Raw genomic sequence first — 72,089 nt, 5'->3', positions numbered from 1 at the left:
AAAGAGACTAATAAAACCTATTGAAAAATCAGGCCGTAATGTTACCACAGATCGGTACTATACTTCAGTGGAGCTTGCTGAGACTCTATGGAATGATTTTCACCTCACACTTGTTGGCACCCTACAGTCTAACAGACGACACATACCTGAAGAGCTGAAGACTACAACTGGCCGCAGTTTACACTCTTCCATCTTTGCTTATACTGACACTCAGACACAGAGGCCACCAGTTACTCTTGCATCAACGCTAGTCCGCGAGAAGCCAAAACGACTGCTGTTGATGCTTTCAACTTATCACTCAGAAGGGGTGTTGAATGAAGACTCAAAAAAGACTAACATAAATCTTTTTTATAATTCTACAAAGGGAGGCGTGGACACCATAGACCAGATGGCAAGACACTACAGCACAAAGAGAGGAACAAGAAGATGGCCTTTGTCCCTCTTCTACACACTCATTGACATAGCAGCAATAAATGCATATTCACTCTTCCTCCTCAACTTTCCGAATTGGAATAAGAATTTGCTAAACCGCAGAAGAGTTTTTATCACTAACTTAGGTCTCGAACTAATAAGATCTCAAGTAGATAAACGGGCACAAAATTTGTATGGACTTCAGAAGCCAGTAATAATGGCAATGGAAAGCATCACACAACGGAAGCTCAGCTGCTCTGTAGAACCATCATCCTCAACAGCAGAACCAGGAACACGTGGACGGTGCCACCTATGCTGCCAAGATGCTGCATCTAAAAAGATCAAGTACAACAAGCTGGGAAAGTCAACTGTTACCTGCTCTCAGTGCCACAAACACGTCTGTGGGAAACACTGCAGGAAGACAGTGTTGTGTGAAAAATGCGTTGCAGAATGAGACAGTAAATTTTGTTTGCTTCATGTAGTGTATCGAATTAAAAAAGTCGTTTTTATAAGAAAACACTATTTTGAAACATTATTCCAAAAAATATATAAACTGAATCTCGTGATTTGTTCATTTTATTCCTATTATACTAACATCTTTCATTATCCAGTATACAAAAACAATGTCTAAGCATTTTGAATTGTTATTAGAGGTATCAGAAGTAAATAAACTTGATTTATGATAAAATAAATTGTGGTATTCTTTATGGGCCTTTGAGGCCCCCCCGTTGGTATTACATGTAACAAAAAATACGTTGGTAATGCTAGGGTTAAGGGAGAAAGTATTCTTTGCACAAAAGCGTGTAATCAGAATAAAACCTGGAGCCCATCCAAGATCACCTTGCAGGCATTTATTTAAGCAACTCGAGATATTTACAGTACCTTCGCAATACATATATTCACTTATGAAATTTGTCATTAATAACCCAGCCCGCATCTCGTGGTCGTGCGGTAGCGTTCTCGCTTCCCACGCCCGGGTTCCCGGGTTCGATTCCCGGCGGGGTCAGGGATTTTCTCTGCCTCGTGATGGCTGGGTGTTGTGTGATGTCCTTAGGTTAGTTAGGTTTAAGTAGTTCTAAGTTCTAGGGGACTGATGACCATAGCTGTTAAGTCCCATAGTGCTCAGAGCCATTTGAACCATTAATAACCCATCCGAATTCAAAAATAAGAGCGAAGTGCATAGCTACAACACTAGAAGAAAGGATGATCTTCACTATTCTGTATTAAATCTCACTTTGGCACAAAAAGTGGTTAATTATGCTGCCACAAAAATCTTTGGTCATTTGCCAAATAGTATTAAAAGTCTGACAGATAGCCAACGAACATTTACGAAATGTCGTATTCGTGATCTATGGAACAAGGATTAATGTATGTATGCATGTATTCTCGCTACCGGGTTTCGCGCTGGCGCACTGGCCGATTTGGCGGCTAAGAGCTAGACGCTAACGGTGAACATGCCAGAAGCTACCGTCGCACGTGCGTACACTCGCTTTCTTAATGTTGATTTCACACTAAGTACCAGAGTTTCACCTGAGTGTCACATATAAAAGAACTGCGGTGGCGGTTGTCTTCATTCAGGGTGCATCGGGTGTGTGCTTACTGTTCAAAATCAGACGCTGTGGCAGAAGATCTCCATTTTTACGACTCGGGCACCATTACTACCCGTCGCACATGCATTTTCAGCGGAGAGAAACCCTGACCAACAGCATCCGTCGATGAGGTAAGTACCAGCTCGAACAACTATAGTTCACTTGTCAGTGTGTCAAGCGTTGTGAGCCACGATACTCAGAAGTTATTTCGTTGCACACGTATGTTCATGTCACCACGCTTGACCGTCCACTTCTTGAAGGGCACATATAACCGTCAAAAACATTATATAAATTGCTGGTCTTTGATGATCATTTCTTCATATGGCGTTTGGTTTCCAATGAAAGTTCATACAAGTATTGAGTTACAACAATATACATAACAATATAGCTTATACCTATGGATGACATTCCATCCATCGCTTACATTACGAACACAAATTTCTTAATTTTTAAAACGTCATGAAATTTTCATTAACTGGCTTCTGTTACTACAGTTTGATTGTTAGCTTCAACTTCTCTTCGTTCAAATCACATTTACAAATTAATTACATATCACATTATTATGACAGAATACAAGCATATGACACATTTATCTTTCATTTTATAGATAGGCTTTTATCACTTATGGGAGCTCATTCCTTCCAAAGGTAGACGAAGGAGAAAAAATAGGAAATAGAACTGAAACGTTGCACACTACTGGCCTAACTACACTTGGCGCCGTCTCCTTTGTCTGGGACGGAAGAAGGGAAATACTCATCTACTGGTTCAAAAATTTATGAGGAGATGTTACTCGTACAATGATGGACTAGTTGCCAAGGAACTTTTGCTTCATTGAAATAATGTGAACTGACTAATCACCCAAGTAGTATCATATTATTTCTGCATGTGTTAGTGCTGTTTACTTCAATTCATGTGTAGCTTAGGGTGAAACATGACGTTTTTACGATCGTAGACTTGTCTTTCTCAAATACCTTGAAACGTCAGTATTCAAGCTTTCAAGTGACACGATAAAAATTAACTGGTTTTTGTAAAATCCCATCTTTAAATGTTTATGTGTACTCTACAGCGAATAGGAACTGGTAAGTGCCACGGAGACACACTGCGACGATGCATATTTCATTTTTATTTGCCTTATGACCTTCGTATAAATATCCTTATAACTAAATTGTTTACTCGACGTGCGGCGCATTTCTTCATTTGGTACCTGCTACTCTTGACGTAATTCTCTTCTTCTGCTATGTGACGATACACTGGTAGCTGAAAGAAAAAACTTGAAACTAACTTAAAACTAATTGCATTACGTAGCTCGATGGCCACTGATACATTGGGTCATTGTATGCGTCCGCAGATACTTCCATATTTTGTTTAAATTCATAGACATTTGTTTATTGTGTTACCCATTATCATCAATTACTCTGCAAAGAAAATTATTTGTCACCTCTCACGGCATTTTGTCGTTAGCCTTTAGCTTACACGTCTCGTGTAGTTTTTCATAATACATACTTTTAGTTGTAAATATGTTGTATAGAACTTAGTATTTAACTAAGTCTCTGTGTACAAAATATATATATATATATATATATATATATATATATATATATATATAGGTTCCTTAGTCTTTAGATAGTTGAAGTATTTGCGTAGTATTTCCGTTTACTTTGTATTCAAGTTAGGTACACATTGAATTCCTATTTTGGTTGCGCCTTCTGACAGTCTGTCGCACATGCGCACAGGTCAGTGTCTCCTCTCCTGCTGCTGACGTCAGCGCGTATTGTTGAGCGCGCGACCGCTCAGCCATAAGCTAATATCGTTTATACTTTCGCTTCGCATAAAGTGATGTGTTACTTCTCATTGCTGTTAATTTTTGTGTCTACGTGTACAAATCAAAGGGAAACGGCCTTGCCACAGTGGATACACCAGTTCCCATGAGATCACCGAAGTTAAGCAGTGTTGGGCGTGGTCGGCAATTGGATGGGTGACCATCCAGGCCACTATGCGCTGTTGCCATTTCTCGGGGTGCACTCAGCCTCGTGATGCCAGTTGAGGAGCTACTCGTCTGAATAGTAGCGGCTTCGGTCAGGAATACCATCATAACGACCGGGAGTGCTGTGTGCTGACCCAACGCCCCTCCTATCCGCATTCACCACCGAGGATGACACGGCGGTCGGATGGTCCGAGTAGGCCGCTCGTGGCCTGACGACGGAATGTGTGTGTGTACAAATCAAAAGAATTACTTATGCCTATAAACATTACTTTATCTTAAAAAATTTCACTTACAATTATGTACACTATGTACAATTATCTTGCGATAAAAAAAATCGTTGCCACGCTTCGTCATTTTGTAAAGGCTTTTATATCTTTGTGAGGGTGGAGACCCTTGTCTGTTCCTGTTTTCTCATAAACTAACCAGTACGCTCCAGGATATGGTATTTTAGAAATTACATATGGGCCTGAATAGCAAAATTGCCACTTCTTATTCAGTTTGCCAGATTTTGTCGATTTAGGGTGCGTACGTAAGAGGACTCGTTGCCCTTCAAAATTTGTGTTTCAGTTTCTTGTTATAAATTTTCCTTTTATACTCGGCCCTGTAACTATGGCTCGTTTGATTTTGTCTTGTAGTGTCATTTCTGTAGTGGGTACCTTTGGTATAGGCGACTCCCACTCATTCGTATGTTTTGACTGAAACGTCAATTCATTCGTTGTTAAACCTGTTGAAGAATGCGGAAGGTTATTGACCACTTACATGAAAGGAGTTACGCATTCTACCCATCAGGTGTGTTTGCAAAACGTATGGCAATCAGACTGTTGTGCTGTACCTTGGATTAATAACGTTCTGATACCCGCAGCCTGCTCTGTTAATTTACCAAATTCCTCTAAACCTTGTGGTAACCTGGACAAGGCATTCGCGATAACATTCTGACTTCCTTTAATATAAATGATCTCAAAACTGAATTCTTGTAAATATAGACACCACCTAGCTAATCGACGGTGTAATAGTTTAAATGTTAAAAGAAATGACAGTGATTGATGGTCACAATGAACTTAGGTATTCTTGCCCCGCAAAAAATATTCAAACTTTTTAAATGCCCATATAACAGGAAAGCTTTCCAATTCTGACACAGAGTAAGATCTTTCTACTTCCGATAACGCGTTACTAGCAAAACTGAGGACCTTGGCTACTTCCTTACCTTCTTCCTCTCGCATCTGGAAGAAGCATGCCCCCCGCCCTTGAGATGAGGCATCTGTGCATAGAGAAAAATCCTTGGACATGTGACGATAGCTAAGAATGTTTGCATTGAGTAATGCCTGCTTAATGTTATTAAAATCCTCGTGACACTTGTCATCCCATAACCAAATCCTATTTTTTCGTAACAAGTTGAGCAATGCATCACTGTTCATCAGTTGTTGTGGTACGAACTTACGAAAAAACAAAACTAGTCCTAAAAAGGCCTTTAGTTGCTTTTTATTCCTTGAAGCTGGAGAATTGCGTATGGCATCAAGTTTCATCGGATCAGGTAATATAACTTGTTCTGACACAACATTTCCGAGAAATTTGACTTGCTCCTTACCAAACCTAGACTTTTTTAAATTGGCTGTTACTCTGTAATCTGCAAATCCTTGAAGCACCTGTTCAATGAGTCTGATATGTTCTAGCCACGTGGGTGTGGCTATTAGCATGTCGTCTACATAAACAGTGACTTTGCTAAGCAATTCTGTCCCTAAAACCTAGTCCAATGCAAGTATAAACACTTCTGCGCTAATATTCAGTCCAAAAGGTAGAACACGTAATTCGTAACTTCTGCCACCACAAGCAAATGCTGTATATTTTCGACTTTCTTCGTGGAGCTTTATTTACCAGTAGGACATATTGAGATCGAGTATACTAAAATATTTTGTATTGTCAAACTTCAGAAGCTATTCGTCCAAGTTGTCTGGTCTTATGTGTACTGGTACTATAATGTTGTTGATACCTCTGGCATCGTGAACTAATCTTACAGAACCATCTGTTTTGCTTACTGGTAATGTTGGACTACAATAGGGTGAAAATGGAGGTTGTATAATTCCCCATTTAATTATACGATTGATCTCTTCCCTTACTGCCTCTCGTTTTGCCCATGGAATAGGATATAACGTTACACAAAATGTTTCATGCGGGTCGACTTCAAATTTATATTCGTAATCTTTGATTACTCCTGGCTTCTTACTGAAAACATTGGCATACTTAAATAGCAAGTTAGAAAGGTCTTGTCGTTGCATCAAATTTAGTACCTGTGTTTCACTTAGTTTCTGCTCTACCATTTCGTAAGTAACCTCAGTGTTTGCTTCTTGTTCAGTATCAAATTTGTATGCGAAATATACAGCTGGAAATGAATATTGTACCACTACATTTGACTCTAGTTTGGTTTTGTTACTTTCATTAGGTGTTCTGACTAAATCAATAGAAGAGATCTGATCCTTTACAAAAAAAAGTGGCATTTACCATTACCTTTGTCAATCTGCGTTTTGTATGTTCTAATCGTGTCTATGCCAACAAGACAATTAACTATAAGTTTGTCGATTATAGTAAAGTTGCACTTCACTGAAAAATGTTCAATTTGTAATGGGATAAGTGCCGGATGTTTAACCAATTTAGTCTTACTGGCTGTTGCAGTTTGCACCTTGAAATTTTGAACAGGAAATGTTGGGAAGTTGCCTCTCTTCTTCAATTCACAAAAAAATGCATTTGACATTAGGTTAGTAGTTGAAACTGTATCTAAAGTTAACTGTGTGTCAGTATTAAATACTTTCACCTTAATGATTGCTTGTATTTATTCTTCCTTGACTTCATCTACTGTATCTTACTCATGTTGATACGAATCATCCTTGATGTCACTTTGTTTTTCAAACCTTATAAAACATGTTTGTAGTTCTGCCTTGCCCCCACTCCCTGAGAGGTCAATGGCCTGTTGCTTAACAACGACCGGTTGGTGTTTTCCGACGCCGTAGTGTGAATTAATTCGTTACCTGTGGAAATTTCAGTCAGTTGCTCTGTGTGAGTACTTTGCCAGATTGTGTTGTTAGCTACTGTGCAGTTATTTTGCTGCCCAAAGGTAGGCTGCGGTACAGCGTAAGGCATGGCATTGTTGCCGCGCGATGACCTCTGCTGCGGCTGACTGTTTCTATTCATGTTCGGCATAGGGCCTTGTGATGGTGAATCGTAATTCGCTCGTGCGTTGAAATTACCCTTATTGTTTTGGAAATGTCTTTTAAATGGTTTGTTTTTTCCTTTCCTGTTACCGTACTCATTACCTCTTGGTATGTAATTTTGCTGTTGTGTGTACCATCCTTACTGTGTGTTTAAATCACGTTTTACTGACTGATTTACATAACTATGTTGTTGTTGTGCCTGATTTTCTGTTGCTCTGTTGGGTACAGGTCTTTCGTCATAGATTAGGTCGATATAATCAAGCACAGAGAGAATATATTCAGCGTGGTGCTCTGGCGTTGTGACTAATTTTGCTCTTATGTGAGACGGTAAACGACTTTTCAAAATTTTTAACACGTCCACCTGTGATATTGAGTTCGTCCAGTAGCGTGTCTTGTTCAGGTATTTTTCAAAGTATTCACGTAGACTACCGTATTTGTCATTGAATGGTGCAGGGTTGGAAACCTCGCGCCTGAGTCTTTCTTGGACTGCCTCAGACCAGTGTTTGTCGAGGAAAGCTCGTTCAAATTGGATATAAGTGCTGCAACGTTCGGCCACTTCAGTTCCTATAAAAGCACATCACCTAGCGTATATCCCACGACAAATCTGTTTTTCTGTGCTTCTGTCCAGTTGCGTGGAAATACATGACGAAAAGCACTGATAAATACTACGAGATTCATTCTTCTACCTTCGGTAGTGAGTGTAGGACACTGTCGATGTCTCAGCAATCCTTCGTCTGCAAAAATAGTTAATAGACACATGGCATTTTCGGTTGTATTTGGTTGGTTATTGTAGTTACCTGTAATTCCGGCTGGTAATTGTTCAGGTATTGGAGTTGTGGGTATCTTTACATTTTGCACTCTACAACTGTCACTGGTATCTGCTGTGGGACTCGTGACAATTTATGGATAAATACCAGCAGGATGTGGTTTGTTCACTGGAGCCTCTGTGTTATTTATATGCATATTTCGAGATCCGGTAATATTTTCTTCTAAAAGATTGCGGACCCTATTTTCCACCGCTTGTAGATTAATGTTTACCTTGTTCACTATTTCATTTTCTTTTTTCTGAATAGCCTTTTCTACTATATCTGTGTACAACTTACAATCTGTTACTAACTTCTCTGCAATGGTATTACCATTATCTAGCGTACCTGCTTCAGCTTGACTAATGATATCATTCAAATTTTCATTGATCTTCTCTCTCTCCTTCTCAGCACAAGCTGAGTCAACTTCTATTTATTTAGTTAGTCAACGACAGTGGTTACCTTTTTTACAGACTAACACAACTGGTTTTGTGTGTCTTCAATGTTTATGTTTGAGTCTGTGATTTTCTTTATCTGTTGTTCTCTAGATCATTATGGTTGTTAAAAGAATCTACCTTCTGTTTTAACTCCGTAATGTCACTGTTAACTTCAGAAAGCACTTCATGCTTTACCTGTGTTTTCATATCATTCAATTTTTCGTCGATTTCAGTGCGAAAATTTTTGGCTAAGTCATCGAATTTCTGTGAGACCGTGCCTTGCCAATCCTTTAATACCTCCTTTTGTTCTGGTTTCATAATATTTAGATCTTGTGTGACGGCGTTCAGATTGTGTGTCAAACTATCAGTTTTGGTATTTATATATTGTTTCATATCACTGAAATCTGGTGTTCATATTGTGTTTCATATCATCAAATTTCACGTTCATGTTAGATAATAACTGCCATAGCAGTGCTTCAGTTTTACCACTGTTGTTACTGTCAGCTGTACTTTCCAAGTGGTGTTTATAACATGTTGTCAAAATTCATATTCGAATCGGTCTCCAATGTTTCATTCATTAGCCAAAGCCCGTCGGAATGCACAAAGGACATGAATGGATGCAGGTGATCAGACAGGATGCTTACCTACGGGTCACCTGTCGGAGCCGTATCTAGACATATCAGGGGTCCCATATCACTTTAACTGCACACACCCCACACCATTACACAACCTGCACCAGCTTGAACAGTCCCTGCTGACATGCTGGGTTCACTGATTCATGAGGTTGTCTCCATACCAGCACACGTACATCTGCTCGATACAATTTGAAACGAGACTCGTCCGACCAGGTAACATATTTCCAATCAGCAACAGTTCAATATCGGTGTTGACAGGCCCAGGCGAGGTGTAAAACTTTGTGTCGTGCAGTCATCAAGGGTACATGAGTAGGCCTTGGGCTCCGAAAGCCCATATCGATTGTGTTTCGTTGAATAGTTCTCACGCTGACACTTAAATATTTTTTACTATGCGAATGAAGACACATTTTTGTAGAATATAATACGATTGCATTATTAAAATGTTCTGTGCTTATTTGTATTTTTTGGCCGTCGGGCTTCGCTAACATTTTAATTGTAGCTGCAGGCAGCGGACTCCGAAAACACCGGCGCTTGTCGTAATCAAGATAATCCTCCTTATATGTTCTTCTCCTTACTTCAATAAATAAAAAAAATACTTGATTCTGTTGTTCAATATAATATTATTCACGCACACATATGATACATAGAGTTCCCAATACTTCATATCTGAAATCGCACAGTTTCATCGTCCTTCTACCCACGAGAGAGTGTAAGAGTAACAAACAAAAAAACTGTACGAAAATTGAATGTTCTTTTTCTTTAATTTGTTTGCACCTTACTGTAAGTAGGCTGTTTAGGTTTTTTTGTTGATAACGCCACGTAGCGCTCTATATGAAAATCACTGACTGTGCTGTGTGAAGGCTGTGGTTGGTTTTCATTGTTGGAGTATACGCTATTGTGGTGTTGGGCAGATGGATGTGAACAGTGCGTAGCGTTGGGCAGTTGGAGGTGAGCCGCCAGCAGTGGTGGATGTGGGGAGAGAGATGGCGGAGTTTTGGTAGCAGATGATCTGGACGTGTGTCCATCAGAGACAGTAAATTTGTAAGACTGGATGTCATGACTTTTGAACACTATTAAGGTAAATAAATTGTTCTTTATCAAAATCTTTCATTAGCTAACTAATCCTATCAGTAGTTAGTCCCTTCAGTAGTTAGAATCTTTTATTTAGCTGGCAGTATTGGCACTCGCTGTATTGCAGTAGTTCGAGTAACGAAGATTTTTGTGAGGTAAGTGATTCATGAAAGGTATAGGTTATTGTTAGCCAGGGCCATTCTTTTATAGGGATTTTTGAAAGTCAGATAGCGTTGCGCTAAAAATATTGTGTGTCATTTTAGTGTTGATCAGATTAAGTAAAGAGCGAAATGTCTGAGTACGTTCAGTTCTGCTCAGCTGTTTGAAAATCAAATAACGTAAGGGGTTTACCAGCACAGTAATTCAATAATTTTTCTAAGGGGACGTTTCAATGTCAGTACGTCAGCCCTGTTTCCTAAAGAAATATGTTAAGCATTTGCATTTTGTAGTTGACAAGGCCTTAGTATCAAAGAAAAGACACAACACAAGTGAATGGAATTCGGGAACAGCGTTCACTTTCCAAACACCTAATCTTGGAAAATCTTTGTCAGGCATAGCCAAGGTCACAAAACCTATCAGAGCAAACGAATAAAAGTAAGTTAATCCTCAATAAAGGTTCTGGGCGATTTAAAAAGTTGAATAAGAAAAGAAGTGCAAAATATTAATGACTTTTTTTCTATATGAGTTGTCGAATAGTATATAATGGATAGAGTCATTACACTTAAATCATTGAATATACCTCACATAATATTAGAAAAACTGTTGCGCTCCAAATTACTCCGTCGAAGACCTGTGTACCATCTAATAGTAATTAATAACATGTAGTTTCCATAATTTTCTAGTTTTCCTCTTCTTTTTCTGCGTTTTACTACAGGATACTATGTTTTGCGATCAACACAATCTTGTACCTACTCAGACAACGTAGTGTAACAGCGCTTTCGTTGTGGACAAAAGATGAGTTGAGAAGTAGTGGAACCCGACTGTGGGTTTAAGTGTGTTCGTATTGTGTTCTACAGCGTCTGCTCATTATTTTCCGCAGTTTATGTAGATGTTGAGCTCGGTTCTCTTTTCCCGACTCGCATAAAAAGCATGAAACATGCTAAGATACGAGAACATTATATACGGCTCCAGGGGATGTAGAAATGTCTTGTAGATAGTATTTTGATGAGGAACACATACCTGAAAATGCACAGTTAAGGTAAGCGCGGATTGACAAACAAAGTGAACGACCCAGGATGTATGGTCGGATGTCATTGAAACTACGTCAACGTACACTCTGTCGGTAGGCATGCAAAAGCTTAGAGTTGCAGTATTCCGTGACAGATAGAACTACTTCAAGTGTGCATAAGTGTTCTTCGTGTTTAGTGTTGTTAGAGGCTTGGTAGCGTATCAAAGTGGCGTGAACAGCGTCATATTTTGGGAGGTTACTGTGGAGGACACGGAAATGACGCGTACTCTTGAAAGACAGCGTTATTATACACTCCTGGAAATGGAAAAAAGAACACATTGACACCGGTGTGTCAGACCCACCATACTTGCTCCGGACACTGCGAGAGGGCTGTACAAGCAATGATCACACGCACGGCACAGCGGACACACTAGGAACCGCGGTGTTGGCCGTCGAATGGCGCTAGCTGCGCAGCATTTGTGCACCGCCGCCGTCAGTGTCAGCTAGTTTGCCGTGGCATACGGAGCTCCATCGCAGTCTTTAACACTGGTAGCATGCCGCGACAGCGTGGACGTGAACCGTATGTGCAGTTGACGGACTTTGAGCGAGGGCGTATAGTGGGCATGCGGGAGGCCGGGTGGACGTCCCGCCAAATTGCTCAACACGTGGGGCGTGAGGTCTCCACAGTACATCGACGTTGTCGCCAGTGGTCGGCGGAAGGTGCACGTGCCCGTCGACCTGGGACCGGACCGCAGCGACGCACGGATGCACGCCAAGACCGTAGGATCCTACGCAGTGCCGTAGGGGACCGCACCGCCACTTGCCAGCAAATTAGGGACACTGTTGCTCCTGGGGTATCGGCGAGGACCATTCGCAACCGTCTCCATGAAGCTGGGCTACGGTCCCGCACACCGTTAGGCCGTCTTCCGCTCACGCCCCAACATCGTGCAGCCCGCCTCCAGTGGTGTCGCGACAGGCGTGAATGGAGGGACGAATGGAGACGTGTCGTCTTCAGCGATGAGAGTCGCTTCTGCCTTGGTGCCAATGATGGTCGTATGCGTGTTTGGCGCCGTGCAGGTGAGCGCCACAATCAGGACTGCATACGACCGAGGCACACAGGGCCAACACCCGGCATCATGGTGTGGGGAGCGATCTCCTACACTGGCCGTACACCACTGGTGATCATCGAGGGGACACTGAATAGTGCACGGTACATCAAAACCGTCATCGAACCCATCGTTCTACCATTCCTAGACCGGCAAGGGAACTTGCTGTTCCAACAGGACAATGCACGTCCGCATGTATCCCGTGCCACCCAACGTGCTCTAGAAGGTGTAAGTCAACTACCCTGGCCAGCAAGATCTCCGGATCTGTCCCCCATTGAACATGTTTGGGACTGGATGAAGCGTCGTCTCACGCGATCTGCACGTCCAGCACGAACGCTGGTCCAACTGAGGCGCCAGGTGGAAATGGCATGGCAAGCCGTTCCACAGGACTACATCCAGCATCTCTACGATCGTCTCCATGGGAGAATAGCAGCCTGCATTGCTGCGAAAGGTGGATATACACTGTACTAGTGCCGACATTGTGCATGCTCTGTTGCCTGTGTCTATGTGCCTGTGGTTCTGTCAGTGTGATCATGTGATGTATCTGACCCCAGGAATGTGTCAATAAAGTTTCCCCTTCGTGGGACAATGAATTCACGGTGTTCTTATTTCAATTTCCAGGAGTGTATATTAACGACATAGGAGACAATCTGACTAGACGTCGTAGATTGTTTGCTGATGATGCTGTCGTTTACCGTCTTGTAAAATTATCAGACGACCAAAACAAATTGCAAAATGATTTAAATACGATATCTGTATGGGGAGAAAAGTGGAAATTGATCCTGAATAAAGAAAAATGTGAAGTTATTCACATGAGTACTAAAAGAAATCCGCTAAATTTCGATTACGCGATAAGTCACACAAACCTGTAGGCTGTAAAGTCAAGTAAATACTTAGGGACTGCAATTAAATATAACTGAAATTGGAATGATCACATAGATAATGATGTGGGTAGAGCAAACCAAAGACTGCGATTAACTGGCAGAACACTTAAAAGGTGCAACAAGTCTACTAAAGAGACTGCTTACACCACGCTTCTCCGCCATATTCTGGCGTACTGTTGTGCGGTGTGGGGTCCGCATCAGGTGGGACTGACGGATGACGTTGAAAAAGTTCAAAGAAGGGCAGCTCGTTTTCTATTATCACGAAATAGGGGAGATAGTGCCACAGACATGATACTTGAATTGGAGTGGCGATCATTAAAACAAAGACAGTTTTCGTTGCGACGGGCTCTTCTAATGAAATTTCAATTACTGGTTTTCTCCTCCAATTGCGAAAACATTCTCCTACACAGGGAGAAATGATCATCACGATAAAATAAGAGAAATCAGGGTTCGTACAGAAAAATTTAAGTGCTTGTTCTTCCCGCCCGCCGTTCGCGAGTGGAACGGTAGAGAGACAGCTTGAAGGTGGTTCATTGAACCCTCTTCCAGGCACTTTATTTGAATAGCAGAGTGATTACGTAGATGTAGATGCAGATGTAAATGTAGATGTAGACGAAAACGAGAGCATCATCACATCGACGTGACGCGATGGAGCTCATGATGCGACGTGGTGACGGTACGTCGTGGCGCGATGTTGACACACATAATTCTGGTAATAGGGTAAAATTGTGGAAAAATGAGAAAATTACGTATCTGTCTGGGTGTGCCGTCTGCTGGTGTCTTCAAATATTAATTTGTTATTAGCAAATAGACCTCTAGTGACGTGATTTGTTACTAACAAACTGACACAGCCTACAACCTATGGTGCCCACCCAGCTGTCCCAGTTGTAAAAGATGGAGCTGGGAACGTGTTTCTGGGAGCATCATGACGTAAGGAACAGAGGGGTGAATCTTGTGTGATGGAAAACAAAATAAAATTGGTAAACCAGATGAAAACAAAGAATTCCGAGCGCTCTTACATTTCTGACTAGGTGTGGTCTCTGGTGGTGCTACGTACTACAAAACTGTTATTAACTGAAACGTAAAGTGACGTGATTTGTTGTTAACATATGGACTCAACCTTCCCCCTTTGCTACCCAGCTCTAGAATGCTTACCTCAGTTATAAAATAGAAAAACCCATTACAAATACTAAAACTGAGGAAGACATTGAAAAATACGTAGAATTGAATGTACTTACATTTCGAGCTGGGTGTGGTCTGTGCCGGTGTTACTTAATATTGTTATTAACAAATAGACACATTTCGCCGGCCAGTGTGGCCAAGCGGTTCTAGGCGCTTCAGTCTGGAACCGTGCAACCGCTATGGTCGCAGGTTCGAATCCTGCCTCGGGCATGGATGTGTGTGATGTCCTTAGGTTAGTTAGCTTAAAGTAGTTCTACGTTCTAGGGGACTGATGGCCACAGATGCTAACTCTCCTAGTGCTCAGAGCCATTTGAACCATTTTTAGACACATCCGCTCCCTATGCTGTTCAACTCCATAGTAACGCCTGCCACAAAAGTGTACTAGTTATAAAAGATGAAGGTGTAGAGGGGTGGCATGATTCTCATTGGCCCAGAGGGGCGGTAGGTGAGGGTAGGAGGACAGGGGGTTGCCGCCACTTTTGTGACATCTGACGACTATATGTTTACGTCCTTACCTTGAATATAAATAGTACAATTGCCTGGGCTATTTCCCTGTGTGACTGCGATCAATTCCAGGTGATTTTCCGGGGGATATGGAATAGGGGAAGCGAGGAGACCAAGTGGATAACCTGACACCGGATGCGTAACATAACACTGGACGTGATAATATCGTTATCTTGGCCTGAGCGCTCGCTGGTATCCTACTTACGTTTTGCGAGTTATCTTTCTGTATACATCCAGTATTTATGTACAGAGTATTGCACAACTCCTATTGCAGGCTTCTAGGTATTGTAGAGGTACTTAGTACATAAAAATTTGATGTTGTTGTTGTTGTGGTCTTCAGTCATGAGACTTGTTTGATGCAGCTCTCCATGCTACTCTATCCTGTGCAAGCTTCTTCATCTCCCAGTACCTACTGCAACCTACATCCTTCTGAATCTGCTTAGTGTATTCATCTCTTGGTCTCCCCCTACGATTTTTACCCTCCACGCTGCCCTCCAATACTAAATTGGTGATCCCTTGATGCCTCAGAACATGTCCTACCAACCGATCCCTTCTTCTGGTCAAGTTGTGCCACAAACTTCTCTTCTCCCCAATCCTATTCAATACCTCCTCATTAGTTACGTGATCTACCCATCTAATCTTCAGCATTCTTCTGTAGCACCACATTTCGAAAGCTTCTATTCTCTTCTTGTCCAAACTATTTACCGTCCATGTTTCACTTCCATACATGGCTACACTCCATACAAATACTTTCAGAAATGACTTCCTGACACTTAAATCTATACTCGATGTTAACAAATTTCTCTTCTTCAGAAACGCTTTCCTTGCCATTGCCAGTCTACATTTTATATCCTCTCTACTTCGACCATCATCAGTTATTTTGCTCCCCAAATAGCAAAACTCCTTTACTACTTTAAGTGTCTCATTTCCTAATCTAATACCCTCAACATCACCCGACTTAATTCGGCTACATTCCATTATCCTCGTTTTGCTTTTGTTGATGTTCATCTTATATCCTCCCTTCAAGACACCATCCATTCCGTTCAACTGCTCTTCCAAGTCCTTTGCTGTCTCTGACAGAATTACAATGTCATCGGCGAACCTCAAAGTTTTTATTTCTTCTCCATGGATTTTAATACCTACTCCGAATTTTTCTTTTGTTTCCTTTACTGCTTGCTCAATATACAGATTGAATAACATCGGGGAGAGGCTACAACCCTGTCTTACTATCTTCCCAACCGCTGCTTCCCTTTCATGTCCCTCGACTCTTATAACTGCCATCTGGTTTCTGTACAAATTGTAAATAGCCTTTCGCTCCCTGTATTTTACCCCTGCCACCTTTAGAATTTGAAAGAGAGTATTCCAGTCAACATTGTCAAAAGCTTTCTCTAAGTCTACAAATGCTAGAAACGTAGGTTTGCCTTTTCTTAATCTTTCTTCTAAGATAAGTCGTAAGGTCAGTATTGCCTCACGTGTTCCAGTATTTCTACGGAATCCAAACTGATCTTCCCCGAGGCCGGCTTCTACTAGTTTTTCCATTCGTCTGTAAAGAATTCGTGTTAGTATTTTGCAGCTGTGGCTTATTAAACTGATTGTCCGGTAATTTTCACATCTGTCAACACCTGCTTTCTTTGGGATTGGAATTATTATATTCTTCTTGAAGTCTGAGGGTATTTCACCTGTTTCATACATCTTGCTCACCAGATGGTAGAGTTTTGTCAGGACTGGCTCTCCCAAGGCCGTCAGTAGTTCCAATGGAATGTTGTCTACTCCGGGGGCCTTGTTTCGACACAGGTCTTTCAGTGCTCTGTCAAACTCTTCACGCAGTATCGTATCTCCCATTTCATCTTCATCTACATCCTCTTCCATTTCCATAATATTGTCTTCAAGTACATCGCCCTTGTATAGACCCTCTATATACTCCTTCCACCTTTCTGCTTTCCCTTCTTTGCTTAGAACTGGGTTTCCATCTGAGCTTTTGATGTTCATACAAGTGGTTCTCTTATCTCCAAAGGTCTCTTTAATTTTCCTGTAGGCAGTATCTATCTTACCCCTAGTGAGAAAAGCCTCTACATTCTTACATTTGTCCTCTAGCCATCCCTGCTTAGCCATTTTGCACTTCCTGTCGATCTCATTTTTGAGACGTTTGTATTCCTTTTTGCCTGCTTCATTTACTGCATTTTTATATTTTCTCCTTTCATCAATTAAATTCAATATTTCTTCTGTTACCCAAGGATTTCTACTAGCCCTCGTCTTTTTACCTATTTGATCCTCTGCTGCTTTCACTACTTCATCCCTCAAAGCTACCCATTCCTCTTCTACTGTATTTCTTTCCCCCATTCCTGTCAATTGTTCCCTTATGCTCTCCCTGAAACTCTCTACAACCTCTGGTTCTTTCAGTTTATCCAGGTCCCATCTCCTTAAATTCCCACATTTTTGCAGTTTCTTCAGTTTTAATCTACAGTTCATAACCAATAGATTGTGGTCAGAGTCCACATCTGCCCCTGGAAATGTCTTACAATTTAAAACCTGGTTCCTAAATCTCTGTCTTACCATTATATAATCTATCTGATACCTTTTAGTATCTCCAGGGTTCTTCCATGTATACAACCTTCTATCATGATTCTTAAACCAAGTGTTAGCTATGATTAAGTTGTGCTCTGTGCGAAATTCTACCAGGCGGCTTCCTCTTTCATTTCTTAGCCCCAATCCATATTCACCTACTACGTTTCCTTCTCTCCCTTTTCCTACACTCGAATTCCAGTCACCCATGACTATTAAATTTTCGTCTCCCTTCACTATCTGAATAATTTCTTTTATTTCATCGTACATTTCTTCAATTTCTTCGTCATCTGCAGAGCTAGTTGGCATATAAACTTGTACTACTGTAGTAGGTGTGGGCTTCGTATCTATCTTGGCCACAATAATGCGTTCACTATGCTGTTTGTAGTAGCTTACCCGCATTCCTATTTTCCTATTCATTATTAAACCTACTCCTGCATTACCCCTATTTGACTTTGTGTTGATAACCCTGTAGTCACCTGACCAGAAGTCTTGTCCCTCCTGCCACCGAACTTCACTAATTCCCACTATATCTAACTTTAACCTATCCATTTCCCTTTTTAAATTTTCTAACCTACCTGCCCGATTAAGGGATCTGACATTCCACGCTCCGATCCGTAGAACGCCAGTTTTCTTTCTCCTGATAACGACATCCTCTTGAGTAGTCCCCGCCCGGAGATCCGAATGGGGGACTATTTTACCTCCGGAATATTTTACCCAAGAGGATGCCATCATCATTTAATCATACAGTGAAGCTGCATGCCCTCGGGAAAAATTACGGCCGTAGTTTCCCCTTGCTTTCAGCCGTTCGCAGTACCAGCACAGCAAGGCCGTTTTGGTTATTGTTACAAGGCCAGATCAGTCAATCATCCAGACTGTTGCCCTTGCAACTACTGAAAAGGCTGCTGCCCCTCTTCAGGAACCACACGTTTGTCTGGCCTCTCAACAGATACCCCTCCGTTGTGGTTGTACCTACGGTACGGCTATCTGTATCGCTGAGGCACGCAAGCCTCCCCACCAACGGCAAGGTCCATGGTTCATGGGGGGGGGGGGGGAAATTTGATAAGGAACCCATATATGTTTGAAGATAGGATCACTTTTACTGAACGCACCCAGAGGAGGAGTGAGCTCGGATTTGTGTCCCCTACAGGAGTCCATGATATGGAGAATTTTTCGAGCACCAGCCGTCGGGTTCTCTTCTACGTAACGAAGTACTTCCTCTTCCAAGTCAAGACTGCGACGCTTCTGTGGAGCACCACGGTGAACCCTACCAGCTTCGGAAGTGCTAATTTCTCGCGGCCGTTGTTATAGACGGAGGAAAACAATATGTGTTGTCATAATTGTGATACAAACTGACGACGATTGGTCGATTTGGGAGAGGGGAAACAACCGCGAGGTCGTCGGTCCCAACGGATTAGGGAAGGATAGCGAAGTGAGTCGGGCCTGCCGTGTCAAACAAACCATTCCGGTATTTGCCTGAAGCGATTTAGGGAAATCACGGAAAATCTAAATCAGGATGGCCAGACGCGGGTTTGAACCGTCTTCCTCCCAAATGCGTGTCCAGTGTGGTAGGTACAGTGCTACTTCGCTCTGAGATTGACGAAGGCGCCCTTTTCTGAGTTTATGTGGTAATGCAAACTGGGAGATGTGAAACCGATCCGATCTTCAAAGTTATTTGATACCGCCTGACAAAAAAAATAAAGCACCCAGAAGGAGAGGAGGAAACGAAATGAAACTTCACTGGCTGAGAAAGTACGTGATGATGTTCCAGTGATTACGAAGTCGTGACAAATTTAGAAATAACTCTGCAGGATGAGCCCATCCATCAGTATGACGTTGCACCCTTCTCTGGCTAGGATGAATTCACTGATTAGTTTGCGAAGGTTGTCATAAAGCCTTTGTTTCCTCCTTGAGGCAAACTGTCCCACAGCTGTTATAACTAGTCTTTGATATCCTCGATAATGAAACTGAGACGAAGTAGATGCCCGAGCGGGTTCCACGCATGCTTTGTCCGGGACAAATCTGGCAGTGTTGTTGTCCAGAGGGGTACCTCAACGCAACTCAGGCAATTTATACAGACACGAACCGTGTGTGGACGAGAATCGTCCAATTTAAAAATGCTCTCACGATACTGTCGCATGAGAGGTAATAAATTTGTACGCAGGATGTGTGGGATGTACCGTTATGCCGCCATAGATCCCTCAGTAACTACTAGCTGTGTCTTAAATTCATACCTGATGAGTCCCAAAACCATAACGCCAAGAATAACACCGCCGTTCCTCTCCAAGGTATTGGACGAATAGGACCTCTTTCCAGGTGCCACTGTGCTCGACAATGCTGGTCGTCCGGTGTAGTGCAGAACCGCGGTTCTTGGCTGGACACAGTGCGACGCCAGTCATCCGTATCCATGCTTCCTGGTCACGGCACCACGGTACCACTGGTGTTGTGTTCAAGGTAGCCTTAACAATGTGCGGCAATTCTCAAGTCCAGTTCGTTCTAGTCTCCGACCAGTGACACGGTATGACGCGGAATGTTGCAGCGGATCAATTACTTGTCCTAGATTGGCAGGTGCAGATGTGACTGTGTTACTGTGTTCCTGGTGCACAATACGGCGATTCTGCGTGGTAGTGGTCAGACTTCGTCCAGCTTTAACTAAACGACGAGGATGCTTGCCCTCACATTCCCATGCAGTCACCAATCTGGTCATTCTCACATTGGAATGCCGCACAAATCTGGATATTGCACGATTCGGTCAGCCACCCAAATCGATACCCGCGATGAGGCCACTTTCGGTTGCCGTCGGATTATATAATAACGCTGTCTTATAAGAGTATGCGGCTTTTCCGTGTCCTCCACAGTAACCTCCCAAAATATGACGCAGTTCACGCCACTTTGATACGCTACCAAGCCTCTAACAACACTAAACACGAAGAACACTTATGCACACTTGAAGTAGTTCTGTCTGTCACGGTAAACTGCAACTCTAAGCTTTTGCATACCTACCGACAGAGTGTACGTTGACGTAGTTACAATGAGATCCGACCATGAATCCTGGGTTGTTCACTTTGTCAATCCGCGCTTACCTTAACGGTACATTTTCAGATATGTGTTCCTCATCAAAATACTATCTACAAGACACTTCTACAACCCCTGGAGCCGTATATAATGGTCTCGTATCTTAGCATGTTTCGTGCTTTTAATGTGAGACGGGAAAAGAGAACCGAGATCAACATTCTCATAAACTGCGGAAAATAATGAGCAGACGATGTAGAACACAAGACGAACACACTTCAACCCGCAGTCGGATTCCACCACTTTTCATATCGTCTTTTGTCCACAACGAAAGCGCTGTTGCACTACGCTGTCTGAGAAGGTACAAGATTTTGTTGATCGCAAAACATAGTGTCTCGTAGTAAAACTCAGAAAAAGAAGAGGAAAATTAGAACATTATGGAAACAGCATGTTATTAATTACCATCAGGTGGTACACAGGTCTTCGATTGAGTAATTTGTAGCGTGACATTTTTTCTAGTATTATGTGAGGCATATTCAGTGATTTAAGTGTCATGACTCTCTCCACTGTATCGAATTACGTACCAGTCGACTACTCACAGACAATAAAAGTAATTAATATTTTGCATTTCTATTCATATTCAACTTTTTATATCGCCCGGAACCTTTATTAAGGATTAACTTACTTTTATTCATTTGTTCTGATAGGTTTTGTGACCTTGGCTATGCCTGACAACTATATCCCAAGATTAGGTGTGTGGAAAGTGAACGCTGTTCCCGAATTCCAGTGACATCTGTTGTGTCTTGTCCTTGATACTAAGGCCTTGTCAACTACAGAATGCAAATGCTTAACATATTTCTTTAGGAAACAGAGCTGACGCACTGACATTAATATTTCCATAGGTGCCAAGCATCAAATAAAAGTGGGCACTACTCAATAGCTAGTGCATTAGATGTATTCGCAATTGAGAATAATGGCAACCATCAGCTGTAGAATGGAATGACGACAATGAAAATTCGTGCCGGACCGGGACTCGAACCCGGATTTCCCGCTTATCGTGAGCATGCATGCACGTCCAAAGGAACTTTGCATCGTAATCAGAATAACACAGGCGCTACAATATCGCAATAGCTAGTGACTGTACGAAAACTCTTTGAGGTCTGGCGGAGTTTTATTCAGTGAATTTCCGTATGTGAAAATGGAATGTCGTATTACATGGTTCGCTGGGATAGTCCACGAGGTGGGTTCAGCCGCCTGTCGGAAAGGGTGTTCTTCACCTGAGCGCCTTGGGCCATTTCCTTGTGGATATGCGAGAGATGTGTCGTATGTGTAACTGTAGAGTTCAGGTAAGCCTAAGGGATGTGTGTATTGCTAAGCGTGGAAGCGCTGTAATAAATATGACTGAAGATAGTGCGCAGAATCGCAATTTGGTGGAGGGAGGGGGGGAGGCCTTGATGCTCGATATCTGTTTGAGCTAGGAACATGGGCTCAACAGTGTTTCATTTATCCCCGCCCAGCGGTCATTTGTATAGCCATTATAACATCTGACTTACTTTAGCTATGTTAGAGTATATTAAGAAAAGTTTAGAACGTCGAATCGAAGCTGGCGACCACGAAAATTGTGCGAATCGATTAATTCCTTTTGCAGAAGATTTTAATTGCGCTGAATTAATGCTCAGATAATGGCACCATTTGTATGTGCACCGCTCGGATTACACAATGAAGTGCCAAAGAAACTAGCATAGGAATCCGTATTCAAATACAGAAATATGTAATCAGGCAGAATACGGCCCTGCGGTCGGCAACGTGTATATAAGACAACAGGTGTCTGGTGCATCTGTTAGATCGCTTACTGCTGCTACAACGGCAGGTTATCAAGATTTAACTGAGTTTGAACGACGTGTTACGGCTGGCGCACGAACGATGGGATACAGCATCTCCGAGGTAGCGATGAAGTAGGGATTTTCCCGTACGACCATTTCACGAGTCTACCGCGAATATCAGGAAATCAGTGAAACAACAAATCTCCGACATCGCTGCGGCCGGAAAAAGATCCTGCAAGAACGGGACCAACGACAACTGAAGAGAATCATTCTAAGTGACATAAGTGCAACCCATCCGAAAATTGCTGCTGAATAAAATGCAGGGTGTGTAGGCCCCAGGATGCCGCAAAATTAAGATTTATGAAAAAAATTAAACACCGAACTACCAAAGAGTTGGCCAAGACGTTAATTTTGAATGCACGGTAAGGCGCAAACAAATTAAAGAAAAAACATTCAATTTTTGTACAGTTTTTTTGCTTATTACTTTTACACTCTCTCGTGGGTAGAAGGACGATGAAGATGTGCGATTTCAGATATGAAGTATTGGGAGCTCTATGTATCATGTGTGTGTTAATAATACTATATTGAACAACAGTATCAAGTATTTCTTTATTTTTTGAAGTGAAGAGAAGAACATATAAGGAGGATTGTCTTGACTACGACAAGCGACGGTGTTTTCGGAGTCCGCCGCCTGCAGCTAGAATTAAAATGTAAGCGAAGTCCGACTGCGAAAAGATACAAATAATCACAGAACATTTTAATAACGCAATCGCATTATATTCTACAAAAATGTGTCTTCATGCGCATAGTCAACAATATTTAAGTGTCAGCGTGCGAACTATTCAACAAAACATAATTGATATGATGACGCACTTCATGAAATGCTACATAGAGCTTTGGAGTTTATTCGAGGACTGGTGATCGGGAACTTTCCACCCCCCCCCCCCCCCCTCTCCCCATTCCCTGTCAAATACTGCAACAAAAATTTCATCCACCACCAGGTTTCGAATCAGCTTATTTCCGAGTCGAAAGACAGCGGAGAGGAGTGCACCAGCGACCTTGGCTAAGGAGGTGGGTAATTCCCATAATCAACTGTGAGAGTGTAGTAGTCCTCGATAGTCTGCCTTTCTTCCCCTCCTGATAACACATGGGCGACCAAATAAAATCTTTTGTAACGCGTTAAATATCGTGAATATTTACTACCGATCATACGTTTGTAGCAGACATGTGCCACTCTCAGTAAATTCTCTGCTCTCTTCAGTATGAGCAATCTTAGCACGCCTCGAATCTGCTCGGAATCAAACACGCCTTCAGTTTGCCGCAGAGATTTACTGTGAACATTGAGAGCGATTTGTCGGGAGAACTGGGAGGGTTCGTGTCTAGGTAGAAAATGTCGAATAAAGCTGCCATTAATGTTTGATATGCTTTAGTTTTAGAGAAACCGACACGCAAGACCAAAAAAAGACGAAAAAAAGAAAGAGAGAGAGAGAGAAAGAGAGAGAGAGAGAGCAGGGGAGAGGGCGAGTAAAGTCATCGTTTAATGTCGTCTTCCCTCTTTTTTTTTTACACTGTCGTTAGTTTTCATCCATTTTGCCAGCGTCGAGACGTGAGGTTTCAATCCTAACCATGTTACAGATTCTTCTTCTTCTTCTGCTTTTACGGCCTCATTGGACCACTTCAGTCAATCATTTCTGGTCCTCTTCTTTGGTATTTTCCCCTTCCGAGTGGCCCAGTATCTCTTCATTCGTTCCGATGCTTTTCGTCGTTCCTCATCTGTAAATACCCTTTTCATTGTATGTCGTTTGTCAATTTTTGGTTTAAATCTTATTTCTGTGTCCCTCAACTTCTTTAAATTTGGCGTTTTGTTCTGCAAATCATCCAGGGTTATTTCCAGTTCTTCCATATCCTCTCTTATTTCCTTAAGCCATCCTCCTTGTTGTTTCAACTTCCAGAGTTTCTCAATAATTTTCCTTGATAATCTGGTTTCTGGTGTCCTCAGAATGTGACCACAAAAAGAGATCCTTTTCTTTCGTATAGTATCAGTGATGGGCTCCAGTTCTCTGTATACCACTTCATTTGGAACTATCCGCCATTGCCCAGCTTTTTGATATTTCTTATTTATGCATGTTCTAGCAATTCTTCTCTCTACTTTTAAAATTTTGTCAATTCTGTTTTTCTGGGTGACTTTAAAAAGAGTTTCACTTCCGTATGTAACCTCTGGTTGAACCACCGTCTTGTAATGTTTTAATTTTGTTTTAATCGATAGACATTTTTTATTGTACGTAGACCACGTTAGTTTTTGAGCTTTTATCATTTTATTAGTTCTTGCTCGCCATGCAGGTTTCTCGTCCAATTTATGTGTTATAATTTCACCCAGGTATTTAAATTGTTTCACTATTTTAATTTCCCTATTATTCACTGTGATGTGATCTATTACAAGTGGATCCGTTACCATTATTTCAGTCTTTTCAAATGATATTTGGAGTCCTAATTTTTGTGCTATATTTTGTAAGCTTGTTATTTGTTTCGTGGCTTCCTGAATATTATTAGCTAGTAATGCTAGGTCATCAGCAAATCCCAAGCAATTTAGGTTTATTTTATCTTTCTTAGTCCCAATTTTAATATTCATAGGATTTTCCTTGTACCATTCTCTCATTACATATTCAAGAGCACAATTGAATAGCAATGGTGATAAACAATCTCCCTGTCTCAACCCTGTTTTAATCGTAAATGGTTCAGATATTTCACCTCTAAATTTTACTTTGGATTTGGTGTTTGTTAAGGTTAACTGTATCATTTTTATTAATTTAGGATGAAGTCCAAAATTCCTTAATATTTTCATCATTGAAGATCTATGGATGCAATCATACGCCTTTTTGAAATCTACAAAGGTTATGACTAGTTGTTTTTGCCTTCTTTTGTAGACATCCATAACTAACTTTAGGGTGATTATCTGTTCTGGGCAGCTTCTCCAGGATCTAAATCCTCCTTGATATTCTCCCAGTTCCAGTTCTAGTTGATCTTTACAGCGGTTGTATAGTATTCTTGACATGATCTTATACGTGCAGTCCAAAAGGGAAATTCCTCTATAGTTGTCTGGATTTGATTTTTCTCCTTTCTTATGTAATGGATGTATTATAGCAGTAGTCCAATTTTCTGGTAATTTCTCTTCATTCCAGATTTTTACTATGCATTTGTGTAATGCTATCTTTACTGGTTCTGCTGCATATTTCCAAAGTTCAGCAAACGTTTGATCTTCTCCACTTGCTTTGTAGTTTTTGAGTTCTTTCAAAGCTCTGTAGACCTCATTAATTGTAGGTGGATTTATATTTTCTGCTGGTGTTTTAATTGGGGTTTCTGTGTTTATCTGAAGAAGTTCTGGGGGATCTTCACAATTTAGTAACTTGTTAAATGTTTCTGCTAGAATTTCTGTATTTTTACTATTGCTATGGGCTAGGCTATTATCTTTATCTTTTAACATTAATGTTGGAGGATCATATCTTTGTAATTGTCTGCCAAATATTTTGTAATAGTCTCTTGAGTTTGTTTTTTCACTATTTGTTTCTATCATTAGAAGTATATCTTTTTGGTACTGACGTTTAACTCTCCTTATTATTTTTTGTGTTGTCTTCCTTTGTTTTGTGAGTTCCAAATATGATTTTTCTGTTTTTTCATTTTGATGCCTTAACCAGGCTTGGTGTCGATCCAACACTGCTTCATCACATTCATCGTTCCACCACTGGTGTTTTTTCCTTGGATTTATAGGGGCAACTTGTTCAGCTATTTGTTTCAATTTGGGAATTATTTCTTCCAGATCATCTGTTATTTTTATATCCCTGGTTTGTGCTTCATAATCCTCATTTTGTATCAGTTTATGAGGGTCATAGGTTCTCTTCTTCTTCTGGTGGGATTTTTTCTTTGCTAATGGGGTTAATTTAATTTTAATTTTTATCATGTAATGATCTGATCCGGTATCTGTCCCTCTCAGTACTTTCACATTGTAAATTTCCTTGTGGTAATTCTTATCCATGCAGACATGGTCCAGTTGCCATTCTCCTTTTTTCCAGTCTGGATGTTTCCAAGTTTTAAGTTTACTTGGTCTTCTCTTAAAATACGTCGACTTTGAGATCATGTCATGGTTTCTGCAAAATTCCACTAGTCTTATGCCATTTTTGTTTGTTCTTCTTTGTGCTGTCCATTTCCCTATTATGTCTCTATATCTCTTTTCCCTTCCTAACTGGGCATTGAAGTCTCCAATTAAAATTTTGATGTGATTTTTATTAATGTTATTCGTCGTTTGATCTAAGAGCTCCCAAAATTTTTCTACCTCTTCTCTGTGTTCTTTTTTATTATTTTTATCATTTGTCGGGGCATGGGCATTTATTATTGTGTACATTTTATTTGCAGCTTTTAGAGTTAATGTTGAGAGCCTGGGAGATTGTGCTTTAAATTCTATTATGGACTCTATTATTTTCAGACTCACCACGAATCCTGTTCCAAATTGTGGACACTGTTTCATGACTCTTTTTCCTGGTATTCCCTTATAAATCCTATATCCTTGTGATTCTATCGGCTCCTGATCAGTATTTCTCATTTCTTGAAGTCCGGTTATGAGAATCCCCTTGCGATCCATTTCATCCGTCAGAATTTTGAGTTTGCCTGGTTGTATGAGGGAATTTATATTGTGTGTCGCAATGTAGTTTATTTGTCTTGTCTTGAGTTTTGGTCGTCTGTCCGTTTTGGGTATTTTCAGATGCTCCGACTCATCCAAGTTATCTTTCAGGTGACTGCCCACCGTATCCGAGTGCAGTCTTCCTTGGTTATTGCCAAGCGGTGGATTATTCCTTGAAAGATTTCCTTCCATGTTTGACTTTCAAAGGTAGTCAACCTTGTATGGAGCAAGCTCCGAGTTACAACTGCGGTTGTTAGCCGTAGAGGTTGTTACAGATTATGATGAAATTTATTTACAAGATTACAAGACATTTTTAATTTATAAGACGTAGTCGTAGTATCGTTTGATTTCACATGAGCGTAGTATGTATTCAGTATCGACACCTTAAAAACTCATAGCCGTGGACAACGCGTAGCTTAAACCCACGACCTTTGCTTCATAGGCAGGAATGCTCTTCTGAACCACGGAGACTAACTGGATGCAATCTCTGCATTACATACTCCCGCACTAAGTAGCCTCCTTCACCACTCAGAAAGAACTTCGTACAAATGGACTTCTATAAACAAAATATCGTTTACGGTGTTATTTCGGAAACCTACGAGAGCAACACAGTTAATAGGTGTCAACCTCCAGAAAAAAATATTAAGTAGTCGTATACCTTAGCAAAGCCTGGCTATACGGACTCGTTAAACAAAGAAAGTCAGGGTGCCAACAGTTGTGCTTGGGAGGAACTGCTATTCTTGAACCGGCAGAAGTGTCTAGAACGGGATCCTGTTTTATCACTGCTCTGATATCGGCTCGTTATAGCTCAATGGCGCTCCCGGTTTTCTAAAATTTTTCACGGAGCAGGAGGTGTCGGAGGGACGACGAGAACGATCAATACCTTCCATATGGGTGGGACGAATCACAGCGCCTGGCCTCGGCAGGTGGGGTGAGCGTGGGTGGAACGGGTGTCTGTCTCCATGGTTACGGCCGGAGCGGACGGCTACTGAGGGCGCGGCAGCCTGCGAAGGGGTGGAGTCCGCAGCCAGCAGCAGCCGCGGCCAGACGCCTTGCTCGCGCCGCTCTTCAGGTAAGCCACACCCGCAGCCCAGAAGTCTGCCCGACAGAACGCACTTCTCACATTCAATTCTAATTCATCTTTGCGTCGCTTCAGGTCGTTTATTTCGTGGAAATATAGTTGCTAAAGATTTTAGGTAGACTTTCTATTTGGTGAATAAAATTAGGCTGACTTCTAGCTTGCAGCAGAAAACCGTCATACGGTCTTTGTTTACCGTAGAAGCAAGAAGCAAATTCGACTGAACTTGTAGCACTTATGACTTGCAGACACTTTAGCAATGCATTGCAACTCTTTAAAGCTAAAAGAAAATTGTCAGCAAGGAAATCATATTGAATGGATGATGTCTTCACTTTCGTTATACAAAAAGTACCTCAAAAATATTTTTTGGTTAGTTTTTCACTTCGAAGTCTTAATCGAACCGTCACAGCGGAAAAGTGACCAATTCGCTGATTTATTAAGGTCACGAAAGAGCTCTTTATCTACACAGCTACGTGATTTTTTGTAAATAATTCGCCATTTGCTTGACCGACGGTTTCCTAGTTGAGGAAAATGCTGTCTTTCTTATAACAAATAACATATATTTACAAACTGCGCTGTCTTGTGACGTGAATGTCGTAGGTTGGAGTCACTCCTTGCCCTAACTGTGAGTTTTTGGGGGTTTTAAAATTGCCACTACTGGATGAGTCATTCAGACTGACAGAAAGTAATCGCGGAAATGATTTGAGGTACATTTAAACAACGAATATGACATTATACAAGTAAATAATCAAGATTATAAGGTAATGAATACTGTTTATGATAAGTGTATCAAAAGGTGTGCTGTCTGCATGGCGAAGTTGCGAAAAGTCAGTTTAAGTTTAGAAGCTACTACGTGAAAATAAAAAAGAGAGCAGCCAAAGCCATTTGACTCGCCGTGTATTAAAATGTGTCATTTTAGAAAAATTTTTGAGTTTACGACTTGAAAACTTTCAGATTATATTTCTGTTGAACGTTCCTCTTGTTTTTGCTGTTAAGTAATTTATGCAAAATGAGCTGTAAATTCTCAAAATTAATCATTTTCATTCATAGTGTAATGCGCTTCACACCAGGTACACAGTGTCAGGAGCTTGCTTGTCGCATAGGAGAATGACTAAAGTGATATATAGAAAAATAAGGTCGCTGTTAGAGATTTTTTTCATTTCTTGTAAAAGTAACTCTCTTCCCGAAGAAATGCAAACAGTAAACACTTCATATAATAAATCCTTGTTTAAAGCAAAAAAAGAAAACAATATATCTGTTATCACTCTGCTTCTTAACAATTGCAAACGGCTAACACTTCATATACTAATTACTGGCCGCGCGTTTTAGGACGCCATGTCGCTGATTGCGCGACCCCCCCGCCGGAATTTCGAATCCTCCCTCGGGCATGGGTGTGTATGTTCTTCTTAGCATAAGTTAGTTTAAGTAGTGTCTAAGTCTAGGGGCCGATGACCTCAGCAGTTTGGTCCCTTAGGAATTCACGGATACATTGATTACTGATTTGAGTACAAAAAAAGTGATTTGTTACTTATGGGACTCACTGCTGAAGCCAGCGATAGTGAGAACGATTTCATCAATTAAACATTTTAATTACTGTGAATACTGAGTACAAGAAACAATTATTGTTGTTCATACTAGTTCGCATGCTGTTAGCTCAGTTTATATTCCATGGCAGCGTAACACATGATGCGTTAAAGTTTTTCCTAGTTACTATTAGGTTCTCACTAAAACCGAAATGGATTTTAGGGTGCATAACATATAGATATAGATTCACATAACAGATTACAGTTGATATGGTGTAAAATGAACTTCCAAATAAACAAACAGGCCGCAAGATAGATCGGAAATTAAGGAGAACAATTTGTGAAATCTCAGACGCTGTAAGCTATCGTTAAGTCAACAGTTTGAAGATTCTTGTGTAGAATCAGCAAAGAACTTATGTTTCATTCTATCTAATTTCGGGTATATCGAAGTTTTTCAGCTAAAGACTTGCAGATAAATGTTGCTGGTATAATCTATCTGATCTAAAGTATTATTTGTAAACGTGATGGAATGTGTCCGCCCATCGCTTTTGTAACAGCTTCAACTCTGCTGAGGACACTTTTCCGTGAAGCGATTGCAGGGAAAGGCAGCCTTTTCTTCCGCAAGGTCCAAAACTAGAGAAGGTAGTGATGCCGGGCAATGGGGCCTGGAGCAAAGTCAACGTTTTAACTCATTCCATTGGAGTTCATTGACTTCAAATCGGACGCTGACACCGATAATCATCGTCTGGGAACGGTTCCAGTACCATACGCAGTACGCATTGCTGTTAAATGTGCTCATATCCTTCCGCATTTACGGTTTTCTTAGGCCCAATTAGGAGACCAATCCTATAACCACGAAAAACATCCCCACACCGTAACACCACAATCTCCGTACTTCACTGATCGCACTACACATGCTGGCAGGTAACTTTCTGTGGACATTCGCGAACTCAAACCCTCTCATCGGATTGTCACATACAGCGTGATTCATGACATCAATTACTGATTTCCCGCCATACTCCCGCTGACTGCATGCGTTTTATATAACTACCTTCCATAATGCTTAACGATCACTTGCGCCACTGCATTAGGTCTGCTTAACTTGGTTTAGTTGTGGTTGTTCCTTCACGTTTCTACTTCACAGACAAGCCACTTGGACAGGTTTAACAGGGATCAAATGTCCCTGATCGATTTGTTACTCAGGTGACATTCAATGAGTAGTCGATGTTCGAAGTCACTGAGCTCTCCAGACCAATCCATTCCGCTGTCAGTGCTTTTCAACTGACAATAAAATACTCCCCGCCTCCTTTTACACTCTAAGACAAAAAACGACAGCCCATGAAGGAATTATCCGAGTGGGACGGGAATCAGCAGGGTTTGCCAAGTATGAAGACCAGCAGAAGAAACTCTCGCCGTGTTAGCTTGCTGAAATGTAAGCCCAGCATCACTTGCCATGACGGGCATCTAAACGGGGCGTAGAAAACCGTCTAGATCCTGGGCATACTATTCAGCAAGCTAATGCCCACCCACAGGCGGCGAGAGGTTCTACTCCCTGTCTTCATGCTTGCCAAACCTTACCAATGCCAGCAAGGACGCCAGATCTCTCCACAGTTAAGAAAGTTGGGGGCATAACGGGCAAGGCCTTCCAACCAGTTCGGAATTTTGGCGCTCTAACGCACCAATTGGACATAATATGAGACGATATCCATCAGGAGGGCATCCAGCAATTCTGTCAGTTAATGCCAATACGAATAACTGCTTGCATAAGGCCCAGATGTGGACCAACACGTCACTGATTTGCTCAGTTTCTGAAGTTCTTCCTCTTGAATAAATCGTCCAACTTTTTTGAAATAGTAATCATTTGTTTGTCAGTACGTGAGCTATCTTACTTCCAGCGATTTCCGTCTCATTATCTTAGAGTTTGTGTTGGTTAGTCCTCCTCTCGTGGCATCTAGTGGTCAGTACCACATAACATAGGTGTCTCCGGATACTTTTGATCTGAAATGTGTAATATGGAGCATTTACATGTTTAGCAGTGTATCCATACCGGCAGTTAGAGAAATGCCATTAATACGATTAATTGACGTTCAAGGCGTAAGCCTGTTGAAAAAATATAGTAAGACTATTCTGTTTATATTTTGTAAATGAGTTTTCTGCTTTGAGTTCGTGTCACTAGTGGCGATCTCTGTGGTGTTATCTACTTCCTACAGACGTAATGATAAAAAGGGACAAGAATCAGCAGTGCACATGAACAGCAGCGACGCTACAGGCTATACCGGCCGCGCGTGGTAGATTACGTCACTTCACTATTTCCTGTCCCTTGGCAGCTCAAGAAGATAGTTCCAATAAACTACACAATGACAGTTCTGAATCAACATAATTGTTTTCATAGCTTGTATTTTTATTTATTTACTTATTTATTTTATTTTTTTTTTTTTACAGAGGAAACTCTTTCTCAATGCTGTGTTTAGGAAACCACAATGTACAACCACCTGTGTTATTGAGGCAGAGGTAAGGTAGCTTTCTCAGTAACTTGCCTCCACTCGTGAGAGGGGCAATGCGGCTTGTGAACACCGTTCGGTTTGTCACCGTGGCTCGAAGGATTACACAACGCTTAAGTTCATGCGCTCATTGCCACTTCACGGAAGGCAGATGGGCATAAACTGGTGTTCATCGCATCTACGTCACTCTATAGTTAAACCACTGTCCTGAGGCTCAAAATATTAAAATTCTGCCTCTTAGTGATCACTGACGACCACTACATACAAATTGCGATTTAAACAACACGAAATCGTCTCCACACAATCTGTTTTGCCCTAAACGTCCTTTACGAGAAATAGTACAAGCACCCCAACACGAAGTAGTTGGCCAAGAGAACATCTCGAATGAAAACTGGAATAATGACGTAGAGTTCTATTGACCGACGAGTACGGTATTTGTCTGGCTCTTGATGACCGTCAGTGAAGACTGTGGTGGTGGATAGGTGTCAATGTCTGTCCCTCAGGTTCAGCATTGAGGTGGCTCAGTCGTGTTCTGGGCGGTAAGATGTACGGATGTCGGAAGCCACTCATCGCTATCGAGGGTAATTTGAAGGATACCATTTGAAACTTGCAGCGTGTCTTCGCAAGAAGCCTCCTCTCGCACCGAATAGTGTCATAAGAGTGTCTATGAATGGGACATGGTTGAGCAGTAACATCTATGCACGTTGTGGACAGTATTTCAAGGAGGACATACTCATGTTTCAATAATTGGGGCGGATCAAAATGATTCTGAAGTTTCACCCAGCAACAGACTGATTTCACCGAAGTGCACATTCCAATGAACTTTTCGTAGTTTCAAAGGGCTTGTGTTTTCATTTTCTAATAAACAAATAAACCAGCTACAGGTGGCATACAGCCAGATTTTATGTCCGACTTCGTCCGTCAAAAGCGAGCAGCTGTGGGAAACGATTGTCTGATGATGCTACAATCTGGCTGCCGAAATCCGTTATAAAACCAAATTTTAGGTGACTTGTAACAGTTTTATCTGTATGCCATTTATAACAGCAATGTGCCCCCGACAAGCCATACGTGCATTTACTACATTTTGAATCTCTGTTTCCCTAGTATCTAAGCACACAGACGCTTTCAGATATGAAAGGCAGTGCACACCACCCTTGGGGCAGTTCATCCGCCTGCAGTAAAAAGTTTTCAGATGAGCAGTACAAGCACTCATCAGTCATCCTCACGACATGTACTGATAGAAATGGAAACTGTTAAAGCCTGAGGCATCAGTCAGATATTTCTCAGAGTAGCACTTGCAACCTACGTCCGCAGTTATTTGCTGGATGTATTCCAATCTCTGTCTTCCTCTACAGTTCTTGTCCTCTACAGCTTCCTCTAGTACCATGGAAGTCACTCCTTGATGTCTTAACAGATCTCCTATCATCCTGTCCCTTCTCCTTGTCAGTGTTTTCCACATATTCCTTTCCTCTCCGATTCTGTGCAAAACCTCCTCATTCCTTATCTTATTAGTCCACTTAATTTTCAACATTCGTATGTAGTACCACATCTCAAATGCTTCGATTCCCTTCTGTTTTCCCACAGTCCAGTTTTCACTACCATACAACGCTGTGCTCCAGACGTACATTCTCAGAAATTCCTTAGTCAAATAAACGTTTATATTTGATACTAGTAGAATTCTCTTGGCCAGGGGTGCCTTTTTGCCAGTACTAGTGTGTTCTTGACGTAGTCCTTGCTCCGTACGTCATTGGTTATCTAGCGGCCTAGGATGTAGAATTCCTTAACTTCACCTACTTCGTGACCATCAATCCTCATGTTAAGTTTCTCGCTGTTCTCATTTCTGGTACTTCTCATTACTTTCGTCTTTCTTCGGTTTACTTTCGATCCATATTTTGTACCTATTAGACTGTTCATTCAGCCAGTAGATCATGTAATTCTTCTTCACTTTTACTCAGTATAGTAATGTCATCAACGAATCGTATCATTGATATCCTTTCATCTTTAATTTTAGTCCCACTCATGAATCTTTCTTTTCATTTCCATCATTGCTTCTTCGATGTTCAGACTGAGCAGTAGGGACAAAAGACTACGTCCCTGTCTAGATCCGAGCACTTCGTTCTTGGTCTCGTTCTCTTGGCTCTTGTACATATTTTATATTATCCGTCTCTACCTATAGCGTACCCCTATTTTTCTCAGCATTTCTAACAGCTTGCGCCATTTTACACGCTGAACGCTTTTTCCAGGTCGACAAATCGTTTGAACGTTTCTTGATTTTTCTTTAGTCTTGCTGCCATCATCAACATGAGAATTGCCTCTCTGGTACCTTTACCGTTCCTAAAGCCAAACTGATCGTCATCTAACACATCTCCAATTTTCTTTTCCTTTCTTTTCCTCCTTTAAGAGATCGTAAATTATCACCATTAGTATGAGGTGTGACCTCCACGGACGCGAATACACTCTTGTATTCGTTGAGGCATGGAAGCAAACTTCTTCCGCTTGTCATCGTGAGCAATTTCTTTCCATGCACGAAACACATGCTGTGTCGATTCCTGAACGTTGCTGTCTAGAGGCTAGTATGAGAGTATATTCCTTCCCATTGCATCCCATTCACTCTGCAAGAGCGACTTAACAGAAGACCACGCAGACCATTTGGGGATCCATACGTTTTTCGAGATATTTATCGAGCGAACTGCAATTTGGGGTATTGCATTATCCTGCTGGAATATGCCATATGGTACCCTGGTCATAAAGGGTATGCCAACTGGGTATACATTCTTGCCACCAACTGGCGAATTGTAGCCTCCCTTCAATTATTACAAAATCAGTCCTGCTGTCATCCAATAGACATCCACACCCTGGTTTTAGGAGACTGCGGGATATGGGTCTCGAGAATCGCCATCTCCTGTAGTCTCTCACCAGATCGTCTAAGAACACAGTGGCGTCTCACTGACAGCCCACAGAAGTGAGAAGCGTCGCTGACCACCACAGAATTTCACTTTATGTCCCATTTGACTCTCGCTCTAGACTACATAAGTCTCGATTGTCTCTGATATGGTTGTCAAGGGTTAGACACTCACAAGAACTAAAGATCTCATTCCAGCTTGTAGTAATCTGTTCCAGACTGCACGTGATGGTATTCTGCCTATAATTAATGCTCTGATTTCAACTGTTGTTATTCGTCTATTCGTCAGAGCCGGTTATACAGTGCTACGATCTTCTCGTTATGTAGTCCGAAAGTAAGCTGAGCGTGTCGTCCTGTATGCATGCTGTGTTGTGATCACTACCTGCAACGTTTCTGTAACGTTAGACACACCAAATAGACTTGTTGTACTCACAACATACTTCATCCGTAAAAAAGCTTTTTGTTCTACACTGAAATTAATGAAATTATGCTCTCATGAAGACAATATGAACTGACTTCGCTCCTTAATTTGTCGACTTACAGCACTGCTGGTGAAACAGGGGAGGACGGCTGTTGCTAGCTGTGTAAAGTGGGCTAAGAACCCAGCGGACGAGTATCAACACTCAGTGCAGATGTCCGGGAGTGTGACGCCACCTTAGGCATTGTGTGGCGACAATCGGTAGTACACCGTCCGACCTCCCAGTAGTTCTGGTTTGAGTCCAGCGACTTGCAGGGTGGTGTGGGTGAGCAGCAGAAGACGGATGACGTCTTTATAGTTGCACAAGGAAACAGACGTGATGTTAGCGGTGAGTTGCGGTAGCTTTGGGCTTTGTAGCGACGATACAGAAACTTGTATGTCCGCTGAACTGGCCGACCGCAAGATCTGCAACGCCTGACATTCTCGCCACCTCGATGGAGGGCGTTGGCCCTTCTAGTCCAGTTGCCATCGGGGGTAAATCGTCTTCTGGAAATCAGAATTGGATTATTTTTTGGTGTAGTTGCACGCTTATGACGATGTGAAAGTAAGAAGTCGTTCACCTGCGCGAAATAAGATGGACCGTTGGTCGTGGTGAGTATGAAGACATTAGTAGTGTAAGAAACTCAATATGAAAGCGCGTCGACTCATTTTGAATGCAGCGTTAACGTAGCACCGAAATGTCCACTAAACCGATCTCTGAGGCTGAAGTCAGACCCAGAGCTCCACATTCTGTATACAATATTTCACACCATGAGCTGTCCACTCAGTCACTAGGAACTCAATACCAGCTTAAGTCTGGTGCGACTTCTCAATTATGGCTTTTAACTCAACAATGTTTTCTGTGATGTTTCTTGTCTAGAGGCACTGAGAGGGGGCATCATCGTCACCACCACCACTGTCATCACCATCACCACCATCATCACCACTACACCATCACCATCACCACCACATGCGGATCCACAATATGTTCTTCTTAACTGTCTGCTATTACATGACGATACTTTGAAATCTGTTACTATACATTGATAAGGAGTGCTAAGCTCCTCGACATGGTCGCATCTCGAAAAATCTCGTGCCCTTGGACGGCTTAGGACTCGGAAAGCTCAATTCATTCACGAGACGTGGAGTGTAGCTGTCTTCTTCTGGTCTGTTGCAGATTAATACAGTAACGATGCTGCAGGGCGCGTTGGCCAATGACAATGTGAGGAGGGACTTTTACCCTAAGACAGCGAGAATGCTCTGTGACTCCCATACGCAGAGAGATAGGTCATAAATTAAACAGTATGCTCGAGGTGATAGAAATATGTGGAGCGCTGTCTGGTATACTTTGACGATTTATGTGTTGGAGAATTAACACTGAATGGATGTACTGAGCAGTCATCTATCCATGCTCGCTCTGATACTCGCAAAGTGGAGAAGGTGTGGTTTAGCTATGATACTGAAATTAAGGAAACATGCTGTCACGTCACTGGCCGGTGTTGAAGTTACTGTAAAACTTCTAAAATTATTCCCGCTATCAAATGTGATATTTATTATTAGAGTACATCAGTGGTGTCTTTTCCATCCCATCCATGCCTTGGTGTGCTGTTGGTTACCACATAATGATTGACTGACAACGATTGTTTGAGTTCGGGAATGAGTTTTGTTTATGCGTAACAACTTCTGGGGGTTGCTAGCAGCGAAGAAGTGATAGCGTACATGAGTGCAATATGAGGAATCATTTGAAAGCGAATGCAGAGTCGTCAGCTATTCTGTCAGTGTGAGAGACAAGTCTAAATGTAGAGCTCGTTAATCACCTTCGGACTATAGTTTGGAGACCTACGCCAACGCCATAAAACTCTTCCAGTTTGCTTATGTTGTAATTGTCTTTTGTTTAAATTCAACGGATGTGTGGAGTGGTATGCTATCCACCATAAGAATATGGTTTACACTGTGCAAAGTCTATATTCCTGTGAAAGGCCATAGATCAGAACTTCGTAACGATAGTTTAGAACCTGACAGAGGCCTTGAAGTCCAGGCAGAAAAAAAAGACATGTTTGGCATTGTACAAAAGCATGTTAGAAAATAGTGTTTGAAACATCTAAACAGGACCAGAGAGAAACTTCCTGGCGGATTAAAACTGTATGCCGGACCGAGACTGGAACTCGGGACCTTTGCCTTTCGCGGAAAGGTAGGAGACGAGGTACTGGCAGAAGTAAAACTGTGAGGACAGGGCGTGAGTCGTGCTTGGGTAGCTCAGTTGGTAGAGCACTTGCCCGCGAAAGGCAAAGGTCCCGAGTTCGAGTCTCGGTCCGGCACACAGTTTTAATCTGCCAGGAAGTTTCATATCAGCGCACACTCCGCTGTAGAGTGAAAATTTCATTCTGGGACCAAAGAGATTTAGTACAGTCTGCGGGAAACGATCATTCACATAGAGTATATGTGATCAAACTTTAAGTGGCTTAGTGGCTTCTGCAGCCCCTGTATATTTAATAGGCGGCAGTAGCAGTAGCAGTTTGAGGTGTAAATTCTGTGAGGGACTTGGTAAACCGTTAGGAAATCTTGGATGGCTGCACGCTGTGGTATTGTGGGAAGTATTGTGAAATCTCTTTCTCCACACTGGACCACACCACAGCTATGTGTCAGTGCGCCCGCATCGGTGCCTAGGTGACTTATAAGTGGGATGAGCTTTTGTAGTTGGTAATTTTTCTCTGTTGGGGGGCGTAGAGAATAACGATGATAGCATGTTGGGCAGATTGATTTGAATTGACGCGGATCTGTAGTACTTATATCTAGTTTGGGGACGTACCACACTGCGCGCATTTCCACCGAATGGTTGGCCCGCATCTCGTGGTCGTGCGGTAGCGTTCTCGCTTCCCACGCACGGGTTCCCGGGTTCGATTCCCGGCGGGGTCAGGGTTTTTCTCTGCCTCTTGATGGCTGGGTGTTGTGTGATGTCCTTAGGTTAGTTAGGTTCAAGTAGTTCTAAGTTCTAGGGGACTGATGACCATAGATGTTAAGTCCCATAGTGCTCAGAGCCATTTGAACCATTTTTGAACCGAATGGTCAAAACACGCTCCTGTTGCACTACCTCAAGTCGTTCTGTTTCTACACAGGTTGCAGGAGGTGGTGAATATGTCTTTCTCTGACTTCTGCTCAGTTCCGACTTAAATTGGAATCACATGCGGAAAGCTGTAAAAATGGGACCAGTTGCAAGATGCGTAGGGGGTGACTAAAACCAAGTTGAAATTTTACTGTAGCAACTAGGCTCGGGAAAGATGACTCGTTTCGAGATATGGGAGTGCCAGATATATGACTGAGTAGTGGTTGTAATCATTAAATGAATTGTCAGTAGGATCCCACACATGTATGTGCTTGAATGGAAGTAGCCGATTCCAAATCATGGACGTCATTTCTAGCGCATAGCATAACACTAGAGGTCTGAGAAGCTAGTGTACATTTTCTTACAACCTCAATCGACACATCATCTACAACTACTGTTTGTGCTCCTTCTCAACAGTCATCGCCTATAACTCAGTGGATATATTGCGGAACCTCTGATATGGCCTCAAGACAGAATGCGCTACAAATACTAAAGAATTATCTAGCTGGGGCGGTGTGATGGAGTCGCAAATACAGCTTACATACTATGTTCCTTAGTCGAATCACTTTCAAAATTCAGTGGTTTTATAGCAAGGTTGCGTCGTGGGCTGAATACACATCCCTACGATCACCGTCGCAGTATTTGTCCGACAAACAAAAAAAAAAAAAAACAAAAATATCACCTCATTCAGAGATAACGTCGTACCTCAATTCCTAAAAGGGGTATAGCTTTTAACATGGATACTTGTGTGCACCTGTAGAACCAAGACAGCTTGTGACAGTAATATGTAGTAGTTGTTGCGATCGAGGTTTTTTAACATCTGGTCCTCACACAGCTAATTTTGGGTCAATGTTATTTCGTATCGTAGGCAATCAATTATTGACGAAGTATTATGCTTAGTAGTAGTGGTGGGTGCGTGATACGTTTGCATTTGAGCATCATATTTATAAAGTATGTGTTTGTGGAAAGGAAATGACTATGTCCACTCTTAAGGAGGGTATAGATTTGACTTGGAGTACTGTGATAGCAAAGGGAAGAGTATGTCCAGTCATAAGGAAGGTGCAGATATTTCCAGAGCCACAGCCTTCAGCAGGGTTTATTTCCGATACTTCGCTCATTGTCGAATGCCGTTCAATTGAGCCCACGATCGTAACATATAAATGTAAGTATAATTATAACTAATATATGTGACCGGTTTTACAGAATGATTCCGTGTATGGATGGCTTGTGGTGGTAATGATTCATGTTCCCTGTTAACGGCAGCAGCCGTCCGAATGCAGAGGTCTGTTGCAGTATAGGAATGTATTTGAGTTAACTTTGCCCTCGTCTAGACGACCTAACAGTGAACTAATACTTAGTATGTGTTGGGCGGCTTTCGTGATCAAGTGCAAATTTGAGGAGACTGTATATGGAGATGTGTTTGCGCTGGACTGTTATTCCCTCCCATGTAAATTGTTCTGTTGACTGCTTCTGCACATTTCGTGCTTTTATTTAGTTTAGGGAAGATCGAGTGTGGTGTGTGCATCTAGCATGTAGAAGATACGTTTGTCTGTTCTCTAGACGTGGGAAAGACCTAAGTTGCCTTGTAAATTATACGGAAGATTTGCAATTTGTTACATCACCGACTTCGGTATTCGAGAGTGCAAATATGAGTTTCTTCTATTTGTTTCTAGTTACTGAGTGGTTTACAACATGCTAAACCTCAATAAAGTTTGGGGTTTGTAGAGAAATAATTTCCAGTCTATATCTTGGGAATTATGTTGCTCTAGCGATCGGTAGGGTGCTGCCTAGTTCTTGATATCGAGAAATACCGCGAAAATGGTATAATATTATGAAGAACCATGTGAAAATAAGTGTGTTCTTGTAATCGCCGAGTCTGGAGATGGAGCAGGTTTGGAGCAGAAACAGTAACGCGTTTGTGCCGAGGGGAAAGGATCTCGAATTTGCAGCAGAGCTCTGACATCGATTTTGGTCCGCTGAGGGTGCTCTGATGTAAAAGGGATGATTTTGTATGGCGCTGAATGTCACGTCTGTAGAAAGAAAGAAAAGGACTGCGGAGCATCGTGACATATAGCCTGTGTGGGTGTAGGCATACCTTAATTTTTTCGGGTGTTCTACAGATATAAAAGATAACTGCACTGTTTGTGTAAAATGTGTATATATTGTGTTGTAAAGTTACTGTGGTTTACATTGTGTAAAATGTGTATATATATATTGCACCGTAAAGTTAGTATGGTTCATATCATGGCATGAGTAGAGATGATGACTGTGTCTCCTATCGTAAGAGTTTTTCAGTATTTGACGCTAAGAATGGTAGTTTGTATGTTATAATTGTCAGTGCAAAATGGCGATCTGTGTAAAATAACCGCTGGAAGCCTCACCTGCAGAAGGAAAAAAGGCGGACATTTCTTCGATATCGGCAGTATCAGTAATTCGGCGGGTAAATTCGATAAGAAATAATCATACTGCTCGATTCATTGACGTCCTTTGTGCTGGGATACAGGAGCCTCTACATAGCATTGAGAACGTTTGAGTATGTTGAAAGCAGGAAGGCTATCACGTGAGGTCAACGAGAAAGACTGCATTTGGCGTTACTTTCGTAAACAGGTTCTCTTAGGGTAAAAATTTTCATGCATTCAAGCGGAGACATCAAGTAAGCGAGCGTTAACCATTTCTGGAACACTATACAATTCCCAAAGGGTCGACTTGTCTGTTATTTTTTACAAAACCATGTGACGTAAGAATAACATTGAGATCATTTTAGATGGCGAGTCGGCATGCGGGCGTTTCGCGACGGGGCGAGGTGTGAGCGATGCTGGGGGCAGGTAGGCATGGCTGAACACGTCACGCATGGACCGTTACAAACGTTAAGGGGGAAGCAGCCTGTGCTATTCTGTCATCAGCGGTAAAGACAAGTGCTGCCTTGAGGTGTCTCGAGTATGAAACAGACGTGAACGCGCCTCAGAGTTCTGTGACGTTGGTATAACTGTGACTGTATACTCGGAAATAGAGACAACTTTCCCCTGCATCCGGCGGTGGGTCGCGGCTGTGACGGTGCGTGCGGTCCTTAACGGACGTCTGTGTGTGCTTTGATAGCTGACGGCCGCGTCACTTCCCGGGAGCTGTGGCATGCGTTGAATGCATGTCTGTTGCATTATTTTGGGAGCGAGCCTGGAGCTGTGCTATGAGCTATTTGGACAGTTTAGGAGTTGATTTCGTGTCTGCACATTTGTGTACTGCATTTTGTAGGGGCAGTTTACAGGTCTGCACTGAAATTATTTCTTTAATTTAGGAGTTTTTTACGTGTCTGCAGACTGTGTATTGTGATCCCAAGCACATCAGGGCTAGTGTTTTGTGTCAGTGTGATAAATATACTCATTCCCCAAATAAATTGTTTCAAAATAAATAAAGGGCACTCCTTCCTTACTGTATACAGCAGCCCAGCGCAGGCTGAGTCATTTTCGCACCATTTTCCCTATACAGACAACCATCTGGGATTTGGTCACAGGAGGGACGACAGTACCCTCTGGTGGCAGTAACGTGTACTAGGTCAGCTGGAGTCTAGATCTCATGGTGGAGACACTGCTTGCAAAATAAAGACTTGTGCCCAGAGTCGTTTCCCCGCCATTTCCCTCCAACCATCTTGGATTACGTCACAAAACAGACGACCGCGCCCTCTGCTGGTGGTATTGAGTACCAGCTCCAGACCTTGTGGTGAACATCCTGTTTGACGCCATTTTGGATAACTGTACTTGCGTCGTCAACTGACTGCACAGTGGTGCTCTCTGGTGGCGATATAACGTACTAGGTCTGTTGGGCTCTGGACCTCATGGTGAAGACATTTGCTGCCGCCATCTTGGATTGCGTCACAGATGAGAGCGCCCTCTGCTGGTGGCGATGTGTACTAAGGCAGCTGGTCTCTGGACCTCATGGCAAGCCCATCCGCATGAAATTGGTTAAATGATCAAGACTAATCTCCAAGTCCTTTTTTCCCACGAATACTTGGGAGGAGGTTGCAGTTGAGCGACTGAGGTTAGTACAAGTGTCCTTTCTTTCCCGCCATTTTCTTACCTTAGCAGCGAAACTCCAAGTAACCTTCGTTCACCACCAAAATTCAAACTTGGCCCCAGTTCATAGGAGGAGGTGGCAGTCGGGTGACTTAGGTTAGTGGAGGTAGGCCAAGTGAGCTATCTTCCTGCGAGTTTCTTTGCTTAGTAGAGATAACTGGGGTGTGGTGCATTATCCTGTTGGAATATGAACTTTCCGCCATTTTTTTCTGGGGAGGCGGAGGGTGTGTGTGGCGCTTTCCTGCCAAAATTCAAAGTTGCCACCAAAATCCGCCATCTTGAATGACGTCATCGCCGCCATCTTAGATGACGTCGTCGCCGCCATATTAGATAACGGTACTTTGAGGTCGTACACAGGTCGTCCCATTACTCTTGTTACGCAAGGCCGTTTCAGCAAGGCCAGTTCTCCTACCGATTTCCACGGTGTACCTACTGTCTTGAGTGACAACACCTTCTATCTATCATAACTGACTCCATTCTTGTATAGTTTCATGTTCTATCTTGATATTTGTTTGTCTCTTCATTGGCTTTTTTAACGGCCATTACCTTGATTTTTCAAGTGTTCATGTTTAGTTATAGTACCTTTAGTGCTAATGCTACACATCACAGCACTTAAGTTAGATCCACACGAAATGTATTCGCAGTTGCGTATATGGACTACCATCAGGTGTATAATGGAATAACGACTATGAAAATTTGTGCTAGACCGGCACTTGAACCCGATTTTCCCGCTTATCCCGAGCGGTCGCCTAAAGATTACGCTATATGAGCACGACACACTGCCAGACACGAACTTCCATATGTCGTCAACCATGTGTCTACAACCTGTACTCGTACATCTAATATGTATATTCCCGTACAGGGGAGACATTTTACATGACAGTGACTTGTCCGGTAACTGCGGATAAATACGATACTGCAGTGCCTGTATTATTCCGAATTACGATACAAAGTTCATACGGACATGCATGCATGTGTGAAGGAATTTTGCATCGGAATTCGGAATAATACAATCACTGCAATATCGTAAATACCGTATTTCTTAATTCCTTCTCCGAACAACGTTATCTGCAAATCTTATAAATGGATTTTCTGTCCGTTAATTTTACTGCCTTTCGTCTTGTGCTTGAATTTGGTTATGACCTCCACAACGAACATGTTGAGTGAGTACAGGGATAGTGTGCAGCCTCGTCTCACTCCCCTTTTAATGGAAGCAGTTTAAGTGAATGGAAACGGTTTTTTTAGTTTTTGTACAGCAGTAGAATGAGTATTTTGTCCCTCCTGTGTTTGTTATGGTCTTAAGTAGCATTTCCAATTCGTATTACCGAAGGTTTTCTCTGTACCAAAGAATACAATGTATGTCTTCCTGTTTACACTTAGCCGGCCGCGGTGGCCTAGCGGTTCTAGGCGCGCAGTCCGGAACCGCGCGACTGCTATGGTCGCAGGTTCGAATCCTGCCCTGGGCATGGATGTTTGTGATGTCCTTAGGTTAGTTAGGTTTAAGTAGTTCTAAGTTCTAGGGGACTGATGACCACAGATGTTAAGTCCCATAGTGCTCAGAGCCATTTTGTTAAAACTTAGTCTTCTTTCGCGATTAGTTTGCGGTGGGCGAGAAAGTTGAGGAACGGCAATGCATCGTCGTTTTCTACCTCTATGTTGAACTGGATTTTAGTGTTAATACCATTGAGGTGTTCCAAGAACTCTTCATGTCTCACGTCCGTGGAGCCAAATGACAAACTTGTCGTCAACGTATCGAAAGGAACAGTTAGGCATTAATGGCGCGGTTGTAACGTTGTTACTTTAATTTGCTATGAAAGCGGTGCTGATAGTGAAGACCATGAAAGGGGGTTTGAAAGCTGTGAGCTGTCTGGGGAAGTTAACCTTGCACTACTGAGCAACTGTTTCACCAGGCATCAAGTCTAGCTTACCGAATTCCCAACCAGACTAACATTAATTATAATCTTTTAATAGTCATACGACAACCAGTGATATATATATATATATATATATATATATATATATATATATATATATATATATATATATAAAAGAGAATTTAAATAAAAAGAAATAAATCAGTTTATATTTGGAAATTTATTTTAACATTGATCATTGAAATTTCAGCATATTAAACGTGAGTCATAACTAAGCTGGTGCCTTATTTAGGACTGTGAAAATGTGAGTTTGTAATCTTACGGAACACATCAAATAGGGAGCCAAGATTGGGAGACTACATACAACACTTCATTCATAAAATAACACACAAAGAACGTTGAAACATATGCAAGAGGAAATTAACCACAACCAACCGATTCAATTTTCACCCAAAGAAGTTACGTTCGTAGCGCAATCCTGTCCGTCATGTAATTACCACACACTGGTATACTAAATTCATACTAACTCTCTGTGAAATCTTCCCGAAAAGAATAGCTGCGGGCTACGTTGATGCTTTCACCACATGCTTCACGTGGTCAACTTGGTTTACAGAGGAGTGTAACTCCACAATAATTTTGATAATTAAAATAAATTACATCGAAACGCAATTTACTAAAGAAAAACCTTGAACTGGTTACTATCGTCTTACTATTAAGCTGATGGGTCAAACAGTTATATAAGCACGTGGTACTGGTCTCGCAACGTACACCCCACGTGGGTTGAACATAAAGAAAAGTTGCTATATTGAAAAATATTGTCAAGACGAGACGTTATAATCACACAAGCATTCGCATTTAAGATTGATGATCTTAGTTAGAGTTACTGATCAACACGTGGTTCCACTTTACTCACAAAGTAGTGACAAAGCAACTACCGGAAGATATTCTGAACTTCACACGCGAATTACACTGTGTTGCAATTTAAGATAACACTAGATATTTTAGAGATAAACCTGAAATAAAGGTGATTAAATTTTCAGTTAGGCCGAACTTAAGAAATCCATTGTCCTGCGGACTTAGCAGACACGCGCTTAGCCGGAGATCTTACCACTTCAGACGCTCGCCACGGACAGACTGACCTGCGCTCCTACCGAGCGTGCTTCCCAAATACAAATGGAAGTGACCAGAGAGGCAGCTTCCTATACCGACATGACAAGGGACAGAAAGGACCATACTAAGCATAGAAACCTCTCTGCTTTTAGAAAGCGTAGCTACTTGTTCCGACGTTGGTCCTACTGTTCTCTAGCAGACAGGCTTGTCTGCTACCATCCAGCATGCAACTACAAATACATTTGCTCATTCATCTTCTCACACAGAAGGGAAGGGGGATGACAGTATTTTATCATATACAGTATATAAAAGAAAGCGGATGTAGGTTCTGTATGAGACCGTGTGACATGAATTACATATAAATTGTGTTTTAATGTGTAGTAGTGTGACAGATCGTTCTTGTTTATGTGTAAAAGTAACACGTTTCACTGCTCAGTCTCCTCCCAGATAGTCAGAAATACCACAGTAAATTTAGAAGAGGAATTTATGCCATAAATGACAATAGATTTAAGAAATTAACATGAAAGGAATCCAACAGAGACCTTTCATAACCCCAACGCTCCGGGAAAAGACCGTGCAGGGAATTTTCTGGCCATGCTAGGACATTCCCAAGCAGGCGTCTCACACCCTACTTAAACCAAAAATGTAAAGAAAAGGCAAAAGGTCACCAGCTACTTGCTAAAACACAATTTTTTTAACACATCTTTAGAATCTACCAATTTCAAAGAGAAAAAAACAGTCTGTGACACCTATTTAAAAGATAGTGTAGACCTAATTCGGTCAGCAAGTAAAAACAATGGTTCCTGTGTCATTACTATGAAAACAATTTCTGTTTGTTACCCTTATGGATTTCACCAGTATTTGCTCATTGCAAGAGCCGACTGATCACAGGAAAATTTATGACTCTTTATTGACAAGTAAAATTTATGAAAATAGCAAAGGTGCCACAGCAATTAAAAAAAACATGAAAATAACATCAGTATTATAAAGCAGAACATTACAATGCACAATCCGCAAAAGCAAAAAAATGATAAGAGGAAAATAACATGTTTTACAAAGTGGTTATCGCAAAAAAATTGTATATCTTATAAAACTAATAATTTGTAGAATTAAAATAACTTTGTGGCACTAATTTAACCACTCTACTATATTTCAGTTAGTTAGCAAACAATTAATTATGTGATTGTTACCCTTATGGGGTTCCTCACTATAAATATGCCCCATGCAAAGGCTAATCGATCACAGTCCAATGAGAATGAATAGCTGTCTGACTGATAAACGAAGCAATGCCACAGGAATGAATTTACGAAACAAAATATCACAAATCTAATACATCACACAAAAACAAACATTGATAAATAAAACAGCTCTGAAAGTACAATAGTCACGTCTAAAAAAAAAACCACCTGTAAATAAAACACCTGCAAAATACAAGAGTCAGTCTAATAAAAAAAAACCAATAAATCGAACCGCTGCAAAATACACGATCAAAGTTTCTCTGAAAGAACACACGTATATGCATTGGACTAAGAACCGTATAATCACTGTTCACTGGCACACTCAGTAGTTCCACTGTTCTGAGGCAAAAAATAAGAGGGGGGGTTCGTCGCTGCAGCTGTCAGTAGGGATTTTTGTCCATCTGTTGCGTGCAATCCCGCCGTCTCTGCCCTCTCATGACGTTTCTCTTGGTGGTCCATGTCACGTACATCTCGATTTGGTTCTATGTTTGTGTTGTCAAATTCGTGCGGTATCGACGTTTGACATGCCAGGTTGATGATATTCCTGGGCAAGGATGACACTTAATGGCTCTTCTTTGTGCCACCCTTAGCTACCAGAGAACATCGAACTATGATTTACTGTCGCTTGACAGTGGGCATCCGCCAGGAAATGTTGGTAGGCGTCGTTGAAGTCTGCCAGTTTCTCTGGACAGTATGTGTCAAAAGGCTCCACGCCTCTTGTGTTGTTACATTCTTGAGTTATCCTCAACTGGCTCGCCGGTTTGATATTCCTGGGCAAGGATGACACTTAATGGCTCTTCTTTGTGCCACCCTTAGCTACCAGAGAACATCGCCTCCACAGAGGGTCGCACAGGTGCAGCCGGCTATTAGCTCCGGGCGCAAGGGAAAGTGTTTGCCGCGTCCCTTCTTTTGTGGTCGACCGCGCTCCCGAAGTGGCCCGGTTGGCAGTGTGTCCTGCTGGGAAACCCGCCAGTTTACAACTAATCCTCCTTCTCGCTGCTCCCGCTGTCTCGTAAGAGTTTAGCCGGTTCGCTTTCACGTTCTCAACTGCATTTACAGAAATTGTTCATCATAGTTACGTGATAACAATCTGTCATACATAATACCACTTAGTATTGTCTTTCACAATTTTTAAGAACAAAAGTGAGACTTAAATTTTTTTTAATTAAAAAGTTAGATGAATCGATAATATAAAAATAAAAGTTAAATGACTTGACAGTATAAAAATAAAAATTAAATGAACTGACAATATAATACCTAAATCCACATCACTAATGTGGTTCACTTGCGTTTTAATAAATCAAATGCTACTTATTAATTCACTAAAATGAATAGGATTATGCCTTGTGCAAGTATAGGTCAGGGCAGCATAGGGTTCACATGTTATTTACACACACACACACACACACACACACACACACACACACACACACACACATGCACACCTGTTGTGTATACTACAAACTAACTACCCATAAACATGTATTACTCAAAATTCTACTTCTATCCACTACTAGTTAATCCAACAAGCTACTTCAATGCTTCAATGTTTACACCACTACAACATTGTTCTAATTCGTCCTCTTCCTGACGCTCGCCGCATATGTCTTGTCACATGATAAATATGGAGAAACTTTCCTTAAACATACACAGTAAAAGAACAATGGTTATTTACACGCCAAAACATTTATACCAGTTGACACACCTGATAAGAGACACGCAATTATACATTTATCATACTCATATATTCACAAATAAAACAGTAAGACAATTTCATCTAAAATTACGTTATCACAAGAATTAATCACATAGGTGACTCTGAGCGGGGTAAAAATATTATCCTTATATAGGTTATACTACATTTTCTTACCCATTTCGTTCCCTCTTTAAGTTACCTTTCGCTTCCAGATCAGTTTGTAACGCTACCACCGAGCGAGGTGGCGCAGTGGTTAGCACACTGGACTCGCATTCGGGAGGACGACGGTTCAATCCCGTCTCCGGCCATCCTGATTTAGGTTTTCCGTGATTTCCCTAAATCGCTTCAGGCAAATGCCGGGATGGTTCCTTTGAAAGGGCATGGCCGATTTCCTTCCCCATCCTTCCCTCACCCGAGCTTGCGCTCCGTCTCTAATGACCTCGTTGTCGACGGGACGTTAAACACTAATTTCCTCCTCCTCCTGTAACGCTACCGCCCTTAAACGGACGTGCGTTAGCTGTATAAAGCCTGTACTGTAATAAGTTCACGGGCTTCACCTTATAACCAAGGATTTTAGTACATAAATTGACCGCGTGTACCTAATAGAAGCAAGATCGGACTTGTAATCAGTCAATAACTACAGTGATTCATCAAGCATATGTAAAGTATAATTGCTCATTCGCATGGACAAGAAGTATACACAGTAGATGCTACCTATAATTAATGATTCGGTCGCCAGCCTACTTAGGCAATGAGTGAGCTTTTCCTTGTACAAGTGGGTGCATGTACAAGCATAGTAACACGTAGTAACGATGCGTTATATGGCAAAGTTTGGACCCGGAAAAATCCACTGAACTAAAGCTTTCTCCTTTTTTGTACTAATTTGGACGAGCTAAATTCACACAACACCACACAGCAATGATTATTACGAACTGCATTTCGTATATTGATCAGACTGAAATCGGGCATAGATTTTCCTAGAGTGCACAGTTTTGAAAACACACATACAATGTCACTATTGAAATTGGGAAAACAACACTAATACACTTAGGTTCAGTAAAGGACTTAAATTTACTGGTCAAATATGATCAGCACATTTCAAGGTTTGAAAGAATGAACAAGAGAAGGGGGGGGGGGCTGAAACTGTTATGGTCGTTATACTGAAACTGTTAAGTACTAAAAGGCAAATTAACACTCAAATTTATCAATCAATGGATAACTACTCTTTTGTCTTACTTCTGAATAATTTAACTGTCATTAGTTCTGTCTCAAGTTGATTAAATAGCATCGCTAACTCAATTCAAAAAACTCTCTTTCAGTTTAGTCATACTTTTGTCTTTTACCAACATTTGCAATAATTCACAGAACTTTTAAATTTCTTTATAGCATAGATTGATCCACTGATAATTCTTATTAACACTAATTTTTAAACTTTCAGTTCAGGATACTCGGGTTGCACAATACGAGGTAAGGATCCTGTCTAGGTCAGTGATCAGGAAAAGTCATGGCTAAGGCAATTCTGGTAAAAGTCACGTTATTATTGAACAGTTAGAAACACTTTCGACACTGGTCCACACAGATACACTTCTAAAGATGAAATAAATGTTTGACCTGTGCAAGTCGGTGCGGCGGTTGGCGGGCAGCGAGGTAGCGGGCAGCACGGCACACATACAAGCACGGCTAAGGCTCACACTACATCGGCACTTTCCATCTTCTTAGCGTCGTAATCTTTCCAATTTTGTGCCTCAGAAAATAGCCATGCCAAGTAGTCGTCGGAATCGGTGTACCCGAGGCTCAATGGAATCCACTTTTCCTGGGTAGCCTCCTCGGTACAGTACGTGTCCCTCTGACCGATTCACAACTCCGACTCTTACTGATGCTCGCCTCCGACTGACTACTGAGCCCGTTGTGCCGAACCGCGCCCAGTGTGCGTTTTCCCGCACTCGCCTGCCTCCACCTTTTCCCGCTCCCCTACAGGTAGGGTATTCACCACAGGTTTTCTACTACACATATCCTAATGCATTACCTACGTATGGACCAAGTGTTTAAATTACAATTTCCACATTTTACAATAGTTTTAACATTAAGTACACTTTCTTTTGATTATCACATCATTTGAAATCTAACATAATTAATAATATTCATTTCAAAAGTTACCCACAGTTTCTTTAACATCACGAAAAGAGCAAGAAATTAAATCAACCATTTTTCACACTAATTTAGAGAAATTCATAAAGAAAAAAATTATTATATGTACAGTTGTCGTTACACATGCCCCTGTTTCCAGAAAATTTTGCTTAAGTCCAAATTTTATGGGAACACTTAATCTTACAATTATACAGTGGTTCTGAATCTTTACTTAAATGTCCAAAAGGTTTACACTACATATGTCCTTCTACTCCCTGTATATAAGTTTACACTCTTTTAATACTTCAAGAATAATTATTTATCATTTACTCAAGTGCCTTTTGCACAGTCCAACTTCTCATCATAACATTACTAAAATAGTAATTTAATTAATTCTTCTAATTTTCTCAAAGAAATAATTTAAATTTTGGAATACAAACATTTAACTACAAAACAATTGTATATTTTGTACACACTATAAGATAATTTGTCGCTGCTTGCTTTGAATAGCAGTCCATTTCCTTACTTACTAAACAAAATACACACACATATATTCAAAAAAATTAACTACACATATTTGCTGCCTATTGTGCGGATTTGGGCAGTCCTTTTCACTTCATATTATCACATCTCCTGGATCATATTTACAATTTTCCATCGACTATTTATCTGCCCTCATTGGTATTTGGCAGTCCTTCATATCATGGTTCATACACTGCCCATTTTCATTTTTAACAGTCCCATCTTTTATCTGGCTGATAGCATTTATCCTTTCAATTCAGTCCTTTTCTCCATACATTTTTACAGTTACAGTACAATTGGTAATCTGAAACTCACATAACTACATTAGCACACTTTCAAGGGTATACAGACATTTACAAAGATTAGTTACATTTAGAATAACTTGGGTTCAGCATAAGATATAGCACATTTACTGCAAGTCGCTTTCTGATTATCCTTATATCACCCATTTCTAGGAACATACAGTTTCAGGTCCACAATATTTCTTACACCTAAAGGTCTTTTGGATTTTGGGTATATCAGGTAGTAAGCATTGTCGTGTGGAGTATTCTGTATTATATATGGTCCATTATAAATATATTTAAATTTGGAAATCTCATGGTTTAGTTCACTAGACTTTTCGTGGGTTTTTAAAAGAACATAATCTCCAATTTTAAATTTTGAAACTTTTAAATTTTTATTGTGTCTTTTAGATCTAGATTCAGCTTTTTGCTTTGCCCTTTTTATCACCAATTCTTTCTTTTGATCCAATCCCAAACTTGTACAATTTCTTCAATTAAACTTTTACTATTTCTGCCTAACAAAATTTCTTCCGGTGGAAATCCTTGTAGCTTCATGATGTAATGTGTTCATGACATTCTCAAAATCCGATATAAATCCGCCCCAGACTCTAAATCAACAAAACAATAATTCACTTTCAGGTAACACTGAGATACAGTAATAATAAAGTCATGCCTAATACTAATATACAAATACAGTATCCTGCCCCCAGTCTCTTTATTAACAAGGCAGTCTTTTAGTGTTCATAAGACAGTCACTTAAGTCTGGTGGCTTTTTAGGCCTCCTATTTTCTACATCTTTCACTAAGCCATTCAGATCTTGCCAACGTTTCGTTTCATCAGGTGGCTTTTTAGGTTTTGAAATTTCAAAGTCTTTAGCAAGGTACAACATTCCCTGTTCTGCCATCATTTTATCAGGTGGTTCTTTTTGTTCCTGTAATTCACACTCCTTTAAAACATTTATTAAGGCATGCCCCAGTATAGTATCATCTGGAGGTTCCTGCAAATTATGCCCCTGTATTACATTACTAAATAATTCATTCGGTTCTTGCCCACTTCTATTTTCTGTATCTTTCTTTGGAAAAATGTCACTAATTTTCTCATACCCTCTTTCAGTAAAAGTATATTCACTTTCGTCTACACCTGCAAATTCACCGTCACTAGATTCATCATTACTCTCTTCCTCACCATCAAATTCACTTAAGTACTCTATTTTTGCACAATAGGTAAAGTTAGTACATTCATTTTCGTCTGTATTTGCGTATCTTCCATCATCCGAACTATCGTCGGAATCCGACCATTCCGGTTCGCTTTCAGGTTCCAACATAAAAGCCTTTCTGAGACAGGCACTAAGTTCCTCCTCTGTATTGTCGTCAGGCTTGGATTTTAACTCAATCTCCTCTTTTGGCAAAACGGCCTCATCCTCAGCTTTATTCACTTCCACTGTGACTTCATATTCGGTGTAATCCTCGTGGACTTTGATTACTTTCAGGTAATCATCTGCCCCTTCTCCACGGTGCCTCTCGGTAGCAGCTTGTACCATTTGCGGACTGTTAGCAGAAGTTATTTCTTCGTCAATGCTGAGGATTTCATCCTCCAAATCCTTCCTATCCTTAATTTGCATCCTATTGGCGGCACGCGTACTTTGCGCGGCGCTATTTATTCTCTCCTCTTCCAATTCGGGCCACGCCACCTTATCGACGTCCCTACTATCTCCTTTTCCACTAACTAATTTCTTTGCCTCATACTCCTTCTTAAAATCCTCCCACTCACATTGCTTCAGGCCCTTGTACAGATCATCGATCTGCACACGCCAATCAGTTACTTCTGCTAATTCATCCTCGCCTTTTCTCTCATTGCAAACACTGCTAACCGCACCTCTCTGTGTATTCACAGTTTCATTTATCGTTTCCTTTGCCACGGAATTATCACTCGTAAAATTTTCATTAGCTCTGACGGCTATGTTCGTATCTACTGCTGCCGTATTTCCAGCGGCTTCTTTCCTAACAGATGTTCTGCTAGGCTGGGCCGTTGCCCTCTGATGCTCCACTCGCCTGTTAACATGTAGCGTTCTGTGCGGCAGAAATGACTCATTCTGGCTCGCAGCTGACGCTTGTTTCGCCACAACACGTCGCGGCGTTCCGTGTCTGTCCCTAGCCAGTCTCATTACATTATGGTCGGTCCGGTATCTTTTTTCAAATCGGGGCCGGTATGTATTGTCCGCTTCCGTTTGGCCCGTAACGTTCGCGGAAATTAGTTTCCCGCGTCGTTATTATCTTGCGCGGTATACTCTCTACCGCGACCAGGATAACTTCCTCTTCCTCTACCTCTGCCTCTACCTCTTTGTATCATATTGACGCGAAATCCTTCGCCGTCATTTCGTTCGTCTTTGTGTCGGTTATTACGGTTACCAAAATTTTGATAATTGGCACGACTTTCGCGCCAATGGTCTTCGTCTTCGACTTTTTCGAGAAACGCTTGGAAGCTGCGATGATTGCTTCCTACGTATCTCTTTGAATCTTCTGGAAGCTTTTTGTATAGCTCCCAGATAATTTCTGAATCTGATCTTCGGCCTCTTAAATGCGTCAATTTCCGGTACCAATGCTCGCAGAAATCTTTCAAAGAATTCCTGCCCCTGTTATCATGCTGTTTGGCCATGATGAACTCCCGCCATAAATGGTCCTGCTTTTGTTCAGACCAATATTCTTCCGTAAATCTCTGCCTAAATTCTTCGAACGTCATTCGTTCGGTATTTAAATTTATTCCCCAGCGCTTAGCATCACCTGCTAAGGCGCTAATTACAACGTTTATCTTTTCCTGATCAGACAAGTGCTCAGGAAATACTCTCTCGCAATTTTTGATAAAATCTAACGGATGCCACCCGTTATGTTTCTTGGCTGGATCGAAGCGTTCCTCGCCTTCTAACAGCTTTGTAATCGGTGTGCCATTACAGACAACACCAGGCCTATCTTTAATTTTGCTCTCCAGATCGAAAATTCTGCCTTGAATTTTCGTAGTATTTTGTTCACAGTTTTGAACACATCCGGTTACTTTTTTATCTAAATCCCTTTCAGTTTCTAAAACTACCTTTTCCAACCGTGATATTCCGTGTTGACATTCGTTTACGATCTCAGTTTTAAGACCGAAAACTTTTTCGTCTATCTTTGTTTCAACCAGAGGTTCTACTTTCTCTTGGATGTTGAGAATTTCAACATCGAATCTACTATTTATGTTTCCAATTTCCTCCTGCATAGTATCCATATTTTTGTTAATGGTATCAATTTCAAGTTTCAGTGTATTTACCACAGAACTTAAATTACCCACTTTCTGTTCTACTTGTTCTATTTGTTTACTAATTTTAATTCCCTGTCCTTCGACCTGTGCTTTAATTTGATCCACCTGTGTTTTGAGTTGCTCGTCAACGTGTGTTTTGAGCTGTTCATTCTGTGTTTTGAGCTGTTCATTCTGTATTTTGAGCTGACGTCCCTGTGTTTTGAGTTGCTCGTCAACGTGTGTTTTAAGCTGTTCATTCTGTGTTTTGAGTTGCTCGTCAACGTGTGTTTTAAGCTGTTCATTCTGTGTTTTGAGTTGCTCGTCAACGTGTGTTTTAAGCTGCTCATTCTGTCCTGCAATTTGTTTGGTTAATTGTTCAAATAAGTCGTTCATACTTAAAATTTTTATACTGTTTTGTTCTACAGGATCGATGTGTTCCGATTCTACTTCAGAAGTTTCTTTCAGTTCTTTCTTTATCTGTGGTCAATCAAACATGTCAGTGGATTCGTTCACGTACCCACTATCATCTACCAAGTCACTTTCTACTTCCTGTTTCATTCCTTGCTGCGTTCGAGGCGATCTCGCCATTTCAATCTGTTCGTTGACGTGTTCATGGTACTGTATGTACGCCAATTGTCTTCTGCTAATGCCATCTGTTATCTGGTCGCGTAAACTCCGGCTACTGCCAGCCGCATTCTCCATTTCGCTCGGCGCATCTACCCTGCCTACATTCCCGTCCATATCGAATGCCAACTACAACACACTGTCGTACTTGACGTTCACTGCAGTTTACTTTACTGACTTTTATTGCTATTCGTGCCACTGGACATCCACAGATCGATCTTTACGTTAATTTGTAACCGACAACAACTGGAAGTCCTGTCACCGGGAAGCCACGTGTAACGCTACCGCCCTTAAACGGACGTGCGTTAGCTGTATAAAGCCTGTACTGTAATAAGTTCACGGGCTTCACCTTATAACCAAGGATTTTAGTACATAAATTGACCGCGTGTACCTAATAGAAGCAAGATCGGACTTGTAATCAGTCAATAACTACAGTGATTCATCAAGCATATGTAAAGTATAATTGCTCGTTCGCATGGACAAGAAGTATACACAGTAGATGCTACCTATAATTAATGATTCGGTCGCCAGCCTACTTAGGCAATGAGTGAGCTTTTCCTTGTACAAGTGGGTGCATGTACAAGCATAGTAACACGTAGTAACGATGCGTTATATGGCAAAGTTTGGACCCGGAAAAATCCACTGAACTAAAGCTTTCTCCTTTTTTGTACTAATTTGGACGAGCTAAATTCACACAACACCACACAGCAATGATTATTACGAACTGCATTTCGTATATTGATCAGACTGAAATCGGGCATAGATTTTCCTAGAGTGCACAGTTTTGAAAACACACATACAATGTCACTATTGAAATTGGGAAAACAACACTAATACACTTAGGTTCAGTAAAGGACTTAAATTTACTGGTCAAATATGATCAGCACATTTCAAGGTTTGAAAGAATGAACAAGAGAAGGGGGGGGGGGCTGAAACTGTTATGGTCGTTATACTGAAACTGTTAAGTACTAAAAGGCAAATTAACACTCAAATTTATCAATCAATGGATAACTACTCTTTTGTCTTACTTCTGAATAATTTAACTGTCATTAGTTCTGTCTCAAGTTGATTAAATAGCATCGCTAACTCAATTCAAAAAACTCTCTTTCAGTTTAGTCATACTTTTGTCTTTTACCAACATTTGCAATAATTCACAGAACTTTTAAATTTCTTTATAGCATAGATTGATCCACTGATAATTCTTATTAACACTAATTTTTAAACTTTCAGTTCAGGATACTCGGGTTGCACAATACGAGGTAAGGATCCTGTCTAGGTCAGTGATCAGGAAAAGTCATGGCTAAGGCAATTCTGGTAAAAGTCACGTTATTATTGAACAGTTAGAAACACTTTCGACACTGGTCCACACAGATACACTTCTAAAGATGAAATAAATGTTTGACCTGTGCAAGTCGGTGCGGCGGTTGGCGGGCAGCGAGGTAGCGGGCAGCACGGCACACATACAAGCACGGCTAAGGCTCACACTACATCGGCACTTTCCATCTTCTTAGCGTCGTAATCTTTCCAATTTTGTGCCTCAGAAAATAGCCATGCCAAGTAGTCGTCGGAATCGGTGTACCCGAGGCTCAATGGAATCCACTTTTCCTGGGTAGCCTCCTCGGTACAGTACGTGTTCCTCTGACCGATTCACAACTCCCGACTCTTACTGATGCTCGCCTCCGACTGACTACTGAGCCCGTTGTGCCGAACCGCGCCCAGTGTGCGTTTTCCCGCACTCGCCTGCCTCCACCTTTTCCCGCTCCCCTACAGGTAGGGTATTCACCACAGGTTTTCTACTACACATATCCTAATGCATTACCTACGTATGGACCAAGTGTTTAAATTACAATTTCCACATTTTACAATAGTTTTAACATTAAGTACACTTTCTTTTGATTATCACATCATTTGAAATCTAACATAATTAATAATATTCATTTCAAAAGTTACCCACAGTTTCTTTAACATCACGAAAAGAGCAAGAAATTAAATCAACCATTTTTCACACTAATTTAGAGAAATTCATAAAGAAAAAAATTATTATATGTACAGTTGTCGTTACAAGTTATTTCGCCTGTGGTGGTTATTCTGGAGTCATTTCTCATGAATGGCAAAATTGTGGTCTCCTCTATTCTGTAAAACAGTTTAATCTTATTGAACTTACAACAGACACAAAAGATCCGAATCCTCCTGTAGTTTAAATGACAAATGTTTTGCTTCATCCTTATTACCTTAAACCAAGCTTTCCTTCAGTCCCATAATCAAAATTATTTAATCTTCCTCTACCTTCAAGAGGGAAATTTCCTCAGTACAAATCATATAGGCTGCAGTGCATCCCGCACCAGCGAAAAAAGTAAGCTGTAACGCTCACAGCATCAGCAAAACACATAAACGTCGCTTTTCTAGGACAAGTATTAACGCAGAATAATTTTTCAGGCTCTGGCTCAACATCAATCAAGACTACAGAAAGGATCCATATTTCTGTTCCATTCTCCATTTGCTGAAAAACTGCTCGTATTTGACTACCACAATAATATTTCAGGGCCACGTAAATTACACAAACCACAACTCTTCTTTCACCTTGAAAGGAATCAATCTACTTACGAAATCTACAAACGGCACTTTATGTACTCAGCTATAAAGAACAAAAAAAAAAAAAGATATATTACCAATATTAACATATTAGCGTATATTCGGAAGCCATTGGTTTAACAATCGTATTATCGTATCCTGTTCTCAAGACTCCAAACTTACTAATTCCTGTCTCAGAGTTCTCCTATCTTAAAATATTCATACAGCACGCATACTATAGTAAGAGATCCTCATTTATACTGACAGATATAGAATAGTAATAGATAGATAGTAGCACTGAAAGCAGAAAATCGGAAACAAGGCTACTAACAGCTGGGGACCTGGGTTTCCCAGACCCATAATACCCACAGATCGGATATTCCCCTGAGTTTTGCATTAATTCAACACAGATCTTGCTTCCCTCAGGAGCGACTCTTTTCAATTTACACAAAAAAAAACCATAAACAGCATTTCACTCGCTCACAAAGAAACCTTTTATCTTCACATTTGAACCAACCTAAATCCTAATTGCACAAGGAAAGAAAAAAAACTACAAACATCACTTCAATCAATCACATAGAAACATCTTTATCACTATTTTGACCAACATATTATTCAAAATGCATGTGTCACAAATGTAAACTAATCAATTGATTCTCCTCTCTATAAACCCTATGTACACATTTGCCATGTCGCTCATTTGTTCCGATTGGGCGCCTTCTGCGCTAATCGTTTGTCATTGCCGGTTTTGTTCATTTCCATTTGCTGGATTATGTATAGTGTTAGCCGGCCGAATTTCAACATCATGAGGTGCTCCGCCTACAGTCCTATTCCCACCGTATTCATCGTAGTATCGATTCTGGTTGCCATAGCTGTAGCGTTCACGATCTTGTCCACGTCCTCGATCATTTCCGTTGTTCCACCTGTGTTCGCGACTGTTACCCCAGTTTCTATACGGCCGGTCCCGATTATTGTTCCGTTCGCGTCGCGACGACCAGTCACGCCGTTGATTAGTACTACGGCCACGACTGTGATCACGCTGCTGTGCCCCGTAGTAACTTTGTGCCTGTTTAGGCGGGCATTCTGCTGTATTATATTCCAACTCTTGGAGAAGTGTCTTAAACGTTTCCACATCCTCTTTGCATCGTCCCGCAAGAATGACGTGACGCAAGTGCATCGCCAATTTGGTGATGCACATCCTAATTAGTTCCGCAGGCCCGTATGGGTCGTATAGAAATTGATTTGCCTGCAGCATGTGGTCGAATAGGCGTGCTGGGCTGCCGAAACCAGACTGGTTCAAATTTGGCAGCATAATTATGCCATGCTTGACCCTATCTTGTGCCGCTTCCGACCAATAGGCGGAGAGAAAGGCTTGTCGAAACTCCCGAGTGGAGTTGCTGTGACGCGCTGCCGACCTCATGCGAATCGCCGGTTCGCCTTCCAAATAGCCACACATATATTCTATCTTATGTGAACTTGCCCAGTCGGGGGAAAGACAGAACTCAAATTGCTCGAGCCATGCTCGTGGATGTATTCCTTTTTGCGAATTTCGAAATATCTCAAACTTTCTCACCATAAGCAAATGTTTGAAATCAAATCCCTGCATTTCCTCCCGGTGAGGCCCTTGAATGTTTCTATTTTTGTCATGTCTGTGATGTGTCGGCAGCTGGGCCAACACCTTGTAGAATGAAGTGGCTGAAAGTGCACGCTAAACTAACGCAGACGGGCGTGAAGTACTGGAACATGAGACTTATTAATGAATAAGAAGAACAGTACGTAGCTGGAATAATATACTTAACTTTATTCTCTTGTTGGAATACATCTCTTGAATAGTAGTAAGCTATAAGCACTGATACAAATGGCGCCTTGCTAGGTAGTAGCTATGGAATAAGCTGAAGGCTATTCTATCAGTCTCTCGGCAAATGAGAGGAAGACTTGGTAGGTCTGGTCGCAAGCTATGTCGTCCGTACAACTGGGGCGAGGTCATGTCCGTGTCTTGTGACCTGCCATGTGGTGGCGCTAGGTTTGCGATTACACAGTGGCGACACGCGGGTCCGACATGTACTACAGGACCGCGGCCGATTTAAGTTACCACCTAGCAAGTGTGGTGTCTAGCGGTGACACCACATTCCTCCCCCGCAAATCGGCGAACGGTCGTGAGATAAGGCTTCCGCCCGCCGTGGGGAGGACCCCATGTTGACGTATGCGATGAGGTGGGGAGCCTAACAACAGGCGAGGCTGTGCCACCCGCACCCGGCCATTCGGTCCGAGGGGAGCTAGGAAACGCCTGCAAACCTAGTCCAAGGTGCACGTCAACATGCGGTGTATGCGCACGTAATGAGACAGAAGGGTCGACCTCCATGTGGTCGGAGCACCCGACGGGCGAATACGACATCTGGTCCGGAGCGGGCAAGAGGTCCATGGCGGAGGACGGCTGGTCACGGGAAGCGAGCGGCGGCGCGTGACCCAGTGAGGCGCCAGGCGGCTGCAGCGAAGCGTCCGCTGCGGGCGGCGCCGGCGGCGGCTGCGGTGGCGGCGGCGCGACGCCATGTGGCAAAACGGAAGGCAGCGTCGGCAACACCTGGGGATGAGGCGAGCCAGTAGATGGGTCCCCAAGGCGCTGACCTGACGGCTCCGTCGCTGAAAGCAGACGGGGAGCGGCAGAACCCAGGCGACGACAGAGGCGCAGCTGATTGAGATGCCGACGCACCTCACCAGAGGCCCCCAAAACCAAATACATCGCGCGGCCGAGGCAGCGAAGAATGCGCCCTGCGAGCCAACGCCGTGAACCGCGATAGGTGCGATAATAGACAACGTCGCCAGGAGCAAAAGCAGGAGTCTGCCGCTGCACAGGAACCTGATGCGGCGGATGCAGCAAAGACATCAGGGTACGATGAGGACGACCATGGAGCAATTCAGCCGGCGAGCGACCATCGCGGGGCTGAGAGCGATACGAAGACAAAAAGAGCAACAAAGCGTCCTCCCGAGAATGCGATTCTTTCAATTTCAACATCTGGGACTTGAAAGTCCGGACCAATCGTTCAGCGGCACCGTTTGACTGAGGCGAAAACGGCGCGGATGTCAGATGTTGAATACCATTGGCCTGGCAGAAGGACTGAAATTCTGCGGACATGAATTGTGGGCCATTGTCGGAAACAATAGTCTGCGGAAGACCCTCAATGCAAAAGATAGCAGACAAGGCTTGGATTGTGGCAGAAGACGTCGTGGAAGACATCCGGACAACAAAAGGAAAATTACTAAAAGCATCGACCACAACCAACCATCGAGCATTCCAGAATGGACCAGCAAAATCGATGTGCAAGCGTTGCCAAGGGGAAGTGGCTTTCGGCCATGCAAAGAATTTCCGCGGCGGTGCGGAGTGTTGTTCGGCACACGCCACGCAAGAGGAGCACATATTTGTAATCGCAGCATCGATTCCGAACCAAGTACAGTGCTGACGAGCAAGTTGTTTCGTACGCACTATACCCCAATGTCCTTGGTGGAGAAGCTTTAAGACAGATGACTGTAACGAACGTGGGACTACGACTCGGGATTGATCATTATCGGAACGCAACAACAAAACACCACGTCGAACAAAAAGTCTCTCCTTGTGAGCAAAAAAACGGCGAACCAACGGATCCTCGATCCGTGACTTTGACAAGGGCCATTGCGTAGCAACAAAACGCAAAACAGTAGCAAGGACAGGGTCAGCAGCTGTGGCTGTAGCTACACGACGAAAATCAATCGGAAACGATGCGACCACGTCATCGGTTTCCGAATCAATGAACATGCAAGCAAGTTCGGAAGAATCGAATGCCTTATCCTCAGCAACAGGCAAACGGGACAACGCATCAGCGTTGCCGTGCTTAGCAGTGGACCGATACAAGATATCGTAGCGGTACTGCGAGAGAAAAAGTGACCAGCGAATGAATTTCTGCGCTGTACGTGGAGGTACAGGCTTGTGCGGATGAAAAAGCGATGTCAACGGTTTGTGGTCCGTGATGATTGTAAAGTGACGACCATACAAGAAGTCATGGAACTTGGTAACACCAAACACAAGAGCTAAAGCTTCTTTCTCTATCTGTGAATAATTTCTTTGCGCAGATGAGAGCAATTTGGACGCAAAGGCAATAGGGCGATCATGCGAGCCATCTTTGTGCGCAAGCACAGCACCGATCCCGAAATCCGATGCATCAACCATCAACAAAAGGGGTTTTCGGGGATCGAATGGCGTAAGGCAAGTATTTGAAAGTAACGCCGATTTCAACTGGCGAAAGGCGCGTTCGCATTCCGTCGTCCAGACGAACGGAACACCTTTACGGCGTAAGCGATGAAGCGGAGCTGAAATGGAAGAAGCATTGCGCAAAAATTTATGATAATAATTTATTTTACCCAACACACTCTGTAGCTGTTTCAAATTCTGCGGAGCAGGTAAGTCCTGTATGGCACGGAGGTGCTCTGGACTCGGATGTATACCTTGGGCATTTATGACATGCCCCAGGTAGGGTAAGTCCCGAGCAAAGAACACACATTTGTCCTTTCTCAAGCGAAGACCATTCTTACGCAATACCTGAAATAATGTTCGGAGATTTTGCAAATGTTCGGCTTCTGTCTGTCCTGAGATCACAATATCGTCCAGATAGTTCGCAGCAGTAGGGACCGACGCACAAATAGTTTGTAAATATTGCTGAAACAATGCAGGGGCGGATGCACACCCGAATGGCAGTCTTTTGAAGCGATACAAGCCAAGATGCGTGTTTACCACCAAGACGCGCTGGGAGTCTTCGTCCACAGGTATCTGCAAGTACGCATCTGCTAGGTCCAATTTTGAAAAATATTTTCCCGGGCACAGTTTGTCAAAAAGATCTTCCGGGCGGGGCAAAGGAAAAGTAGCAGTCACAAGTTGTGGATTCACAGTGGCCTTGAAGTCCACACAAAGTCCCAGTTTTCCGGAAGGTTTTGGCAAAATTACTAAGGGTGAGGCCCAGAGAGAAGCCTGCACACGTTCAATTACACCTTGAGATTCTAAATCGTGCAATGTTCTTGCGACCTCATCACGCAATGCGTGGGGAACATTGCGCGCTCTGAAAAATTTCGGTTGCGCGTTGTCTTTCAATTCCAAATGTGCAGCATAGTTCTTAGCGCAACCAAGGCCCGGTGCAAAAATGTCTGCAAATTCTTCACAAAGACTAGAAACACTGGCGGAAGGCACAGTCTGATTCACTGATAGGACCTGATTTACTATAGACAAATTAAACAATTGAAACAAATCTAAACCAAACAAGTTCACTGCACTAGAAGAACGAAGAACGTAAAATGATACAAGTTTTGTTTGTCCCTTGTATGTTGCAATAAGGCTGCACTGTCCTAACACAGGGATCGGCTGTCCGGAGTAACTAGTTAACTTAACATTTGCGGCACGCAATGGCGGTTTGCCCAGTTGTTTGTACGTGTCGTGATTGAGCAACGAAACTGCAGCTCCAGTATCGAGCTGGAATGGTATCACTTTGCCTTCAAAGTCTAAGTCCACAAAAAGTTTATTGTCCTGCTGACGACAAGAGCGACTGTCACGTGCAAATTGAACCGATACAGGTACAGAAGCACTTGCGACTTTACGGGATTTCCTGCGACGTCGACACACACTTTGGGTGGGACGAACACAGTCACTGTTAGCTAAAGTGTCACTGGACGGGTGGGAATGAACTACATTAATGTCCATGGGCGAAGGTCCACGAGCCTGATTGTCCTGGGTTCGATTCCGGCGCGAAGCAAAAGGCCTGGAATTATTGCGATTGTCTGATCTAAGCTTTTTCTGGCAAACACTTTGTACATGTCCTTTCTTTTGACAGTAAAAGCAAATAGCTTGGCGTGACGGGCAATTTTCACGCGAATGTCTAGTTGCACACCGCGGGCATGATTTCACTGCAGTTGCTTGCTGACGCGGCGCACGTGTTTGCGAGCGAGGCTGCGACGGGCGCGAGGGCCGCTTAGCGTCCCGTGCAGCGGGCCCGGCGGGCTGATTAATGTGACACACTGCTGGCGAAGTTTCAAATGAGTCCTGAGCAAAGTCAAGTGTGTCTTGCCTATCCAATATGTCTATCACTTGTTGAAGGGAGGGATTTACGAGTTTCAAAATCTGTTCCCGTATGCGAACATCAGAAACGTTCTGTGCTATTGCATCACGCACCATTGTATCGGAATATGGGAGGCCACAGTCACAGGCAAACGCGCAGTCTCTAGTAAGGCCTTGCAAAGTTGCAACCCACTCCCTATTAGTCTGACCGGCCGTACGTTTTGTACGAAAGAACGTATACCGTTTTGCAACTACATTTACTGTTTCTTTGAAATAGGCATCTAAAGCAGACAAAATTTCTTCGTAGGACAGAGTTGCTACGTCGCGTCGGGGAAACAATTTCACTATCACACGGTAGGTAGACACACCGACACAAGAAAGCAAAAACGGCTGCCGCTCTTTACCTTGAATTCTGTATGCTGCGAGATGAAACTGGAACTGGCTGGCCCACTCAGTCCAGGTTTCGCACGTGGCCTCAAAGGGCCTAAATGGCGGTGCGACAGCGTTGTGTGGCTGCGGTAGCGATGAAGCGGCGGCTGCCGCATCGGTTTGCAGCGCACGTTGACCCTGGACGAGCTGTCCAAGGGCTTCCAATAACGCCTGCGTCTGCTGATTCTGCAAGCGAAAAAATTCGGACAGTACATCTGGAGATTGTGGCGAAGCCATGACACAAGCAAATCAGAGCACAAAAAGGGAAAAAGAACAAATCAGTCCAAAGCAGAAAAAACACTTTCTCTCGTCGCCATGTGATGTGTCGGCAGCTGGGCCAACACCTTGTAGAATGAAGTGGCTGAAAGTGCACGCTAAACTAACGCAGACGGGCGTGAAGTACTGGAACATGAGACTTATTAATGAATAAGAAGAACAGTACGTAGCTGGAATAATATACTTAACTTTATTCTCTTGTTGGAATACATCTCTTGAATAGTAGTAAGCTATAAGCACTGATACAAATGGCGCCTTGCTAGGTAGTAGCTATGGAATAAGCTGAAGGCTATTCTATCAGTCTCTCGGCAAATGAGAGGAAGACTTGGTAGGTCTGGTCGCAAGCTATGTCGTCCGTACAACTGGGGCGAGGTCATGTCCGTGTCTTGTGACCTGCCATGTGGTGGCGCTAGGTTTGCGATTACACAGTGGCGACACGCGGGTCCGACATGTACTACAGGACCGCGGCCGATTTAAGTTACCACCTAGCAAGTGTGGTGTCTAGCGGTGACACCACAGTCTGCCCCTCAAAATACATTCTTCCCTGTCGTGAAAATCTCCCTCATGGCCGGAGTCCCTCTCTCCACTGTTCGTACTGCTATTTTTAGTGCTATAGGCGAGTTCGGAATCACACACCATGCGGTTTTCCAGATGCGCCACGCGTTCTTGTAATTCGCCTGTTACAGCTTTGTGCCGCCTGTTCACTTCGAACTGTCCCTTCTGAAATCTAAGAAGCAAACGCACTTCTTCGGTCTCTGCGGCCGCTACCGGTGTAGTATTGTTCACGCTTTCCGTCACCTTCATCGTGCCTACGATGTCCGCTAATGCCACAATCTTATCATGTATTTGTCTGTTGTCCTCCGCCCCAGTCTGCTTCAATTGTTCTACTTGCTGTTCGAGTGCGTGAATCGCTCGACCGTTGTCCACTACTGTGTTGCTAATGGGTGCGGGACAATGCGTTTCCGCCTCTTGGACCCTCAAGAGTACCTGCTGGCGTTCCCTTTGGCATTCTTCTCTCAGCGCTTGGAAATTCCTAAGTAGCTGTTCTTCGCGCTCTTTCGATTCAGCATCGCGACTCCGCTTGCCCTGTTCTAAGGCTTGCAGACGGTCATCGATTTGTTCAAATGTACGGCCTAATTCTTTCATAATATCACTTTTTATTTCACTTGCCAGATTGTTTATTCTTTGTGAGATATCATCGGACACTCTCTGCATCGACTTGTCGACTTTATTTGTCTGCTGGATTAGTTTTTGGTCTATTTGTTCGCCTAGCTCGCGGATCGATTTATCAGATTTGTGCGTCATTTGTTCGCCTAGCTCTCGGATCGAATTTTCAGATTTCTGCGGTCATTTGTTCGCCTAGCTCTCGTATCGATTTTTCGGATGATACTTTTTGTTCTCGGAACGATTTTTCAGATTTCTCTGCGTTTTCTTTATTTTGTTGCAATAAGGCTTTCATGAGTTCTGCCAAATCAATTTGGTTAGTTGGAGGCAAATTAATTTCTGGCTCTGCTGTGAGCCCGTTTGTCCTGTTTTGCATTTCCTCTGAAGTATTCCCCATTGCATTTTCGGAACCGTCCGACGTGTTAATATTCGAAATCAAAATATCCCCTTCGTCCATGTTGCTTAAGTTGTTGGACCGTCTACTTTTAGCTTGGTTACGAGTCTGCATTACTTCAATTTATACCCGGTACGCAACACACTAATCAGAATAAATGTATCCCCCAAAAATTACGACAGTCACACGAAAGGTACCCAACTTAGTACGCACTTCTTCACACGCAAAACAAATTTATATCTTTGATCGAAGTCAGTGCAAGTTACAAGCGAGAAAAAAACACATACTTATATAAAACACACAAATATAGAAAACAAAATAGGACAAACAACACAACGCCGCTCAAAAACGCCGTGAATCATTTGAAAGTCTGCTCAGAAACAACGCAGAAGTTGTTTGAGCGCTGCAGGGAAAAAAAATTAAGAATATAGAATGCTCGCAATCCAACGTTTCAGAGATTCCAGAGTCTAGCGGAATCACAGAACAGTGTCGCCATGTGTAACGTTGTTACTTTAATTTGCTATGAAAGCGGTGCTGATAGTCAAGACCATGAAAGGGGGTTTGAAAGCTGTGAGCTGTCTGGGGAAGTTAACCTTGCACTACTGAGCAACTGTTTCACCAGGCATCAAGTCTAGCTTACCGAATTCCCAACCAGACTAACATTAATTATAATCTTTTAATAGTCATACGACAACCGGTGATATATATATATATATATATATATATATATATATATATATATATATATAAAAGAGAATTTAAATAAAAAGAAATAAATCAGTTTATATTTGGAAATTTATTTTAACATTGATCTTTGAAATTTCAGCATATTAAACGTGAGTCATAACTAAGCTGGTGCCTTATTTAGGACTGTGAAAATGTGAGTTTGTAATCTTACGGAACACATCAAATAGGGAGCCAAGATTGGGAGACTACATACAACACTTCATTCATAAAATAACACACAAAGAACGTTGAAACATATGCAAGAGGAAATTAACCACAACCAACCGATTCAATTTTCACCCAAAGAAGTTACGTTCGTAGCGCAATCCTGTCCGTCATGTAATTACCACACACTGGTATACTAAATTCATACTAACTCTCTGTGAAATCTTCCCGAAAAGAATAGCTGCGGGCTACGTTGATGCTTTCACCACATGCTTCACGTGGTCAACTTGGTTTACACAAAGAGTGTAACTCCACAATAATTTTGATAATTAAAATAAATTACATCGAAACGCAATTTACTAAAGAAAAACCTTGAACTGGTTACTATCGTCTTACTATTAAGCTGATGGGTCAAACAGTTATATAAGCACGTGGTACTGGTCTCGCAAAGTACACCCCACGTGGGTTGAACATAAAGAAAAGTTGCTATATTGAAAAATATTGTCAAGACGAGACGTTATAATCACACAAGCATTCGCATTTAAGATTGATGATCTTAGTTAGAGTTACTGATCAACACGTGGTTCCACTTTACTCACAAAGTAGTGACAAAGCAACTACCGGAAGATATTCTGAACTTCACACGCGAATTACACGGTGTTGCAATTTAAGATAACATTAGATATTTTAGAGATAAACCTGAAATACAGGTGATTAAAGTTTCAGTTAGGCTGAACTTAAGAAATCCATTGTCCTGCGGACTTAGCAGACACGCGCTTAGCCGGAGATCTTACCACTTCAGACGCTCGCCACGGACAGACTGACCTGCGCTCCTACCGAGCGTGCTTCCCAAATACAAACGGAAGTGACCAGAGAGGCAGCTTCCTATACCAACATGACAAGGGACAGACAGGACCATACTAAGCGTAGAAACCTCTCTGCTTTTAGAAAGCGTAGCTACTTGTTCCGACGTTGGTCCTACTGTTCTCTAGCAGACAGGCTTGTCTGCTACCATCCAGCATGCAACTGCAAATACATTTGCTCATTCATCCTCTCACACAGAAGGGAAGGGGGATGACAGTATTTTATCATATACAGTATATAAAAGAAAGCGGATGTAGGTTCTGTATGAGACCGTGTGACATGAATTACATATAAACTGTGTTTTAAAGTGTAGTAGTGTGACAGATCGTTCTTGTTTATGTGTAAAAGTAACACGTTTCACTGCTCAGTCTCCTCCCAGATAGTCAGAAATACCACAGTAAATTTAGAAGAGGAATTTATGCCGTAAATGACAACAGATTTAAGAAATTAACATGAAAGGAATCCAACAGAGACCTTTCACGGTGTCTAAGGAAATGTCCTCAAAATTCTCCATGAAGACGTTTACATCAACTGGAGCTAACGGGCTACCCATTGCAACGCCGTCCGTCTGATGGTAATACTGGCCGTTGTTCAGAAAATCATAAGACGTAAGAGTGTGCCTAAATACAGGGTAGGGCAAATAAAACTGGCCAGGGCGAGTGTATACCATTGGACGTCAGTTTGTGGCAGCATTAACGGAGGAGGATAATACTTGCAGTTACTTCCAAAACGATGGAGCAACTGCCCATAGTGCCGACCGAATCATGGAGCACATTTGCACAATCTTTACTCTTGACAGAGTCGTTGGTAGATGTCAGTCTGGTCTTGGCCGTAGCTCGCCACTCACGTCACCTGATCTATCAGTGTACGATTACTTTGTGTTGGGAGCTCTCAAGTCTAAAGAGTATCGCAACAACGGTCACAGCCTTCAAGAATTGAAACAGAACTTTTCGGACGAAATTGCAGCAATTTCAGCGTCCCGATTTCGATCTGCCTTCAGCAACTTTCTCACCAGGGCCCAAAACTGCCAAACAGACGAATGATATTCACTTAGGTTAAACCAGTCTTTAACAGGCACATTCGTAAACAGCGACACCACGTCAGTACTAACCATAATTTCACCCTCACTAAGTCGAAGACGGTTAATTCGTTTGCAGAAATCTGCTGAATCTTTACTATGATGCTCGAATGTCCCATATGTGTAGCGAGATTGGCCTAATATTGCACCAGCTTGTAAGTTATACATGAAATGTATTTCAACTTATGAGTATGGATAACCATGAGCTATTTGATGGAATGATCACTATGACAATTTGTGCCGGACCGTGATCTGAATCTGGACTTCCCGCTTATCGCTAACAGTCGCCTTACCATTAGGCAATACGAGCACGACTCACAGCCAGACCCCAGTTTCCATATCTCGTCAGCCATGTGTGTACAACCTGTACCTGTGCATTTATTATGTGTAGTCCTGTACAGGGGAGACAGTTTACTTGAAAGTCACCTGCCCGATGTCGTCCGATAAATACGATGTGGCAAATGCGAGTTACGATGCAATGTTCCTTCGGACGCCGGGTCAACATATGCCCGTATATGGCGATGCCGCGGGCTCCAGCGACGTCACAGCCGGCAGCTGGTGTATACAGGGTGTTACAAAAAGGTACGGCCAAACTTTCAGGAAACATTCCTCACACACAAAGAAAGAAAATATGTTATGTGGACATGTGTCCGGTAACTCTTACTTTCCATGTTAGAGCTCATTTTAGTACTTCTCTTCAAATCACATTAATCATCGAATGGAAACACGCAGCAACAGAACGTACCAGCGTGACTTCAAACACTTTGTTACAGGAAATGTTCAAAATGTCCTCCGTTAGTGAGGATACATGCATCCACCCTCCGTCGCATGGAATCCCTGAAGCGCTGATGCAGCCCTGGAGAATGGCGTATTGTATCACAGCCGTCCACAATACGAGCACGAAGAGTCTCTACATTTGGTACCGGCGTTGCGTAGACAAGAGCTTTCAAATGCCCCCATAAATGAAAGTCAAGAGGGTTGAGGTCAGGAGAGCGTGGAGACCATGGAATTGGTCCGACTCTACCAATCAATCGGTCACCGAATCTGTTGTTGAGAAGCGTACGAACACTTCGACTGAAATGTGCAGGAGCTCCATAATGCATGAACCACATGTTATGTCGTACTTCTAAAGGCACATGTTCTAGCAGCACAGGTAGGGTATCCCGTATGAAAACATGATAACGTGCTCCATTGAGCGTAGGTGGAAGAACATGGGGCCCAATCAATACATCACCAACAATGCCTGCCCAAACGTTCACAAAAAATCTGTGTTGATGACGTGATTGCACAATTGCGTGCGGATTATCGTCAGCCCACAAATGTTGATTGTGAAAATCTACAATTTGATCACGTTGGAATGAAGCCTCATCCGTAAAGAGAACATTTGCACTGAAATGAGGATTGCCACATTTTTGGATGAACCATTCGCAGAAGTGTACCCGTGGAGGCCAATCAGCTGCTGATAGTGCCTGCACACGCTGTACATGGTACGGAAACAACAGGTTCTCCCGTAGCAAACTCCGTATAGTGACGTGGTCAACGTTACCATGTACAGCAGCAACTTCTCTGACGCTGACATTAGGGTTATCGTCAACTGCACGAAGAATTGCCTCGTCCATTGCAGGTGTCCTCCTCGTTCTAGGTCTTCCCCAGTCGCGAGTCATAGACTGGAATGTTCCGTGCTCCCTAAGACGCCGATCAATTGCTTCGAACGTCTTCCTGTCGGGACACCTTCGTTCTGGAAATCTGTCTCGATACAAACGTACCGCGCCACGGCTATTGCCCCTGCTAATCCATACATCAAATGGGCATCTGCCAACTCCGCATTTGTAAACATTGCACTGACTGCAAAACCACGTTCGTGATGAACACTAACCTGTTGATTCTACGTACTGATGTGCTTGATGCTAGTACTGTAGAGCAATGACTCGCATTTCAACACAAGCACCGAAGTCAACATTAGCTTCCTTCAATTGGGCCAACTGGCGGTGAATCGAGGAAGTACAGTACATACTGACGAAACTAAAATGAGCTCTGACATGGAAATTAAGCGTTTCCGGACACATGCCCACATAATATCTTTTCTTTATTTGTATGTGAGGAATGTTTCCTGAAAGTTTGGTCCCACCTTTTTGTAACATCCTGTATAAGGGTCGTACCAGCATCCCACAGGCAGTGATACCACTTGACAATTACCAAGAAGTGCTTGGCGGGAAGATCGTGTGATTTTAATTACTAGACGCGACTGGAAACCCGAGATATTTTAATTCAATTTTCTTTTTTATCCTGTTCTTAATTACATTGAGCAATGGTTTTGATCAATGTGACAACAATATTAGTTTTCTATAGTCAGAACACTCTCTGACGTTTCCTTTCTTCGGTAGGTGACTCCTATTTTCAGCCGCTCGGGCCACCCTTGGGTCAGAGGCGTCTTGTGACGGTTCGCGCGTCTTGCCCCCGTTGGAGGTTCGAGTCCTCCCTCGGGCATAGTTGTGTGTGTTGTCCTTAGCGTAAGTTAGTTTAAGTTAGATTAAGTAGTGCGTAGGCATAGGGGCCGATGACCTCAGCGGTTTGGTCCCATAGTCCTTACGACAAATTACCCAAATTTTTCCCTTTTTCAGCAAAAGTCTTCCGGAATTTATCCATTGTAATAGCTTCGTACAATGATGTTGTAAAGTTTTTGTTTCACTTTTTCTCCTATTCCCTTCAGAAGTGCTGTTGGGATGTCGTCTGTTCCTGTTGCGTTCTTGTTCTTGAACTGCTGAAGTGCTGGATAAAATTCTTCTGGTATGATTATCGTTCTATTATTATCGTCTTCCACCATATGTTCAGGTTAGAGATGGTTGTAATTTCCAACACTTCCGCATCATAGTACAAGTCCTCAAGATAGACCTTCCGTCGGTATGTCATATCTTCCCTGTCAATAAGTA

The sequence above is a fragment of the Schistocerca nitens genome, chromosome 3, assembly GCF_023898315.1.
Source record: "Schistocerca nitens isolate TAMUIC-IGC-003100 chromosome 3, iqSchNite1.1, whole genome shotgun sequence".
NCBI lineage: Eukaryota > Metazoa > Arthropoda > Insecta > Orthoptera > Acrididae > Schistocerca > Schistocerca nitens.
Note: the sequence above shows the minus strand (reverse complement) of the source record.